At 59.5% G+C, this 68130-nt stretch overlaps 2 protein-coding genes across 7 annotated transcripts; one reads left to right on the forward strand and one right to left on the reverse strand.

Moving 5' to 3' along the window:
* The first annotated feature begins 10271 nt into the window (after nucleotides 1-10271).
* LOC132536389 (nascent polypeptide-associated complex subunit alpha, muscle-specific form-like) lies at nucleotides 10272-42992 on the forward strand. The gene is made up of 10 exons (XM_060184168.1): nucleotides 10272-10328; nucleotides 10739-10794; nucleotides 31928-32305; nucleotides 32548-33684; nucleotides 33772-34185; nucleotides 34227-34710; nucleotides 34931-35293; nucleotides 35512-36390; nucleotides 36702-37436; nucleotides 42984-42992. Exons 1-10 carry the CDS (start codon nucleotides 10272-10274, stop codon nucleotides 42990-42992), a joined length of 4512 nt encoding a protein of 1503 aa, XP_060040151.1.
* A 1654-nt stretch (nucleotides 42993-44646) lies between these two features.
* IRX2 (iroquois homeobox 2) lies at nucleotides 44647-50137 on the reverse strand. Of its 6 annotated transcripts, none has more exons than XR_009547987.1 (5): nucleotides 49487-50133; nucleotides 47622-48018; nucleotides 46256-46933; nucleotides 45708-45804; nucleotides 44647-44997 (listed from the first exon to the last, which is right to left on the reverse strand). XR_009547987.1 is itself a non-coding variant. In XM_007520541.3 (4 exons), exons 1-4 carry the CDS (start codon nucleotides 49721-49723, stop codon nucleotides 45758-45760), a joined length of 1359 nt encoding a protein of 452 aa, XP_007520603.1. In that variant the 5' UTR covers nucleotides 49724-50133; the 3' UTR covers nucleotides 44647-45757. The 6 variants fall into 6 exon arrangements, 4 of the variants coding, with proteins under 4 accessions (XP_007520603.1, XP_060040148.1, XP_060040149.1 ...); XR_009547986.1 differs by having other exon boundaries at nucleotides 44647-45141; XM_007520541.3 differs by having other exon boundaries at nucleotides 44647-45804.
* Nucleotides 50138-68130: the final 17993 nt, after the last annotated feature.

Below are 68130 nucleotides of genomic sequence, written 5' to 3' on the forward strand. Positions count from 1 at the left end.
ATTTGGGCAGGACATGCTTCAGGGGCTCCATGGGGAACACAGGAATCACACACTCGCGAGCCGTGACCCCGGCTGGAGGGACAGGGCCAGTCAGACACGTGGGACCTGAACAGGGTGCGGGGATGCCGGCCGGCTCTGTCCTCTGGCTGTTCACCGCTCCTTGCCTGTGTCCTCAGTCACCGATCCCGGATGGGGGCCTCTGTGGGCCCCCGGCTTTGTCCCCTCATGAAAGATGCATTCAGCGCGGCACCGGCTACAATTTCGATATGTTGATCGTTGATCAATTATTCAGGAGCCTCCCCCGCTGGCCTGGGGCGTAGCAGATGGCGCGGGGCTGATGGGCAGCAAGCGCCTTATCGCACAGAGCAGCCGGCAGGGCGGCGGGCAGCCCAGTCCCTCTCAGGCGGAGCCCACGGGGACTTCACTCCTAAGCCCTCCGTCTCCCCAGAGCACCCACGGTGGCTGCAGACAGGTCGCAGGACAGGACGGGGGAGCCTGATGACACTGTGTCCCTGGGCTGCTCCTCAGGCTTGTCCTGGCCACTCCCTGTGGAGCAACTCGAAACCACCAGCTATTTTAAGGTTCTGCCCTTCCCACCAGAGGCTGAAAGGAGAGCCTCCCAGAGAGAGAGGGAGGGAGAAGAGAGGGGGGAGAGGGGAAGAAGGGAGAGGGGGAAGGGAGAGAGAGAGGGAGAGAGAGAGAGAGGGAGGGAGATGGGGAGGGTAGGGGGAAGAGACACAGAGAGAGGTGGGGAGGGGAAAGAGGAGAAAGGAGAGGGGGAAGAGAGAGGGAGGGAGAGGGGAGAGGAAGAGAGAGGGGAGAGACAGGATAGAATGTGAGAGAGGAGAGGGAGAAAGAGAGCAGAGAGAGAGAGGGAGGGAGAGGGGAGAGGAAGAGAGAGGGGAGAGACAGGATAGAATGTGAGAGAGGAGAGGGAGAAAGAGAGCAGAGAGAGAGAGGGAGGGAGAGGGGAGAGGAAGAGAGAGGGGAGAGACAGGATAGAATGTGAGAGAGGAGAGGGAGAAAGAGAGCAGAGAGAGAGAGGGAGGGAGAGGGGAGAGGAAGAGAGAGGGGAGAGACAGGATAGAATGTGAGAGAGGAGAGGGAGAAAGAGAGCAGAGAGAGAGAGGGAGGGAGAGAGGCAGGGAGAGGAAGGGCAGGGAGGGGTGGGGAAGGGAAGGAGGGCTGGGAGCACAGGGAGGCCCAGCAGGGCCGCCTCCCTTCACCTGAGCTCCCTCAGAAGCACCCAGAACTATGGTGCCGTGAGCCAGAGCCTTGGCCGTCCACAGCGTCCGTGAGGGGCCTGGAGCCGCCCCTGAGGCCCGGCTGGGTGTGGGGCCCAGTGGCCAGTGGACTTGGCCCTGCACAGCCTGAGCGGAAGTGACCTCTGCTTTCTTGGCCCTGGCCCTGTCTGTTGTTAAAGTTCGGGGGCGCCAGTAGGCCGGGCTAGCTTCACAGCGGTAGACAGAGACTCGGGGACTCACGGCTGGGCAGAGAACACAGTTTAATCTTTATTCACGAGTGGGCAAATCACCACACCATGTGCTTCTCCATCTTTCTCCTCCGGCGGCTGCATCAGGAACTCAGGAAGTACGTAGGGTAGGGGGCGGGGAGAAGGGAGTAGTGTGAAAACTAGCAAGGGCTAAACCACAATCTCCCGGCGGGGAGAGTGAGACCAAACTAATGTGAAGCATAGCAACAATTCCCCCTTTTCTTTTTAACTAAATGACCATAATATCAGGAGTGTGGGGTGAACAGAAACCTATATCGTACAGGCATTTTCAAAAAAGAAACTGGCACAAACATGGAGGAACATGTAAGCGAGCAACAAGAACCAGTGTGCTGCCAAGGGAAGGCCTGAGGGGGGCGTTTTTGCCTCTGTGGGCAAAACTTTATCAGCTAAAAAACATTTCCTGCCTCTGGGGGCTTCTTTTGCCTCTGGGGGGCGTTACTTGCCTCGATGGGCATTACCTAGCATGGGGGCGTATGGCCTAGAGTCACAAGGCAGCTGGCTGCAGTCAGTCTTTGAGAAACCCAGCAGCATAAGGGGAAGCTGCTAGTTTTGTGCAAAGTGTCCAAGAGGTGTACCAGTGAGTCCGATAGAAGTGCGAGTCCAAAGCACATGTCCACCGAAGAATTGCCAGGGGGTGAATTGTTGTACGTCTGTCACGATGGGGAATGTCAGCCATCGGAATTCTGCTTTTCTGTAGAGAACTTGACAGCTGCAATTCACTTACTTATGAAACAAAACTTGTAGCAGGTTAGTTTACCACAATTGATAACTCTATTACAATTGGAAATCTTTTTTAGTATGATTTTAAGGTTGTTTAAAGTTTAAACAATAAAATGTGGAAAGGTAAACAGAAAAACCATGGGAAAAAAGCCTCAGGCATGAGAATCAATCATTAGCATAACCATTGTGTAATCTACCATTTCTAATTGAGAAGGTAATCGAGAGTTTTACATATCAACAAGTCTATTTAACCTTTTGTTACACCCATTCAAGATGGAGACACACCCTAGGTGTGCGCAGGTTTTTTTTTTAGACCAACTAAATGTTAAATTATATTGATTCTAAACTAATTTTTACCTCAAACTTTAAATGTAAGTTAATTTTACCTTTATGAGAACTATGTTGAAAACCTTTTTCATTTAACTCTGTCTGGTAAGAATATAGCCTTAAAGTTACATTTTTAACCTTAAAGTTAATGTTTACCAAACTTTAAACACACACATAAACATGGTCTTTAGTACACAAGGAGAGAAACCTTTGTTATGAAGACATGTCATTTTAAATACGAGTTTAGATCTATACTGTCTTAGTCGTTCCGGGAGTGCGTTGTCCAGCGGTGGCTTCTTGCGCAACTTCAGCTCCAGGAATTGTAGGTTGCGATCTCTGGACGAATCTCTGTGTATTCTAGCTTTTCTGACTTCAGAGCCGAGTTGGGGATCTCAGCCAGGGGGCCCAGTTTCGGTAGGAAGCCCGTGGTCTCCAGGTGGTCCAGGGTCTGCCCAGACTTCATAGCAGGAGGGCGGGTGGGCCGGCCATGCAGAAGGCGCGGGCCAAGGTGCCCTGGGGTGGTGGCCAGGATAGGCTACAGCCCTGCCTGCCATGTCTGCTGCCCTGCTCCCAGCGGCCGAGCTGATTCATGTGGGCGGGCAGCAGGCAGAAACCAGAGAGAAATGTCCCAGAAACACAGAAACAGTCTCGTGAATAAAGGGCAGAGGCCTTTGGAAACCTCTTCACAAGCAGAAAAGCAGCCCATAGTAGATAGCCAGATAGTCTTCACTTATTTGAGGGGATGCACAGGTCAGCCCCACGTTTGGCGCCATATGTCGTTAGAGTTCGGGGCTCCAGTAGGCCGGGCTAGCTTCGCGGTGGTAGACAGAGACTCGCGGACACACGGCTGGGCAGAGAAGCTGTATTTCTTTATTCAGGAGCAACCATTCAAAAACTAACCTAAACTAATCACCACACAGATCTGTCCTGCATCTTTCTCCTCCGGCGACAGCGGCGGGAACTCAGGAAGTACGTAGGATAGGGGGCGGGGAGAAGGGAGTAGCGCGAAAACTAGCAAGGGCTAAACCACAATCTCCCAGAGGTGGGGGGATGAGACCAAACCAATGTGAAGCATAGCAACAGTTGGGTGGGTGGGTGGATGGATGGATGGATGGATGGATGGGTGGGTGGATGGATGGATGGATGATTAGATGAATGGGTGGGTGGGTTGGTGGATGGATGTATGGATGGGTGGTTGGATGGATGGATGGGTGAATGAGTGTATGTATGGATGGATGGGTGGATGGTTAGATAGGTGAGCTGGTGGGTGGGTGGCTGCATGCAGGTCAGGACCCAACAGTCAGCAAGTGTCCATACTCCCAGACCCAAAGTGGAAACAGTTGTGTGGTGGCATGCAGAGCTGGGAGTGCTCTCAGAGCTCTGAGGGGCCCAGCTGAAGTCTCTCCTGCCCCCAGGAGCCCTGGCAGGGGCATCGCTGCGGCTCTGGGGTCATAGGTGCGTGTGCTCACCTGGCCATCTGCGCCAGCACCAAGGCTGGAGGGTCACCTGATGGCCGAGGGGCCCTGCCTCTCTCCAGGAGCTGATGCGGCTGCCTGCCGGCCTCTTCGCCCTTCACAGAGCCTCAGCCTCAGCCTCAGCCTCAGGCCACAGCCCCTCTGCTCCTGGCCACCTGTTCTCTGTTCTGGATTCGGGAATCACCTCGCAGTCTCTGCCAGACAGATGGACAGACACAACCCCAGCCCCTCTCCTCCGGGGCTGTTTCCTTTGTCCAGCTCAGGTAACACTCCCAGAGCTGGCGCTCACTCTTGTTGAACCCTTCCCACCCCCTCACGTCCTCCACAATCTCACAGGAGGCAGGAAATCCAGTTTGCTCTCCGCTAGCTGGGAGCGACGCCCAATTACGTGCTTAATAGGGGCCTTTGGATGATAATAACGTCCTGGTGGTGATAATGGCATTCAGATTCCTCCCCAGAGAAGTTTAAATACTTGGAGAACCCTGCTTCCTGCAATCAAATTATGGAATGAAAAATCCGTTTTGCTCTGTCTTTGATGAACTGCAGGTTAGTGGCTTAATGAGGGGGGAATGATGGATGGCGAGCTGAACCAAGCTCGAAATTCTCCTCTGTGTTGCCACTCGGGAGTCTGGGGGTTAATTCTGGTCAGGCCACGTCCACCCCGCTCAGCCTTTGCTGCAAATCTGGAATGAAGCTGTCCATGCTCAAGACAGGATGGAGTGCAAAACGGCAGTGGGTCAGTGGTCAGCTGGCAATTAAAGATAGTTCAACAGTTTGTCCTGCTTTCTGTCTTACTGCCTTTCAGCCTCCAAGTTGCAGATGCTGTCATGACACCACCCTGACCTCCCTGGGCAGAGGGCCTTACCCATATGTCCTGGAGCCTCCCCTCCCCAGAGCCCTGCCCCACTAGGGAAAGACAGACATAGGCAGACAGGTCCCCAAGCCTGGGGACAGGGAAGGTGGGTGTGAGAGACATGCCTGGGGACCCTGGACCTGGAGGTGGCTGGAGCCCTGGGAGCTCACACGGCCCCAGGTTCAAGCCCCTGGCTCCCCACCTGCAGGAAGGAATCTTCACAAGTGGTGAATCAGGTCTGCAGGTGTCTCTTTGTCTCTCTCCCTCTCTGTCTCCCCCTTCCCTTGCAGTTTCTTTCTGTCCTGTTCAGTAAAATGGAAAAAAACGGCTGCCAGGAGCAGTGGATTCATAGTGCTGACACCAAGCCCCAGAGATGACCCTGGAGAAGAGAGAGAGAGAGGGAGAGAGGGAGAGAGAGGTGAGTTCTGCTCAGCTCTGACTCATGGTGGTGCTGAGGATTGAACCTGGGCCTTCAGAGCCTCAGGCTGGAGAGTCTCTTTGCAGAACCATGATGCTGTTTCCCCTGCCCTATTATTATTATTTTCTTAAAAAAAATTTTTTTATAAAATGGAAATATTGACAAGACCATAGGATAAGAGGGGTACAACTCCACACAATTCCCACCACCAGAACTCCGTATCCCATCCCCTCCCCTGATAGCTTTCCTATTCTTTATCCCTCTGGGACTATGGACCCAGGGTCACTATGGGGTGCAGAAGGTGGAAGGTTTGGCTTCTGTCATTGCTTCCCCGCTGAACATGGGCGTTGGCAGGTGGATCCATACTCCCAGCCTGCCTCTCTCTTTCCCACACAGTTCGTAACACAGAGGACCAGGGGAAGCCGGTCCACTCCAAGCCTCGAGGTTTGGGGGTGTTTTGTTTGAGCATATCCTAGCTGGCCCAGGACAGCAGGACCCAACCCCAACTTGCACCTCATTCCTGACACCCTGCCCCCTGTGAACAGGGACAAATGGCAGAGAGGTAGCTGGGGTCACAGCTGGGGGCAGAGGCCCCTGCACATGGAGGTCCAGTGGCTGGAAGAAGGACAGGATGCCGGACCAGCTCAGGAAGGGGACAGTGATGGCTGTCCTCACTCAGTGGACTGAAGCTGTGAGGAAGACCCTGAGAGCCTGGGTCGACGGCACAGGGGTTCTGCAACAGACTCTCCTGTCTGAGGCTCTGGGGTCCCGGGTTCAGTCCCCAGCACCATCATCAGCCAGAGCTGAGCAGGGCCTGCGGAAAAAAGCCCAGCAAAACAGAACAAAACACAACACAACACCGCAAACACCCTGAGGCAGGCATACTGAGAGGCAAACTCCAAGACAAAGTGAAATAGCCATCAGAAACAGGAGTGGCCATCTTTTCCTGGCAGACTAATATTCCACAGACTATGTATGGTTACCTGCTCATCGCACCGGCCTAAGCTGCGTTTCCGTTACATCTGCTGTGGACATAAACGTCGTGTCCTCAGAGTCAGTGTCTCTGTGGCCTCGGGGTACATAGACAACCAGAGCAAACTCACTTGAGAAGCTTCCACCCCTTGTCCTGAATGCCACCATGCCTTTTTAATGGTCTAGTAGTATTCCACTGAGACCCGTCTTTGCCTGTCAGTGGTCGTTCAAGCCGCCTCCATGAACACAGGGCACAGTCTCCCTCCACTCATACGTGGGAGACCCATAAACAAAAGAAATGGGCTTCATAAGAGGTGAAGCAGGCCTGCAGGTGTCTCTCTCCCTCTCTCCCTCTCTGTCTCTCCTCTCCTCTCCCAAATTTATCTCTGTTGGGTTAAGCGCAGGTGGCACGAAGCACAAGGACCAGCGTAAGGATCCCGGTTCGAGCCCCTGGCTCCCCACCTGCAGGGGAGTCGCTTCACAGGCGGTGAAGCAGGTCTGCAGGTGTCTGTCTTTCTCTCCCCGTCTCTGTCTTCCCCTCCTCTCTCCATTTCTCTCTGTCCTATCCAACAACGATGACAACAATAACAACAACAATGACAACAACAACAAGGGCAAAAAAATGGGAAAATGGCCTCCAGGAGCAGTGGATTCATAGTGCAGGCACCAAGGCCCAGCAATAACCCTGGAGGCAAATAATAATAATAATAATAATAATAATTCTTTCTGTTCTATCTAATAAAAAAGAAAGAAAGGAGTGAGGGAGTGAGGGAGGAAGGAAGGAAGGAAGGAAAGCATGCTGTTGGGAGCAGTGGTTTTGCCATTCAGGCACTGAGCCCAGCAACACCCTGGGGGCACTAAAAAGTGAATCAGTAAGTTCTGACAACAGTGACAACCAAAGGGAGTCTGACTCCCTGGAAGCTCGGCTGGGGGTGGAGGGCGTGGGGAGGGACCGTCCCCTGGGCCCCTGGGCCCCTTGATGTGAGGACACGGGCCTGGGGGGTGATGACGGGAGAGGCAGGTGTGATGCTGACACCATACACCACGACGGACCGATTCCCGATCAGTGACTAATGCCATGAAGAAGTGAAGCGTGCGGCATAGGAAGGCAGGTGGGCAGTGTCGGCAGAGACGTGACCAAACGGTGGGTCAGGCCGACAGCTCACCCAGGAGGGCGTCTTCTCTGTCAGGCACGCGGCCCAGGTTCAAACCCCGGGCTCGCTGGACGGACGCTGCCCTGGGGGAAGGGCCGACCGTGTGGGGCCCTCACTCTGTCTTTGTAGCTGGAAACAAACCAGGCTGGAGCCGCGGCGTCCTGCCGACAGAAAGCAAACATAGGGATGGAGGCAACCGCGACATGTCAGGAGAAGGCCTTCCGCGGGCGAGGGGCAGAGGGTACGTGATGGAGGAAGAGTCACCAAGGTCAAGGGGAAAGAGAGACTGGAAGCAGAATGGCAGAGAGACCACACTGAAAACAGAAAGGAGCCGACGTGAAGGGACGCCCGCAGGGGCGTGTGTGTGTGTGTGTGTGTGTGTGTGTGTGTGTGTGTGTGTGTGAGGGGGGGCAGGACTTGTCTGGGCGCGTCCTCTCTCTGCCTGGACGTTGGCAGACAAAGACAGAGAGAAATATCCAAGGGCTGCGGTTCCATCTCCACACGCAGCATCCCTACAGAGGGGCTGTCAGGAAGATAAGGAAGAGGGAGATCAATAAGAGAAATGCTTGAGACTAATGACGACACAGAGAACCTCGGCTTCCCACAGAGACACGGCACGTGGAGTGGGGCTGTGACAGGAGAGCGGCCGCTGTCCTTTGCCTCCTCGTTCAATGCTTTTATCTGTCCGTCGCCACTAACAGCACGGAGATGGTGGGGAAGCAGCTACAGAAGCCAGAACTCCCACCTTCTGCTCCCCAAAGAGAATTTGGGTCCAGGCTCCCAGAGGGGGAGAAATGTCAGGGGAAGATGCCCGGAGGGCTCCGTCAGCACCCAGAGAGCGAAGAGTAAAAAGGAAGGACACTGAAGGAGTGACAGATGTAGGTGTGACTTGGAAAGGAAGAGAAGACAGGACCAGAGAAAAAAGTGCATATATATATATATATATATATATATATATATATATATATATATGTATATATATATACATATATATATATATATATATATATGAATATTGACAGATACAGAAATAACAGCCCATCTCTGTGAGCTTGGGAGAACCACTGCAGTTTCCAGTGGAGGGAGTGGGGACACAGACTCTGGTGGTGGGAACGGGGTGGAGTTGTGCTCCTGTTATCTTGTCATTTTTTTCTTTTTTTTTTTTTAACTCCACAGTTATCACTGGGGCTTGGTGCCAGCATTATGAACCAACTGCTCCTGGTGGCCATTTTTTCCATCTTATTGGACAAAGCAGAGAGAAATGGAGAGAGGAGGGGAGCTAGAGAGGGAGAGAGACAGACAGACACCTGCAGACCTGCTTCACCACTTGTGAAGCTTCCCCCCTGCAGGTGGGGAGCTGGGGCTCAAACCTGGATCCTTGTGAGGGTCCTTGCACTTAGTATTGTGTTTACCTAACTGTCTGTGCCACCGCCCGGGCCCCCATCTGATTTTGTAAGCAAAACCAAGTCACTAATAAAAAAAAGTACGCCCATATTATAATTTAAAATTGAATAAAGTGCTCCCACACAGATAAAGACAGAGTGGGGGTGTCAGCCCAGCCCAGCAGACCTGGGGCACAGAACTCAGGGACCCCCCCCACACCCCTGTCCTGTCCTGGGTCTTTGCTTCAACAGGGCCAAGGTGACCACAGCACCAAGGGCTCCCAGAGGGGCACCACACTGTCCACTGGGCTGCCCTCCCCTGCCCTGCCGCTGCCCTCGGGCAGGAAGTTGCCGGCTGCCCCGAGGTCCTGACCCCTGGTGGGAGACGCACCATCACCCAGAGGTCTGGCCCACGTCCAGTGGGGACTTGCCTTACAGCAGGGTCATGGCCACGGCCCGGGGGCAGGGCGCATCTCACTTACCAGACAAGCTCACGTCAGCCCGAAATCCAACACGTGTGGAACAGCATCTCGGGCGAGGGGGGCTTAGCCCTGCAGAGGGACGGGCCCCGTGGGTCCTCTGTCCACTGGCCTTGCAACGCTGGGCCTGAGCCCACAAGCACCTGTACCCATGCTCCTGTAGGCCTGCTCAACATGCTTTCAAGCCCCGACTCCCAGCCAAGAAGTGTTCAGGGGGACAGGCAGGGATGCACCTGCCCAGCTAACTGTTACTATGCTCAAGGACCCGGGTTTGAACCCCGGTCCCCACCTGTAGGGGAGAAGCTTCATGAGCAGTGAAGCAGGGCTGCAGGTGTCTCTCTCTCTCTCTCCCTCTTTCTCCCCCTCCTCTCTATGTCTCTCTGTTCTGTCGATAAAATGAGGAGGGACAATGGAAAAAATGTCTGCTGGGCATCTGAGGACAGGGGCTCTGGAGTCAGGGGCTCTGGGGCCAGGGGCTCTGGGCACAGGGGCTGAGGGACAGGGGCTCTGGGCACAGGGGCTGAGGGACAGGGGCTCTGGGCACAGGGGCTGAGGGACAGGGGCTCTGGGCACAGGGGCTGAGGGACAGGGGCTGGGGCATGGGGCTCTGGGCACAGGGGCTGAGGGACAGGGGCTGAGGGACAGGGGCTCTGGGCACAGGGGCTGAGGGACAGGGGCTCTGGGCACAGGGGCTGAGGGACAGGGGCTCTGGGCACAGGGGCTGAGGGACAGGGGCTCTGGGCACAGGGCCTGAGGGACAGGGGCTGGGGCATGGGGCTCTGGGCACAGGGGCTGGGGAATGGGGCTCTGGGGACAGGGGCTCTGGGCACAGGGGCTGAGGGACAGGGGCTCTGGGCACAGGGGCTGAGGGACAGGGGCTGGGGCATGGGGCTCTGGGCACAGGGGCTGAGGGACAGGGGCTGAGGGACAGGGGCTCTGGGCACAGGGGCTGGGGGACAGGGAACTCGCAGGACGGTCATGTGTCTGACATCCGGCCTGCAGGGAGAGATGCCCGAGGAGAGTCAGATTCCACGAGTGAGGCCTCATGCCTGCTGACTGCCGCTGGCCTGGGAAGGCTCAGGTCCCGGGTTGCCCTGCCCTCCTCTCCCTCCTCCCCCTCCTCCTCCTCTTCCTTCTCTTCCTGCCCCCCCCTCCTCTTTCTTCTTCTTCTCCTCCTCTGGGAAGCCGAGGACATTCCAGGAAGACGCCCTGGAAACAGGCTCAGGGGTTGAGCCAGAGGACTCAGGGTGCCTGGCCCCCGCACAGCTCCCGGGAAATGCCTGCATGGAAGGCGATGCAGGAGAGGTTGTGCTCCTGGGGCCCAGGACAGTCCAGTCGGGGCCTCTTGTGGGGACCTGCGCCTCCCCAGGCCAGGCCGGCTGCACCCGGCAGGGGTGAGACCTCACTCCTGGCACCTGACTCCCCTCGGGCTTCTCTCCCCGCAGGCCAGACACCAGACGCTAGACGAGAAGCCTCACTTTAAGGAGGTTGGCTCCCTCTGGTCAGTGTCTCAGGACCTGAACTCACAAAGCCTCAGCTCTAAGAAGGGCACGTCTGTCTGCACCCCAATAGAAGGCTGGTCCATCCTCCCAGAGGGGAGAGATGTCAGGGGAAGGTGACCAGAGGGCTCCGAACCCCAACTCCATCAGGACCCGGAGGGAGAAGAGGAAAAAGGAGGGACACCGGGAAGGAGTCACAGGTGTGGGTGTGACTTAGGAAGGAAGAGAAGGCAGGGCCGTAGGGAAAAATGGGCAACATATAGAAATACAGACAGTTACAGAAATAATAGCCAGCCCATATTCGTGACCTTGGGAGAACCACTGCAGTTTCCAGTGGAGGGCATGGGGACACAGAGCTCTGGGGGTGGGAACCGTATGGAATTATACTGTCATATTGTAACTTTGTAAATCACTAATAAGATAAAAAATAAAAAAGGGGGCCAGGTGGTGGCGCACCTGGTTGAGCTCACATGTTGCAGTGCGCAAGGACCCGGGTTCAAGCCCCTGGTCCCCACCTGCAGGGGGAAAGCTTCACAAGTGGTGAAGCAGGGCTGCAGGTGTCTCTCTGTCTCTCTCCTTATCTCCCCTTTCCTCTCTATTTCTGGCTGTCTCTATCCAATAAAATAAAGATAATAAAAACATAAATAAATATAAAGGAAATCATTTTGGTTTATATTCCCTATATTCCCAAAGGGGAGTATTTTTTCCTTCTTTTTTTCTTTCTTTTTTTTTTTTTTTGGTTTTTAACAAACATAAAAATAGTATTTAATATTTCATGCTTACAATAGCTTCCTCCTGCCCTCCCAGAATTACAAAGAGACTTTGCTGTGGTGTGGACTTGATTTCTTTAAAATGCGATTCATTTCTTTTTCTTATTTCTTATTTGTAATTTAAATGTATAATTTTATTTAAAAATTGTTTTGGGGAAATTGATGATTTACTGTAAATACAGTTGTTGGTTCATATGTAAGTTTCTCACTTTTCTGCAAAGCCCTCCCCCCCCCCAGCCCAGGGCCTCCTCCACCATCAGCACCAGGACCTGAGAGTCCCCCACACACAGAGTCCTTGACTTTGGGGCAAGACACCAAACCCATTCCACGTTCTGCTTGGTGTTTCCCCTGCTGTTCTGATGTCTCCACTTCTGTCCCTGAGTGAGACCAGCTCATCTTCATCCTGCTCTTTCTGGCTGATCTCACTTCCCAGGATTCCTTCAGGCTCCATCCAAGAGGAGGGGAAGAAGGTAACGTCATCCTTCTTCACAGCTGAGTAGTATTCCACTGTGTATCTAGACCACAGCTTTCTCAGCCATCACTTGATTGGGACACCTGGGTGGCTTCCCGGCTGTTGCACCTTAAGCAGCTATGAGCACAGGTGCACACGGCAAAGCTCTTCTTAGCCCCTCTGTGTCTCCTGGGAGTTCCCAGAAGTGTGCTGGGGTCTTTTCCAGCCTCTCACAGCACTTGCCTGTGACCTGCTGCCAGCCTGGAGGGAGGGAGGGGCTGTGGTTACGAATCACGTTTCTCTAAGGACCGAAAGGCTGGGGGCAGTTTCTGTTTCCTCAGAAGCCTGTTCTGCAGGGCTGTGTGTCTGGGTCTTGGTCCCTCTCTCCTCCGCACCGTCCCTGTGCGGAGAGCCGGGCACCTGCAGACTCCAGAGACCAAGGAGGGGAGATGGCACTTGACCAGGAGATGGGCCCAGCGTCTGCAATCCGCCCTCCTCTTAGCGAGGAGGGGACATTTATCTCCCAGAAGCTGATATTTGACTTGGCTAATTATCTCTGCCAGCTATTTTTCAATACATACATTTATTTATTTACTTAATTATTTATTTTGTATGGAGACAGAAATAGAGAGAGGAGGGGCGGGTGGTGGCGCACCTGGTCGAGCGCATATGTGACAATGCTCAAGGACCCGGGTTCGAGCCCCTTGTCCCCCCACCTGCAGGGGGAAAGCTTTGCAAGTGGTGAAGCAGAGCTGCAGGGATCACCCTTTTCCCTCTTGATTTCTGTCTGTCTCTATCCAATAAATATATAAAGATAATTTTAAAAGTGTGTTAGAAATAAAAAAGGAAATTAAAAAAAAAGCAATAGAGAGGAGGGGGGTAGAGAGATGCCTGCAGCCCTGCTTCACCACTTCACTCCTGCAGGCAGGGACGGGGCCTCGAACCCGGGTTCTTCTGCATGTCCTTGCACTCAGTGCTATGTGTGCTTAGCCGCTGTGCCACTGCCCAGCCCCCTTGCAGATGTGTCTGTCACTATAATGCAACACTGCGCCTGAACACAGGCCCTGCGCCTGCACCCCGCCCTGAATGTCTGGGCTGGACTGGACTGGGCTTTAATCGCCACTCCTGGGCTGCAGGTGGACGAGGAGAGACCCCACAGCCCTGCTTCTCATCCCGGGGAATGAGAGAGAGAGAGAGAGAGAGAGAGACAGTTGGAGAGGGAGAGAGAGAGAGAGATGGAGAGGGGGAGAGAGAGAGAGAGAGATGGAGAGGGAGAGAGAGGAAGAGAGAGATGGAGAGGGAGAGAGAGGAAGAGAGAGATGGAGAGGGAGAGAGAGGAAGAGAGAGGGAGGGGGAGAAATGGAGGGAGGGAGAGAGAGGGAAGGAGGGAGGGAGGGAGGGAGAGATATGGAGAGGGAGAGAGAGAGATGGAGAGGGAGAGAGAGGAAGAGAGAGGGAGGGGGGAGAGAGGGAGGGAGGGAGAGGGAGGGAGGGAGGGAGAGAGAGAGAGTTCCCCTTGAACCCCGGCCTCCCTGTGCAGGAAGGACGCTACCCACTGGGCTGTCTCCGGCCCTTGTCCCGGACACTCGCACCCTGTTGCCACCCATCCCTTCTCCTTGGCCAGAATTCCTGCCATATTTTATCTTTCTGCTTCTGAAACCGGAAACAGAGAAGAGTAACGGCAGACTCATCTGGTCACTGCTGAGAGAGGAGGAGGAGGAACGTCTCTTGTTACCGACACCAGATGTCCTGGGAGCAGGCGGGGGTGAACCTGGCTGAGCGGACACATCGCCAGGTGCAAGGACCTGGGTTTGAGCCCTTGTCCCCCACCTGTGGGGGAAGCTTCACAAGTGGTGGAGTAGGGCTGCAGGCGTCTCCTCCTTCCTCTCGATTTCTGTCTCTTTCAATAGATAAATAAACAAATAAATAGATAAATAATACTTTTAAAAAGATGTTCAGGATAAAGTGCTAGAGGCCACGCACACATGCACGCACGCACACGCATGAACACAGGCACACGCATGAACACAGGCACACACATGAACACAGGCACACACATGAACACAGGCACACGCATGAACACAGGCACACGCTACGGGCTGCCTACTCCTGGTTGCTGGGCTGTGAGGTTTGCATCAGCTTCAGTCAGGCATTCGAGCTGAGCCCCCTGGGATTCCTGTTTCTCTCCCTCGTTCTCTCTCTCCCTCTCTCTTCCTGTCTGCATGTCCCCCACACCCCTGCCCTTGAATCCTGAGCTTTAGCCCTTCCTCTCTCTCTCCCTCTCCCCCTCTTCCCCCTCTCCCCCTTCTCTCCCTCTCTCCCCCCTGTCTCCCTCCCTCCTTCTCCCTCTTTCTCTCCCTCTCTCTCTCCTTCTCTCTTCCTCTCCTTCCCTCTCCCTCTCCCTCTCTCTCCCTATCTCTCCCTCTCTCTCTCCCTTTCTCTCCCTCTCTCTCTCCTTCTCCCCCTCTTGCCCCTCTCTCCCTCTCTCTCCCTCTCTCTCCCCTCTGCCAATTCACCCACAAGCCAAGAGCTGGAGTCTGGCACAAGTGTGATTTCACTGCTCCAGACACCTTCCAACACTGTTTCATCAGCCATAGAATTCCGGTTTGAAAGCTCAGGGTCTCAAGGTGCAGGTCAGCAGCACACCCGCTACCAAGGACCCACCGCCTTGAACCCAGGGCCTCCGAGTGGGGAGACAGCGGCTTCCCGCGTCAGCCCAGCATCCTGTATGCTCAGAGCTGCGTCAGGGCGCCCAGCCAGGTGGTGACCTGGCTCCCCAGGAAGGCCGGGGCTCCCTCCCTGTCCCCAGACACCCTGGGACCCGCCTGGGGCGCACACCCCCCCACCTGTGGCCGGGCCTCAGCCTCTCTCCCACGGGCCTCTGGGAATGGCTGTGGGCTGGGTGGCTCAGGGCTGTCGGTCTTTGATACCAGCTCTCCCACTGCTCAGAGTGGGTTTCAGGTCTGTATAAGTGATTACACCCTGCGGCCCTAATAACAAGGAAAATGCTGGGCGGGCACGGAGGGCGGACAGAAACTCAGACGCTGCTCTGGTTTTCTGCCAGCCTGGGACCCAGTCTCAGAGGGACCCAGCCTCAGAGGGACCCAGCCTCAGAGGGGACACAGCCTCAGGATGGACCCAACCACAGAGGGGACCCAGCCTCAAAGGAGAACCAGCCTCAGAGGAGACCAACCTCAGAGGGACCCAGCCTCAGAGGGGACTCCAGCCTCAGGGTGGACCCAACCTCAGAGGGGACCCAGCCTCAAAGGGGACCCAGACTCAGAGGGACCAAGCCTCAGAGGGGACCCAACCTCAGAGGGGACCCAGTCTCAGGGTGGACCCAGCCTCAGGGTGGACCCAGCCTCAGAGGGGACCCAGCCTCAGAGGGGACCCAGCCTCAGAGGGGACCCAGCCTCAGAGGGGACCCAGCCTCAGAGGGACCAAGCCTCAGAGGGGACCAAGCCTCAGGGTGGACCCAGCCTCAGAGGGGACCCAGACTCAGAGGGACCCAGCCTCAGAGGGACCCAGCCTCAGAAAGGACCTCAGCCTCAGAGAAGACCCAGCCTCAGAGGGACTCCAGCCTCAGAGGGGACCCAGCCTCAGAGAGGACGCAGCCTCAGAGGGACCCAGCCTCAGAGGGGACCCAGCCTCAGAGGGGACCCAGCCTCAGAGGGGACCCAGCCTCAGAGGGGACCCAGCCTCAGAGGGGACCCCAGCCTCAGAGGGGACCCAGCCTCAGAGGGGACCCAGCCTCAAAGGGGACCCAGCCTCAGAGGGACCCAGCCTCAGAGGGGACCCAGCCTCAGAGGGACCCCAGCCTCAGAGGGACCCAGCCTCAGAGGGGACCCAGCCTCAGAGGGACCCAGCCTCAGAGGGACCCAGCCTCAGAGGGGACCCAGACTCAGAGGGACCCAGCCTCAGAGGGGACCCAGCCTCAGAGGGACCCAGCCTCAGAGGGGACCCAGCCTCAGAGGGACGCAGCCTCAGAGGGGACCCCAGCCTCAGAGGGGACCCAGCCTCAGAGGGGACCCAGCCTCAGAGGGACCCAGCCTCAGAGGGACCCAGCCTCAGAGGGGACCCAGCCTCAGAGGGACTCCAGCCTCAGAGGGACCCAGCCTCAGAGGGGACCCAGCCTCAGAGGGACTCCAGCCTCAGAGGGACCCAGCCTCAGAGGGGACCCAGACTCAGAGGGGACCCAGCCTCAGAGAGACCCAGCCTCAGAGGGGACCCAGCCTCAGAGGGGACCCAGCCTCAGAGGGGACCCAGCCTCAGAGGGACCCAGCCTCAGAGGGACCCAGCCTCAGAGGGACTCCAGCCTCATAGGGACCCCAGCCTCAGAGGGACCCAGCCCTAGAGGGGACCCCGGCCTCAGAGGGGACCACTAGGGGCAGGGCCCCCAGCATCACAGAGCCCATGGCAACTGGGGCCCCCAGCACCAGGCAGCGCCCCTGAGTTTGACGCAATAAACGCAAGGAGGCCAGGTGGTGGCTGCAGCTGGAACCTGGTTCCTGCATGTGTTGAAGAGTCAGCACTGAGTGCAGGTGGCTGGGCTGGGTCGGGGCTCCGTCCACAGGAGGTGGTGGAGAGCACAGTCTGAAGAGCCTGGCGCCTGGGAAACCTGTTTGTGGCTTCGCAGGACTTTTTCAAGGTTTTTATAAACTCGTGCTCGACAGTTATCTGGACTCCCCCTAAGACGTCTCAGAGTCAGATTTTATGACCCTATTTTTCTTTTTTAAACTTAGTTGTATTTGATAGAACAGAGATACATCGAGAGAACAGGAGAGAGAGGGAGAAAGGAACAGAGAGGCGCCTGCAGCCCTGCTTCATCGCTCGTGGTGGGGAGCAGGGGCTCGAACCCGGGTACTTGTACAGGGTGATACATGGTGACACCTGCACTTAACTGGGAGCACCACGCAGCCCCTTCATCTCATCTCTCTGCGTAAGGTGTCGGTGACCCAGTGACTGGAGGGCTCAGATGAGATCTGTGCTCTTCAGCTGGATTTCAAAGTCACATAAACGCAGCTGGTAGTCAGGGAGGTGGCGCAGTGGGTAAAACGTTGGACTCTTCAAGCATGGGATCCTGAGTTCAATCCCCAGCAGCACATGTACCAGAGTGATGTCTGGTTCTTTCTCTCCTCCTATCTCTCATTAATAAATAAATAAAATATTTAAAAAAAAACTACGCAGCTAGAGCGTGAACCTTCTGGAAACTTTGGAGGAGGCCTTGAAGTGGTCAGTTAAGGAAAATGCAGAGGAGCCCAGGATGGACGCCTACGCGACGTTGGGCCAGGGTCTGCATCATCTAGACCAGCACGGCTCTGCCCACGCTGGGAAAACGTGGTCGACATCTTTTCTGTTGATGTGCCGCTTTTGAGCATTCTAGGCCCTCCAGATGCCAGGTGTTCCTTGAACTGAGATGCCGAGTCACTGCTCCCGCAGCCCCGTGAGGCAGGAAGGCTTTTCCCCGTGGGCAGACGGATCAGCGGAGGGTCTCGGGGGCCGCAGGGAAACCGCCCATGACTTTCAGGCTGAGGACCTCAACTCGCCCGTCACAGTCACACCTGAATCTCAACAGACGTGTCAAAGCCAGAAGCGGGGCCAACCCTGGAAGTAGGGGCCAGGCAGAGTCACCATGTGCAAGGACCCGGGTTCAAAGCCCTGGTCCCCACCTACAGGGGGGTCGTTTCACAGGCGGTAAAGCAGGGCTGCAGGTGTCTCTCTGTCTCTCTCCCTCTCTGTCTCCCCTCCTCTCTCCATTTTTCTGTCCTGTCCAATAAAATGGAGAAAAATGGCCGCCAGGAACAGTGGATTCATCGTGCTGGCAGCGAGCCCTGGCGATAACCCTGGAGGCAAATAAATAAATTAATTTGATTAAATTTTAGAAAAAACAACTCTGAAAGCAGTTGTCCAGGACGTGATCGCATGGAAAACGCATTTGAATTACAAGCGTGAAGTCCTGGGCCTGACCCACCTTGCTTCTGCGTACTCTCATAAAGAAATAGACACATCTCTATATTTTCATGATCGGTGAGTATCCGGGTTATGTGAGGAAAAGAACAAAGGTTTCCCATGTGTCCCGGCTTCTGTCCGAGTCTGCACGCAGGACCGTGGTCTCAGAGGGCTGTTCCGGGGCTGTTTCTCCCAGACATGTCGGCCCAGGGTTCTGAGGTACTGGGTCCCCCTGAGCTGGACAAGCAGCCCGAGACCTGGGGGTTCCGTCTTCTCCTCTCACACCCCTGCTCTCTGGCTAACACCATCAACAGGGACTTTATTATTATTTCATTATTTGTTTTTCGTCCAGGGTTATCTCTGGGGCTTGGCGCTGGCACTATGAATCCACTGCTCCTGGAGGCCATTTTCCCCATTTTTTTGGACAGGACAGAGAGATTGAGAGAGGAGGGGGAGAGAGAGAGGGAAGGAGAGAAACCAGCAGACTTGCTTCACCACTTGTGAGGCGTCCTCCCTACAGGTGGGGAGCTGGGGGCTTGAACTCAGGCTCTTGTGCAGGACCTTGCACTTCACGCTCTGTGCACGTAACCGGGCGCAGCCCCTCCCTCCCCTCATTTAGGTTACCACCAGGATTATTGCGGGCTCGGTGCCAGCACTAGGAAGCCACCATTTCCGGCTGCCATGTTTTCGTGTTGTCCCTTTCTTCCTTCTTTCTGTTTTGTTTGTTTTGGTTAGGGATAGGACGGAGACATTGACGGGAGGGGAGATAGAGAGCAAGAGACACCGGCAGCCTTGTTCCACTACTGGTGAAGCTTTTCCCCTGCAGGTGGGGATCCGGGGGCTCGAACCCTGAACCTTGCTCATGGTACTTTGTGGACTTAACCGCGTGCACCCCCTCCCGGCCCCCTTCAGACAGAGCTGCGCACAGCCTTCTCCACCAAGACGCACAGACCCATGGGCCTCGTGCCTGCCCCAGAACGTGTCTCTCCTGCAGGGCTCTGCGCCTCCCCTCGGGACTCAGGCAGAGAGTCTGGGGCCATCTTGAGTCTCTCACTCCGGGATCCCAGGAGCGTGGGAAACCTGTTGTCCCCCCCCAACACCCGCTCCTGGTGCTGCCTCTGCAGAGAGACTCCCCCCCCCCCCGCCCTGCCAGGCCACCCGCCCGCCTCACACCAGGGCTCCCATAAACCAACCGTCTGTGCCGCTGCTTCCCTCTGCAGACAAAGTGCCTGGCGTTGCATAATCGGGTAATCACTGTCTCTGCCCTCCCACGTCAACTGCTTGTAAGGAGCCGTGTCCCCCTGCCCTGGGGGGTGTGGGACCACCCACTGTCCACGCGGACTCACCTGAGCCGCTGTCTGGCCCACTGTTACACCAAACGAGATGGGTGAAGGGGGCCCAGGGGCCCAGCTGGCACGAGAGAGTGGCCCCGTGCCAGGGTGCTGAGCACCCGGTTATATGAGGTTGCAGGGCAACGGCTGGGTGTGAGGTCCGGGCTTGCAGGGCCGGGGGCGGCGGGCTGACAAAGAGCAGCTCTGTTCCCGCTGAGGAGCCGCCGGCCACCTGCGTGGGGCTCTCGCAGGTGGAGCCTGGGGTCTCTGCCCGCCCCAGAGACTGACTCACCCACCGCGTGGTGCACGGTCCTCTCCCTAGACGACGTCACCCGCTTAGAGCCCTGTCCCCAGATTCCCCAGGGTGTCTTCCCCCAGGACCCCCACCCAGAGGGTGTGTTTTGTCAGGGCCCCCCAGCCGAGCAGAACCTTCCAGAAGGCACCAACTTTGCCAGCAAACCGCCCCTGCCTGCCCGCCTTCCAGACTCCCCAGATTCCTAATCGCCAAGACATGTCATAGGGTCTTTCTGCTCTCCTGGGGGGGCTCTCACTGAGGAGGGTGGGGGGTCTGAGCCGCCGCCCACCCCCGAGGGGCACCCAGCCTCTGGGTTCACCGGGGCCCCGGGGCTCTGAGACTCGATGCCCCACCACCCCTGGAGGCCCCTCAGGGTGGCGTGGTGAGGGAAGGGGGAGAGGCTGGCTTCTCAGACGCAGGGGAGAGGGGAGGGGTTCCTCCAGATCACTCCCACCTGCAGCTGCCTGACCCCTGCAGAAGGTGGCGGTGGGCTGAGCTCCCCTGGGGCAGGCGGCTGGAACCTCTGCTCAGCCCATGGACTCTGCCTTCAGCACCGTGGAGGCTGCCAGTGGCTCTGTCAGAATCAGAGTTGCTGCTTCCTGTCCCCGGTGGCTGGGCGGGCGGGGGGCGCAGGGACAGAAGTGCTTCATGGGTTGTCACGACCCAGAATCCACCGCTCCCGACAGACATCCCTCCTTTTTATTTTATTCTTCTTAAATTTCAAATTATTTTTATTTATTTATTGATAGAGACAGCTACAAATTGAGAGGGAAGTGGGAGACAGAGAGAGACAGAGAGAAAGAGAGAGACCTGCAGCCCTGTGTGACCACTTGTGAAGCTTTCCCCCTGCAGGTGGGGACTGGGGGCTCGAACCTGGGTCCTTGCACATGTTCTTGTGCTTAGTACTCTGTGTGTTTAAGTGGGTGCCACTGCCTGACCCACTTGACTATTCTTCATATAGATTGTACCCATTTTTACATCTATGTATCTGCCCATCTTCCTATGGTCCTGCCTTCTCTTCCTTTCTAGTTCACGCCCATACCTGCCACTACTTCCACTTGTCCTCCCTCTCCCCTCTTCTTTCCGGGTCCTGGTGGAGTTGGGGTTCAAGCCCCCGGTCCCCACCTGCAGGGAGCAGCTTAGGAGCAGGTCAGCAGGACTGCAGGTGTCTGTGTCTCTCTCTCTGCCTCCCTCTCTCCTTCTCTGTCTCCCCTTCCCTCGCAATCTCTCCCCATCTGTACCCAGAATCAGTAAGTTCTAGTCTCCCTACATCCCAGGGCAGGGGGAGGGGAAGGGGCCAGACAGGACAGGGCTGGGAGAGCAGCCCGGGGATCCAGACCACTGGGGCTCAGAGGCCAAGCACTACAGTGCACAAGGACCCGGGTTCAAGCCCCTGCTGCCCACCTGCATGAGGGACATTTCATGAGAGGTGGGGCAGGGCTGCAGGTGTCTCTCTATCTCCCCTTCCCTCTCAATTTCTCCCTGTTTCTGTACAATAATAAAAATAGTAAAAGGAAGAGACAGAGAGGCAGAGAGGGGCTGAAGGGGACACAGCTCCAAAGCTCCCTTTATGTATCAGGTCCAGGCTTGAAACTGTGCCCACATCTAGGAACATGGCTCACTGCCCAGCTCTGCCTTTCCACTAGCCTGGTGTCTGTGACCTCCTGCAGCCGGAGACCTGGGCCCTCCGACCCTGTGTGCTTCTCTGTGAGGACGTGTGCGCATGCAGGTGTCTCTGTGTCTTTGCACGTGTCTGTGTGTCTGTGCAGGTGTCTGTGTGTCTGTGCAGGTGTCTGTGTGTCCGTGCAGGTGTCTGTGTGTCAGTGCTGGTGTCTGTGTGTCCGTGCAGGTGTCTGTGTGTCCGTGCAGGTGTCTGTGTGTCCGTGCAGGTGTCTCTGTGTCTGTGCAGGTATCTCTGTGTGCATGTGTGTGTTTCTGCACACATGCACTCCTGGCTTCTTCATCACCCTGTGTGGGGGTGGACAGTCCCAGCACCCCACAGAGGACCTCACCAGCCCAGTGCCCTCATGGCCCTTCTCTGCTCCCCACACCCACCGGTGTCGCTGTGGCAGTGGCCTGGATGGGCCTGGGGACAGGCTCGGGGGTGGGGTCCCTGAGATCCTGGCTGGGTGGGCAGCTCTGGCCTGGCAGGACCCCCCTCCACCCGGGAGAGCAGCTCCGCTGGTAATTAGCGGCTTGTAAACTGTCACGCACTTGAAGCTTGCCCAGGCCGCTGAACGCAGGGAAGCAGATTCACGGATGGAAGGGGGCACGCGCTCTTGGCCCCTCCTGCCCCTGCGGGCTCGGCAATGTGTCAGAGATTAACTTTCCCATGTCCTTAAGTCCAACGTGGCGAGTGGATCTCACGTTCTTTAGAAAGCTCTCATGAAAGTCACTCACATGTGAATAGTTGAAACATTTTAAATGCTGGTCCCATCAGGGACGGCCCTTACGCACATGTCAGCCTGACCTAGTTTTTCTCTCTCCTCCTTTCCTCCCTCTCCCTCTCTCCTGCGCGTCTGCCCAGACTCCTCTCTAATTAAGAGGGTGCTCCGCGGATGATGGGAAGAGGCACCTTTAGCATCTGCCCCGCCTGTCACCGCGTCTGCCGTGTGCGGAGTCCCCACAAAACCTGTCAGCTACGCCCCTGCCAGAAGCCTGACGTCTCTGACCTTTACCCGAGAGGGACGTGCGGCTAATTACCCGGATGGGGCTGTGATGTCATAGGTCAGGCTTCGCCCCTGCCTCAGAGGTGCTGGGGGTGGTGTTACACCTGAGGGCTAGGGGCCAGCCCCCTCCCTGCCCCCAGCAGAGTGCACACGTCACTCTGAGCAAGGACCTGGGTTTGAGCCTCCTGTCCACACCTGCAAAGGGGGAAGCTTCATGAGTGGTAGAGCAGGTCTGCAGGTGTCTCTCTGTCTCTCTCCCTCTCTGTCTCCCTCTTCAATGTCTCTCTGTCTTGTCCATTAAAGGGAAACAGGGTCAACTTAAGCTGGGCTGGAGCAGTTGTGAGGAGACACCCACCTGGCTGCGCTGGGCCTGGGGCTTCTCTCTGCCACTCTTGTCCCCAGAGGCTCAGCGTCCTAAGGGCCTCACCCCTTGGGGGCCCTCCTCAGGCCTCACCTTCCCTTCCTGTCTGGCCCCCTCCCCCTCCCCCTGCCCTGGGATGTAGGGAGACTAGAACTTACTGATTCTGGGTACAGATGGGGAGAGATTGCGAAGGAAGGGGAGACAGAGAAGGAGAGAGGGAGGCAGAGGGAGAGACACAGACACCTGCAGCCCTTCTCCTAAGCTGCCCCCTGCAGGTGGGGACCGGGGGCTTGAACCCGGGTCCTCGCTCATTGTAATGTGAGCACTCACCCAGGTGCGGCCCTACCTGGGTCCCAGCAGGTTCATTTTGCCTCTCACACGCCACTTTTCTCTCTTCATGAGACAGGCAGACAGACAGACAGGCAGGCAGACAGGCAAAGCGACAGAGGGAGACAGAGGTCGCGGCAGGTCTATCTCCATACAAAGCCAGGTATAGGGCCAGGTGGTGGTGCACCTGGTTAAGCGCACATAGTTTGAGGTGTGAGGGCCTGTGCCAGGAACCGGGTTCGAGCCCCCAGCCCACCACCTGCAGGGGGGAAGCTTCAGAAGCAGTGAAGCAGGGCTGCAGGAGTCTCTCTGTCTTTCTGTCTCTCTCCCTCCCGTCTCCCCCTCCTCTGTCCATTTCTCTCTGTCCTGTCCAATAAAATGGAAAAGGTGGCCACAGGAGCAGTGGCTTCATGCTGTTAGCACCGAACCCCAGAGACAGCCCTGGAGGAAAAAGACAAAAGAAAAGACAAATGTTCCTGCAGATATGGGCACAGAGGTTCCGGCATAGAGACAGAGAGATGAACAGAGATGATGGGTGCAGAGAGACCTGCAGCCCTGCTCCACCGCGCACACAGCTTCCCCATGCGAGTAGGGAGTGGGGCTCGAACCCAGGCCCTGGCATATGGTAACAGGTGAGATCTACTGGCCCCTTCTTGATTCTTTTATTTGGGGACCTGAAGGCTCCAGGCACTAGGGGCCCCTGCAGCTGCCACCCTCCCCCCGTCCCAGGAGCAGAGATCTCTGCGTGGGGCTGGCCAGGGCAGGGGTTCTGCTCAGGAGTCCACTCCCCGCTGCTCTCAGGGCATCTGACAGGATGCGGGTCCGACCTCAGGGGGGCCTGGCTGCTCTGGCCCAGACCTACAAGGCCAGTGCCCTCACTCTGCTCAGCCTTGTGTGTTCTCCGCCCTGTGAGGCTGGGTTCTGGGCAACACGGGTGTCTGGCAGGGCAGGGAGCAGAGGGCCGCTGGACGGGGTGAAGCGGGCTGAGAGCCGGCTCTGCTTTTCCGGTTTCTGTGAATGTGGCCTGGTGGGTGCATGACTCCACCGTTCCTTCCATTAACACAGAGACCAGGCCGCGGGAGACAGCACCAGAGCTTCCTCTGTGGCCATGGCGCCTCCCAATGGATGCCTGGGCTCTGCCCTGGGCTGCCCATGCCTGGCACATGCCCCACCTCATGTGCTCTCCCCGTGGCCCCTCCACACCCACAGGTGTGAAGACCAACTTCTTCACGGAGCCGGCGGGGTGCACGTGGCTGAGCACGTGGCAACGGGCAAAGGGACCCGGGTTTGAGCCCCCGGGCCCCACCTACAGGGGGCAGCTTCCTGGGCTGTGGAGCAGGGCTGCAGGTGTCTCTGGGTCTCTCTCCCCCTCCACTTCTCCGTCTCTGTCCAATACACAGAGACACTGATTGCCACAGCAAGACGCACGTCCCGTGAGCGAGCCCAACCCAGCCCTGAACCTGGGCCCCGGTCTGCAAGACCTGTGCTCCCCCGCTGAGCCCCGCGGCTGCTGGCTGAGTGTTGGGGGCACATGGGGGGAGCTCAGCAGCCTCCTGGGATGACGTGCAGCTCATGGGCCCAGATGGCTCAGTGGGTGGAGCACAGGCCTTGCAGGCAGGAGGCCCTGGGTCTGAGCCCCCATCTCTCTCTGTCTCTGTCTCTCTGTGTCTTCTCACTGTCTTCTCTCAGTTTCTTTCTGTCCCCTGTCTCTCTGTCTCTGTCTCTCTGCTCTCTCTCTTCCTCTGTCTCTTTCTGCCCTCTCTCTCTCTGTCTCTCTCTCTGCCCTTTCTCTGTCCTCTCTGGCTTTTCTCTCTGTCTCTGTTTCTCTGGCCTCTGTCTCTATGTCCATCTCTTTTTGCACTCTCTCTATCTCTGTCTCTCTGTCTCCCTCTGTCCTGTCTCTCCTCTTTCTGTCTCTGTCTTCTCTCCCTTTCTCTTGCTCTCTCTATCTCTTCTCTCTCCCTCTGTCTCACCCTCTGCCTCTCCCTCTCTCTGTCTCTCCTTCTCTCTGCCTCTCCCCCTCTCTCTTCTCTCTCTCCGTCTATCTCTCGCTCTCTCCTTGTCTTTCCAGTTATGGGCTGTCAGCCCCTTTCTGAGCCCATCCCTCTGTGATCCCACTTCCTGGGCCAAGAGCGAAGCCAGGCTCCTGGCCAGTCCTGTCACCCCAGAGCGGCCCGGCTTCTGGAAGCTTCAGGCATGTGTGGAGCTCAGGGGTGGAGTGAGTGAGATTGGGGGGCAGGGAGCTGCTCTCCTGGGGGTTTCCAGGCTGGGGGTCAGCTCTGTGCCCATCTTTGGTGCCTCTCTCCCCCGAAGCTGTCTGTCCATCTGGCCCTGTCCCTCTGTGGCTCCCAGGGGCAGGAGAGGAAATAGTGTGGGGGGAGTCTTGGGGTCTGGGGGTCCCGGCTCAGCCTCAAGGGTGGGTGGGGGTCTCACTGGAGGCAGTGCTGGATGTGCTGGGCTCTGGGACCCTGGCCACAGCTGCCAGCCGTCACTCACGCAGGAGGAGATGGGGCAGAGTGATGGGCTGTCAGGTGCCCGGTTTGTGGGGACCTCCCCCAAGCACAACTGCCTCCTTGGCCAAGGCCAGGCCTGCGGGAGCCCCAAGCTCGGTGAGTCAGAAGACGATTCATCACCATGCAAGACAGTCCTCATGCTCAGACTGGTGGCTCCACTCAGGCCCAGATGGACGGACAGATGGGGGGGCATAGGGGAGACAAGGAGGTGGGAGACAGGGAACTAGGGGTGGGAGAATGGTGGACAGGGACGGGGGACGGGAGATGGGAAATGTGGCAATGTGGGGACAGGGGACAGGGGGCTGGGGGGACGGGGACAGGGAGACAGAGGTCCCTGCTGTGTCCTCAAGTGAGGTCAGCCCAGTGGGGGCTGAGACTGTGGTCCTCTCTGGCCCTGCCCCACATCACCGTCCCTGAGGGCTGGGGCTGCCCACGCTGTCCTTGGGGACGCAGGTCACAGAGTTGGGGTGGTCTCGGCATTCTAGGACTCAGTCTCACATGCTCTAGACTTGAAGTAGCAGGGAGACCGGGCGTGCTCGCCCCACAGCTGTGACTGCAGCAGAGGGAGAGGGAGGAGGGAGCAGCCCACACTCAGGTGCCCGTGGATGGCTGATGTCTCGTCTGTCCATTTAACGAGAGAGGCAGAGACACAGAGACCAAGAGCAGAGGAGCCCTGCTGAGCTCTGGCTGCTGGTGGTGCTGGGGATGAGTCTGTTGCAGAACCATCATATTATCATTACTGTTATTGTTATTATTATTATTAGCCCCAGAACCCTGGTTCTGTGAGGGCCCTGGGTGCCTCCGGGCTCAGTTCCAAGGGCCCAGAGGTGGGTGACAGACCAGGGGCTGACAGACCAGGGGTACCATGGACTGAGCGTCCACCCTGAGGCTAATGGGCAGCTGGGGGCCAGTGTGTCTGGGATGCTGGGGGCTGGGGCTCCCCTCTCCCCATTCCTCCACCACGGCCCCGGGGATGGGCTTGGGGCCTGCTGCCCACCTGCCACCCAGGGCAGCCGAGAACATTAATCAGAGTGAACCCTGCCCGGCTACCAAGGCGAGCCTGGGGGTGGCGTCCTGGGCCACGGGGGGGGGGGGTGGGCTGGTGGGGGCTGCCGGGCCCCAGGTCCTGAGCCAAGGGGGGCTTCTCTGCTAAAACACACTTGAACATACATGAACACACATGTGCATACGTATACACATGCTCGCCCCCCCCCCCCCGCTGTCAGCCCCCACCCCACAGGTGCAAGGCCCATGGTAAGACGTCACCCAGGTAAGTGTCCTGACAGCTTTTCACAGAGGCTCCCCACACCTGAGGGGGTGTCTCCTGTTGGGAGATGAGAGGCAAGATGGGAGAGGAGAGAGGTGAGAGGTGAGAGGTGAGAGGTGAGAGGGAGAGGTGAGAGGGAGAGGTGAGAGGGAGAGGTGAGAGGTGAGAGGGAGAGGTGAGAGGTGAGAGGTGAGAGGGAGAGGTGAGAGGGAGAGGTGAGAGGTGAGAGGGAGAGGTGAGAGGGAGAGGTGAGAGGTGAGAGGTGAGAGGGCCTGTGCTGTGCAGACTATTTACACCCTTGTGTCTCTGTCTCTTTTATTTCTTCTCTCTCCTCTCCCTCTTTGTCTCTCTCTCTCCTCTCTCCCCTCTCCCTCCCCTCTCTCCCTGTCTCCCCCTCTGTCTCCCCCTCTGTCTCCCCCTCTGTCTCCCTCTCTGTCACCTCCTCTGTCTCCCCCTCTGTCTCCCCCTCTGTCTCCCCCTCTGTCTCCCCCTCTGTCTCCCCCTCTGTCTCCCCCTCTGTCTCCCCCTCTGTCTCCCCCTCTGTCACCTCCTCTGTCTCCCCCTCTGTCTCCCCCTCTGTCTCCCCCTCTGTCACCTCCTCTGTCTCCCCCTCTGTCTCCCCCTCTGTCTCCCCCTCTGTCTCCCCCTCTGTCTCCCCCTCTGTCACCTCCTCTGTCTCCTCCTCTGTCTCCCCCTCTGTCACCTCCTCTGTCTCCCCCTCTGTCTCCCCCTCTGTCTCCCCCTCTGTCACCTCCTCTGTCTCCCCCTCTGTCTCCCCCTCTGTCTCCCCCTCTGTCTCCCCCTCTGTCTCCCCCTCTGTCACCTCCTCTGTCTCCCCCTCTGTCTCCCCCTCTGTCACCTCCTCTGTCTCCCCGTCTGTCTCCCCCTCTGTCTCCCCCTCTGTCTCCCCCTCTGTCTCCCCCTCTGTCTCCTCCTCTGTCTCCCCCTCTGTCACCTCCTCTGTCTCCCCCTCTGTCTCCCCCTCTGTCTCCCCCTCTGTCTCCCCCTCTGTCACCTCCTCTGTCTCCCCCTGTCTCCCCCTCTGTCTCCCCCTCTGTCTCCCCCTCTGTCTCCCCCTCTGTCACCTCCTCTGTCTCCCCCTCTGTCTCCCCCTCTGTCTCCCCCTCTGTCACCTCCTCTGTCTCCTCCTCTGTCCCCCCCTCTGTCTCCCCTTCTCTCTCCCCCATCTCTCCCTCTCTCCTTGTCCGAAACATCAGCTCAGGGTGATGAAAACCCAGACACACACCTTGTAAAATGGACCCTACTGGCCTGTTTGCTTATTTATGCCGACTGTGGGGTCCTCACCTGGGCTCCATGTCAGCCTGCCCAGCTCTCCAGGTTGGCCTGGGCCCCTCAGACCCTCAGCCTGGGCCCTGGCTCCCAGCCCCCAGACCCCAGTCTCTCAGCCCCAAAGCCCCCAGCCCCCAGTCCCAACCCCCAACCCCCAGCTCTCCAGCCCCAAAGCCCATAGCCCCCAGGCCCTCAGGCCCCAGTACCCATCCCCCATCCCCCAGCCCCCCAGCCTCCAGTCCCTGCTTCTCTCACTGTCTTATTCCAGGAGAAGCCATCCTTACACCTAACTTCACAGAACTCCTGAGTCAGACCCTCTGGCATCTTCCTCTGACATCCCCCCGGGGAGCAGGGACCCAAATTCTCTATGGGGAGCAGAAGGTGGGAGTTCTGGCTTCTGTCATTGCTTCTCTGCTGGACATGGGTGTTGGCAGGTGGATCCACACCCCCAGCCTGTTTCTGTCTGTCCCTAGCGGGGCAGGGCTCTGGGAGGCTCCAGGACACATGGTCTCACCAGTCCTCTCTCTGTGCTTAAAGATCTTTTTTTTTTTTTTTTTGCCCCAGGGTCTCGCTGGTGAGCTTCAACAGGGCCCTTGGCTCTGGAAGTTCTCTGAGTCCACAGGTGGTCTGCGGGTCTATGGGGTCCTGGCTCTTGGCGGCCTTGGTGCTTTACCACGTGCGCCACCACCTGGCCCTTCACTGAACGCTGCTCTGAGGTGTTATCAGATCTGCCTGCGGTGGGCTCTTCTCCAGACTCTCCCTGTCTCTGGCTCCATCTCTCTATGTGTATCTTCCTCTCTCTCTGCTGGAATGGGAGCCTTCAGCACAGCGGCTTCTCCTCTTCAGAGCACTTGTAATTCACGGAGAGGGCCCATGGGAGCCCTGCTACCCCAGCACCCAGGTGGTGACAAGGCAGCCCCCCCCCCCCCCACAGCTCACTCTCTGGCCTGGACACCATCTTCTCTTTCTTTCTTTTCTTTCCTCTTGAGGTTCATCACCTGGGCTTTGCTGCCCTGGGCTGATATTCTCAGGTAGGGACAGAGAGACAGAGAGACAGAGACAGAGACAGCACAGCCCCTCGAGTGCAGTGAGGGTCACTGAAACCCAGGCCGTGCACATGGAGAGAGTGCTGGACAGGCATTTATTTTTAATAGTTTATGTTATTGATTTAGGGCATATACTGAGAGGAAGGAGGAGGAGAGGGAGAGAGAAACACCGCAGCCCTGCTTCACTCCTCCTGAAGCTTCCTCCCTGTAGGTGGGGACGCGGACTCGAACCCGGATCACGTGTGGTGACGTGCTCTGTCAGGTGTGCCGCCTGGCCCCAGACCTTTATCTTCTGAGGAAAGCACCCGGCCCGGCTCTGCGGTGGCACCCCCCGATTCTCAGGAAGGCTGTCGGGTGAAAACACTGTGCCCTCCAGAAAATGACTCAGTGACTGGCGGTGAGCCTGGGCCACCAAGGACATGCCCGAGGGAGGACAGTAAGGTCACACAGTGGCAGGGGCCTATGGACAGGACACTGTCCCCGTGAGAGGCCTGCTCGGGGGCTGAGTGTGTGTGTGTGTGTGTGTGAGCAGTCCACAGAGAGGACATCTCGGCCCTGGGCGGCTCACTGGGCAGGGCTCCTGCCTCCCTCGCTCGTGGCCCAGGCTGGAGCCCTGACACCACCAGGAGGCACCATGGTGCCAGGGGAAGCTCTTGTGCCGTGCTGTCTCTCCCTTTCTCTTCTCCTTCTGTCTGTCTCGCTCTGAATGAGAAAGCGGGCAGGAGTATTGGAGTCATGAGTGTACAAAACCCTGTTCTGCAAAGAAATACAAAAATAATAAAATTATTTGGCACACCTGGCTGAGCACTCACATTACAGTGTGCAAGGACTTGGGTTCGAATCCCTGGTGCCCACCTGCAGGGGGGAAGCTTCACGAGTGGTGAAGCAGGGCTGTAGGTGTTTCTCTGTCTCTCTTCCTCTCTACCTCTCCTCCCCTCTCAATTTCTGGCTGTCTCTCTCCAATAAATAAATATAATTAAAATAATAATAATAATAATAATAATAATAATAAAATTAAACTAGTAAGACCTCAGCTGAGCCACCTGCTGGCACTGCCGTGAGACCCTTCCCAGCACAGCCGATGGGGGGAGGGACCCTGTTTCCCTCCCCAGACGCTGAGCTGCAGACAGACCGGAGGTGCTGACCTAGTTGAGTGGGTGTCTTTTGGGGTCAGCACCCAGGGTGGGGGGTGCTGTGCTGGAGGGTTCGTGGTCCTTGGCTGCTACCCCAGGGCCTGCTCCCCCCCACACACACACAGATGCAGGTGCCAGGCTGCTGGGTGTCATGGGTGGGACTCTGTGCCCTGCTCCCCAGATCCCTGCAAAACTATGCCGTCCCCCCAAACACGGCTCCCCAGGAAGCCACGGAGTCCAAGACACCATGACCCCCCACATACACAGACAGATATACACATAGACACACACACACACACAGACACACACAAACACAGACAGATACACACAGAGATAGACACACACAGATACACACACACACACAGATACACACACACAGAGACACACACATACACAGACACACACATACACATACACAGATACACACACACACACACACACACTGGGAGTCTGGCTGAGTCACCCCCATCCCCTGGAGGGCAGCCGCTTCTAATTAAGCAAATCAAATATTCAGCTGGGAGACTTTCAAGTGCGTTTACCTCCTTAGCTTCTCTTTCAAGGCCACTTGTTAAAATTAATGGCCTGGCTGCTGACGTGGGGTTTCGGGTGTCAGGGGCTGGTTTCTTCATCCCGGACTCCTGCCCTGCCAGAGAGCTCCAGGCTCCGTGTCCAGAGAGGGCCGAGCTCCGTGTCCAGAGAGGGCCAGGCTCCGTGTCCAGGGAGGGCCAGGCTCCGTGTCCAGAGAGGACCAGGCTCCGTGTCCAGGGAGGGCCGGGCTACGACAGCCCTCCAGGGGACACTACCAGAGTTCTGTGAAGGCTTGGCTATGCCCCCCTGACACACGTGTGCATGTATGTGCACACACAATGCTCCTCAAGACAGACACGCACACCAGCACGCGTGTGTATATGTGTGTATGCAGTGCTCAGAGGCAGACATTAATGTGTCATACAGAGCACACACATGCAGGCACACACCGCTCACAGCACACACAGTGAACATGGCATGCACCACTACACACAAAGGGCACATGTGTAGACACATGTTTGGACACAGTGCACCCATGTGTGGCCTCTCCTTTTGTCTCCAGAAGCCGACCCACAGGCCCACTGAGGTCAGGTTGCTTTGAGAGCTGTGAGCGCCTGGCTCTGTGGACATGGCCAGAGTCCTGCCCTGCAGAGGGTGGATCTCTGGGGACCCTGCAGAGGGTGGATCCCCAGCCTGGATGCCTGTGGCCCTCAGCACCGAGGCAGGGTGGTTGGTGGGCACTCAGGAGAAGAAAGCGTCCTAGGTCCCGGAGAGTCAGTGGTGTCTACACTGGCTCCATTCCCAAGTGTCTGCCGAGTCCCTGTGGTTCATGTGTACAGGGCCAGCACCATGCTCAGCCCCGTGGTCAGCCCTGTGGTCAGCCCTGTGGTCTGCCCTGTGCTCAGCCCTTTGGTCAGCCCTGTACTCAGCCCTGTGGTCAGCCCTGTGGTCAGTCCCGTGGTCAGCCCTGTTCTCAGCCCTGTGCTCAGCCCTGTTCTCAGCCCTGTGCTCAGCCCTGTTCTCAGCCCTGTGCTCAGCCCCATGGTCAGCCCTGTGCTCAGCCCCGTGCTCAGCCCCGTGCTCAGCCCTGTGCTCAGCCCCATGGTCAGCCCTGTTCTCAGCCCTGTGGTCAACCCCGTGGTCAGCCCTGTGGTCTGCCCCATGATCAGCCCTGTGCTCAGCCCTGTGCTCAACCCCGTGCTCAGCCCTGTGCTCAGCCCCGTGCTCAGCCCTGTGGTCAGCCCCGTGGTCAGCCCAGTGCTCAGCCCAGTGCTCAGCCCTGTGCTCAGCCCTGTGCTCAGCTCTGTGCTCAGCCCTGTGGTCAGCTCTGTGGTCAGCCCTGTGCTCAGGCCTGTGCTCAGCCCCGTGGTCAGCCCCATGGTCAACCCTGTGCTCAGCCCTGTGGTCAGCCCTATGGTCAGCTCTGTGGTCAGCCCTGTGCTCAGCCTTGTGGTCAGCCCTGTGCTCAACCCCATGCTCAGCCCGGTGCTCAGCCCTGTTCTCAGCCCCGTGGTCAGCCATGTGGTCAACCCTGTGGTCATCCCTGTGGTCAGCACAGTGCTCAGCCTGTGGTCAGCCCTATGGTCAGCCCTGTGCTCAGCCTTGTGGTCAGCCCAGTGCTCAGCCCTGTGCTCAGCCTATGGTCAGCCCTGTGCTCAGCCTATGGTCAGCCCTGTGCTCAGCTCTGTGGTCAGCCCTGTGGTCAGCCCTGTGCTCAGCCCCAAGGTCAGCCCCGTGGTCAGCTCTGTGCTCAGCCCTGTGCTCAGCCCCGTGATCAGCCCTGTGCTCAGCCCTGTGCTCAGCCTATGGTCAGCCCTGTGCTCAGCCCAGTGCTCAGCCGTGTGCTCAGCCCTTTGGTCAGCCCCGTGATCAGCCCTGTGCTCAGCCCAGTACTCAGCCCTGTGCTCAGCCCTGTGGTCGGCCCCGTGGTCAGCCCCGTGGTCAGCCCTGTGCTCAGCTCTGTGGTCATCCCTGTAGTCAGCCCTGTGCTCAGCCCGGTAGTCAGCCCTGTGGTCAGCCACGTGCTCAGCCCTATGGTCAGCCCTGTGGTCATCCCCGTGGTCAGCCCAGTGCTCAGCCCTGTGCTCAGCTCTGTGGTCAGCCCTGTGCTCAGCCCAGTGCTCAGCCCCGTGCTCAGCCCCGTGGTCAGCCCTGTCGTCAGCCCTATGGTCAGCCCTGTGGTCAGCCTTATGGTCAGCCCTGTGCTCAGCCCCATAATCAGCCCCGTGGTCAGCCCTGTGCTCAGCCCTGTGCTCAGCCCCGTGGTCAGCCCTGTGGGCCCCGTGCTCATCCTCGTGCTCAGCCCCCTGCTCAGCCCCGTGGTAAGCCCCATGGTCAACACTGTGCTCAGCCCTGTGGTCAGCCGTGTGGTCAGCTCTGTGGTCAGCCTTGTGCTCAGCCCTGTGCTCAGCCTTGTAGTCAGCCCTGTGCACAGCCCCATGCTCAGCCCGGTGTTCAGCCCTGTTCTCAGCCCCGTGGTCAGCCATGTGGTCAGCCCTGTGGTCAGCCCTGTGGTCAGCCTAGTACTCAGCCTGTGGTCAGCCCTGTGCTCAGCCCTGTGCTCAGCCTTGTGGTCAGCCTATGGTCAGCCCTGTGCTCAGCCTATGGTCAGCCCTGTGGTCAGCCCCGTGATCAGCCCTGTGCTCAGCCCCGTGCTCAGCCCTGTGCTCAGCCTATGGTCAGCTCTGTGCTCAGCCCCGTGCTCAGCCCTGTGCTCAGCCTATGGTCAGCCCTGTGTTCAGCCCAGTGCTCAGCCCTGTGCTCAGCCTATGGTCAGCCCTGTGGTCATCCCCGTGGTCAGCCCAGTGCTCAGCCCTGTGCTCAGCTCTGTGGTCAGCCCTGTGGTCAGACCTGTGATCAGCCCCGTGGTCAGCTCCGTGGTCAGCCCCATGGTCAGCCCTATGGTCAGCCCTGTGGTCAGCCCTATGCTCAGCCCAGTGCTCAGCCCTGTGCTCAGCATATGGTCAGCCCTGTGCTCAGCCTATGGTCAGCCCTGTGCTCAGCCTATGGTCAGCCCTGTGCTCAGCCCAGTGCTCAGCCCTGTGCTCAGCCCCGTGGTCAGCCCCGTGATCAGCCCTGTGCTCAGCTCTGTGGTCAGCCCTGTGCTCAGCCCCAAGGTCAGCCCCTTGGTCAGCTCTGTGCTCAGCCCTGTGGTCAGCCCCGTGGTCAGCCCCATGGTCAGCCATATAGTCAGCCCTGTGGTCAGCCCTATGCTCAGCCCAGTGCTCAGACCTGTGTTCAGCCCTTTGGTCAGCCCCGTGATCAGCCCTGTGCTCAGCCCAGTGCTCAGCCCTGTGCTCATCCCTGTGATCGGCCCCGTGGTCAGCCCTGTGCTCAGCTCTGTGGTCAGCCCTGTGCTCAGCCCCGTGGTCAGCCCCATGGTCAGCCCTGTGCTCAGCCCTGTGGTCAGCCCTGTGCTCAGCCCCGTGGTCAGCCCTGTGGTCAGCCCCGTGGTCAGCCCATGGTCAGCCCCGTGGTCAGCCCCATGGTCAGCCCTGTGCTCAGCCCCGTGCTCAGCCCCATGGTTAGCCCTGAGCTCAGCCCTGTGCTCAGCCCTGTGCTCAGCCCCGTGCTCAGCCCCGTGCTCAGCCCTGTGGTCAGCCCCGTGGTCAGCCCCGTGGTCAGCCCTGTGCTCAGCCCAGTGCTCAGCCCTGTGCTCAGCTCTGTGCTCAGCCCTGTGCTAGGCCCCGTGGTCATCCCCGTGGTCAGCCCTGTGCTCAGCCCTGTGGTCAGCCGTGTGGTCAGCTCTGTGGTCAGCCTTGTGCTCAGCCCTGTGCTCAGCCCCGTGGTCAGCCCCATGGTCAACACTGTGCTCAGCCCTGTGGTCAGCCGTGTGGTCAGCTCTGTGGTCAGCCTTGTGCTCAGCCCTGTGCTCAGCCTTGTGGTCAGCCCTGTGCTCAGCCCCATGCTCAGCCCGGTGTTCAGCCCTGTTCTCAGCCCCGTGGTCAGCCATGTGGTCAGCCCTGTGGTCAGCCCTGTGGTCAGCCCAGTACTCAGCCTGTGGTCAGTTCTGTGCTCAGCCCTGTGCTCAGCCTTGTGGTCAGCCTATGGTCAGCCCTGTGCTCAGCCTATGGTCAGCCCTGTGCTCAGCCCAGTGCTCAGCTCTGTGGTCAGCTCTGTGCTCAGCCCTGTGCTCAGCCCCGTGCTCAGCCCTGTGCTCAGCCTATGGTCAGCCCTGTGCTCAGCCCTGTGCTCAGCCCTGTGCTCAGCCTATGGTCAGCCCTGTGGTCAGCCCCGTGGTCAGCCCAGTGCACAGCCCTGTGCTCAGCTCTGTGGTCAGCCCTGTGGTCAGACCTGTGCTCAGCCCCGTGGTCAGCCCCATGGTCAGCCCTGTGGTCAGCCCTATGGTCAGCCCTGTGCACAGCCCCATGGTCAGCCCTGTGGTCAGCCCTGTGGTCAGCCCTGTGCTCAGCCCCGTGGTCAGCCCTGTGGGCCCCGTGCTCAGCCCCGTGGTCAGCCCCGTGCTCAGCCCCGTGCTCAGCCCTGTGCTCAGCCCTGTAGTCAGCCTTGTGCTCAGCCCTGTGCTCAGCCCTGTGGTCAGCCCCGTGATCAGCCCTGTGCTCAGCCTTGTGGTCAGCCTATGGTCTGCCCCGTGGTCAGCCCCATGGTCAGCCCTGTGCTCAGCCCTGTAGTCAGCCTTGTGCTCAGCCCTGTGCTCAGCCCTGTGGTCAGCCCCGTGATCAGCCCTGTGCTCAGCCCTGTGCTCAGCTCTGTGGTCAGCTCTGTGCTCAGCCCTGTGCTCAGCCCCGTGCTCAGCCCTGTGCTCAGCCTATGTCTGCCCTGTGCTCAGCCCAGTGCTCAGCCTATGGTCAGCCCTGTGGTCAGCCCCGTGGTCAGCCCAGTGCTCAGCTCTGTGGTCAGCCCTGTGGTCCGACCTGTGCTCAGCCCCGTGGTCAGCCCCATGGTCAGTCTTATGGTCAGCCCTGTGATCAGCCCTATGGTCAGCCCTGTGCTCAGCCCCATGGTCAGTCCCGTGGTCAGCCCTGTGCTCAGCCCTGTGGTCAGCCCTGTGCTCAGCCCTGTGGTTAGCCCTGTGCTCAGCCCCATGGTCAGCCCTGTGGGCCCCGTGCTCAGCCTCGTGCTCAGCCTCGTGCTCAGCTCCGTGCTCAGCCCTGTGCTCGGCCCCGTGGTCAGCCCTGTGCTCGGCCCCGTGGTCAGCCCCGTGCTCAGCCCTGTGCTCAGCCCTGTGCTCAGCCCCGTGGTCAGCCCCATGGTCAGCCCCATGCTCAGCCCTGTGCTCAGCCCCGTGGTCAGCCCTGTGGTCAGCCCTGTGGTCAGCCCCGTGGTCAGCCCCATGGTCAGCCTTGTGGTCAGCCCCATGGTCAGTCCTGTGCTCAGCCCTGTGGTCAGCCCCGTGGTCAGCCCCATGGTCAGCCCTGTGCTCATCCTTGTGGTCAGCCCTGTGGTCAGCCCCGTGGTCAGCCCCGTGGTCAGCCCCATGGTCAGCCTTGTGGTCAGCCCCATGGTCAGTCCTGTGCTCAGCCCTGTGGTCCGCCCCGTGGTCAGCCCCATGGTCAGTCCTGTGCTCAGCCCTGTGGTCAGCCTTGTGCTCAGCCCTGTGCTCAGCCTTGTGGTCAGCCCTGTGCTCAGCCCCATGCTCAGCCCGGTGTTCAGCCCTGTTCTCAGCCCTGTGGTCAGCCCTGTGGTCCGCCCTGTGGTCAGCCCTGTGGTCAGCCTAGTACTCAGCCTGTGGTCAGCCCTGTGCTCAGCCCTGTGCTCAGCCCTGTGCTCAGCCTTGTGGTCAGCCTATGGTCAGCCCTGTGCTCAGCCTATGGTCAGACCTGTGCTCAGCCTATGGTCAGCCCTGTGCTCAGCCTATGGTCAGCCCTGTGGTCAGCCCAGTGCTCAGCCCTGTGCTCAGCCCTGTGGTCAGCCCCGTGATCAGCCCTGTGCTCAGCCCTGTGCTCAGCTCTGTGGTCAGCTCTGTGCTCAGCCCTGTGCTCAGCCCTGTGCTCAGCCTATGGTCAGCCCTGTGCTCAGCCCAGTGCTCAGCCTATGGTCAGCCCTGTGGTCAGCCCCGTGGTCAGCCCAGTGCTCAGCCCTGTGCTCAGCTCTGTGGTCAGCCCTGTGGTAAGACCTGTGCTCAGCCCCGTGGTCAGCCCCGTGGTCATCCCAGTGCTCAGCCCTGTGCTCAGCTCTGTGGTCAGCCCCATGGTCAGACCTGTGCTCAGCCCCGTGGTCAGCCCCGTGGTCAGCCCCATGGTAAGCCCTATGGTCAGCCCTGTGGTCAGCCCTATGGTCAGCCCTGTGCTCAGCCCCATGGTCATCCCCATGGTCAGCCCTGTGCTCAGCCCTGTGCTCAGCCCCATGGTCAGCCCTGTGGGACCCGTGCTCAGCCTTGTGCTCAGCCCCGTGCTCAGCCCTGTGCTCAGTCCTGTGCTCGGCCCCGTGGTCAGCCCTGTGCTCAGCCCTGTGCTCGGCCCCGTGCTCAGCCCCGTAGTCAGCCCCGTGGTCAGCCCCATGGTCAGCCCCATGCTCAGCCCTGTGCTCAGCCCTGTGCTCAGCCCTGTGCTCAGCTCTGTGCTCAGCCCTGTGGTCAGCCCTGTGGTCAGCCCCGTGGTCAGCCCCGTGGTCAGCCCCGTGGTCAGCCCCATGTTCAGCCCTGTGGTCAGCCCCATGGTCAGCCCCATGGTCTGTCCCGTGGTCAGCCCAGTGCTCAGCCCTGTGGTCAGCCCTGTGCTCAGCCCTGTGCTCAGCTCTGTGCTCAGCCCCGTGGTCAGCCCTGCAGGGGAGAAGCTTCACGAGTGGTGGAGCAGGGCCGCAGGGGTCTCTCATCTCATCTCATCTCATCTCATCTCATCTCATCTCATCTCATCTCATCTCATCTCATCTCATCATCTCATCTCTTCTCTGCTTTTCTCTGTTTCTAACAAAAAACTGGGAGCAGCAGAGCTCTCTCTGGCTTCCCCTCCCCCCTCTCTTTGTCTCTCCCTCTCTCCCTCTCCTCTCTCTGCCCCTCTCTCTCCTCTCCCTCTCTCCTTCTCCTTCTCCTTCTCTCTCCCCCTCCCTCTCTCTCCCTCCCTCTCTCCCCCTCTCTCTCCCTCCCTCTCTCCCCTCTCCTTCTCTCTCTCCCCATTTTTCCCTGTCTCTCTCTACCTCCTTCTCTCTCCCTCTCCCCCTCCCCCTCCCCCTCTTCCCCTCCCCCTCTCCCTCCCTCCCTCTCTCTCCTTCTCTTTCTCCCCCTCTCCCCCTTTCCCTGTCTCTCTCCCTCTCTCTCCCTCCTTCTCTCTCTCCCACTGCCTCCTTCTCCCTTTCTCTCTCCCCCCTCTCTCCCCTTCTCCCTCTTTCCCCATCCCTCTCCCTCTCTCTCTCCCTCTCTCTCTCCCCTTCTCTCTCCCCCCTCTCTCCCCTTCTCCCTCTTTCCCCATCCCTCTCCCTCTCTCTCTCCCTCTCTCTCTCCCCTTCTCTCTCCCCCCTCTCTCCCCTTCTCCCTCTTTCCCCATCCCTCTCCCTCTCTCTCTCCCCTTCTCTCTCCCCCCTCCTCCTCTTTCCCTGTCTCTCTCCCTCCTTCTCCCTTTCTCTCTCCCCCCTTCCTCTGCCTCTCTCTCCCCCTCTCCCTCTCCTTCCCCCTCCCTCTGCCTCTGTCTCTCCTCTTCTCTTCCTCTCTCTCTGCTCTCTCTATCTCCTTTATGTCTCTCATTCTTTACCTAAAGAGAAAACAAATCAGTGACAGCCCTGGTAGAAAAAAAGAGAAAAAGGCATCAGCATGTGTGAAGTCCTGGCTCTGCACATGGATGGAGGATGGAGGATGGATGGATGGAGGATGGATGGAGGATGGATGGATGGAGGATGGATGGATGGAGGATGGATGGAGGATGGATGGAGGATAGATGGATGGAGGATGGATGGATGGAGGATGGATGGAGGATGGATGGATGGAGGATGGATGGATGGAGGATGGATGGAGGATGGATGGATGGAGGATGGATGGAGGATGGATGGAGGATGGATGGATGGAGGATGGATGGAGGATGGATGGATGGAGGATGGATGGATGGAGGATGGATGGAGGATGGATGGAGGATGGATGGAGGATGGATGGAGGATGGATGGAGGATGGAGGATGGATAGATGGATGGATGGATGGAGGATGGAGGATGGATGGAGGATGGATGGATGGATGGAGGATGGATGGATGGAGGATGGAAGATGGATGGATGGAGGATGGATGGAGGATGGATGGATGGATGGAGGATGGATGGATGGATGGATGGAGGATGGAGGATGGATGGAGGATGGAGGATGGATGGATGGAGGATGGATGGAGGATGGATGGATGGATGGATGGATGATGGATGGAGGATGGATGGATGGATGGAGGATGGATGGAGGATGGATGGATGGATGGATGGAGGATGGATGGATGGAGGATGGATGGAGGATGGATGGATGGATGGAGGATGGAGGATGGATGGATGGAGGATGGATGGATGGATGGAGGATGGAGGATGGAAGATGGATGGATGGATGGATGGAGGATGGATGGATGGATGGAAGATGGATGGATGGATGGAGGGTGGATGGAGGATGGAGGATGGATGGATGGATGGAGGATGGAGGATGGATGGATGGATGATGGATGGATGGAGGATGGAGGATGGATGGATGGAGGATGGATGGAGGATGGATGGATGGATGGAGGATGGATGGATGGGTGGAGGATGGATGGATGGAGGATGGAGGATGGATGGATGGAGGATGGAGGATGGATAGATGGATGGATGGATGGAGGATGGATGGATGGAGGATGGATGGATGGATGGAGGATGGAGGATGGAGGATGGATGGAGGATGGAGGATGGAGGATGGATGGATGGAGGATGGATGGATGCATGGATGGATGTAAGATGGATGGATGGAGGATGGAGGATGGATGGAGGATGGAGGATGGATGGATGGATGGAGGATGGAGGATGGATGGAGGATGGAGGTTGGATGGATGGATGGATGGATGGAGGATGGATGGATGGATGGAGGATGGATGGATGGATGGAGGATGGATGGATGGAGGATGGATGGATGGAGGATGGATGGAGGATGGATGGATGGAGGATGGATGGATGGAGGATGGATGGAGGATGGATGGATGGATGGAGGATGGAGGATGGATGGATGGATGGAGGATGGATGGATGGATGGATGGAGGATGGAGGATGGAAGATGGATGGATGGAGGATGGATGGAGGATGGAAGATGGATGGATGGATGGAGGATGGATGGATGGATGGAGGATGGATGGATGGATGGAGGATGGAGGATGGATGGATGGATGGAGGATGGAGGATGGAGGATGGATGGATGGATGATGGATGGATGGAGGATGGAGGATGAATGGATGGATGGAGGATGGATGGATGGATGGATGGAGGATGGATGGATGGAGGATGGATGGAGGATGGATGGATGGATGGAGGATGGATGGATGGGTGGAGGATGGATGGATGGATGGAGGATGGAGGATGGATGGATGGAGGATGGAGGATGGATGGATGGATGGAGGATGGATGGATGGATGGATGGAGGATGGAGGATGGATGGATGGATGATGGAGGATGGAGGATAGATGGATGGAGGATGGAAGATGGATAAATGGAGGATGGATGGAGGATGGAAGATGGATGGATGGATGGAGGATGGATGGATGGATGGATGGATGGAAGATGGATGGATGGAGGATGAAGGATGGATGGAGGATGGAGGATGGATGGATGGATGGAGGATGGAGGATGGATGGAGGATGGAGGATGGATGGATGGATGGATGATGGATGGATGGAGGATGGATGGAGGATGGATGGAATTTGGATGAATGGATGGAGGATGGATGGATGGATGGAGGATGGAGGATGGAGGATGGATGGATGGAGGATGGAGGATGGATGGATGGATGGATGGAGGATGAATGGATGGAGGATGGAGGATGGATGGATGGATGGAGGATGGAGGATGGAGGATGGAGGATGGATGGATGGATGGATGGAGGATGGAGGATGGAGGATGGATGGATGTAGGATAGCTAGGTGGATGGGTGATGGGGGTGCTTCTCTAAAATCGTGTGCACAGAGAGGAGGGAAGGGCCTTCCATGGGGGCTGAGGGTCACCCCTTCTTGTTGGGGGTGGGGTGAGGCCGGGAGGGGTTTGGCCTTGGGATCTCTGCCTGTGAGCCCAGGGAGGGTCCTCAGTGACCCCTGGTGCCCCTCCCCAGTCCTAAGCTGCATGTGGGGTGTGACAGGAGGGGATTCCGAGACCTTCCCACCTCCTCCCTGCCTGCTACAGACTCCACATCCCCAGGGTTGGACACTGCCTCTGGGCAGCCATCCATCCTGGACACTTAAACCATCTCCTCTTCTGGAAAGTTCTCTGAGGAGAGAAGAGACTTCACAGGTGCTGCCCTAAAGGTGTGTGCAGAGGCTGGGGGGCTGCTGGGGGCTCCCATCTTGTCCGGGCTCTGGCCAATGGCTGGAACCTTGGACCATGTGGGCCTGAGCCCAGCTCCCAGGCTCCCAAGATGGAGCTGAGAAGAGGGGCTGCCTGTGGGGGGCTGGGGGTGCAGAACCGGAGTAAGGGGATGAAGGTCTGGGGTGTCCTGACTGCAGCTCAGATCACAGAGTGAGTTCTCTCCACCCGCCTCCTGCTGCACCAGGGCTCAGGGCTCCAGGGAGGGGACAGATGGACAGGGGTCAGGCCGAGCCCCCAGTGCACAGGCCGCAGTGAGGTGAGAGCATAAGGCCCCAGCTCAGCAGGCAAGTTCCAGCCCCTCCCGCCTGCCCCTTCTCCTGCTGGGAGTAAAGTGCCCCCTTTGTGATCCTGGGGCAGGGGGCTCCCACTCCTTTGGGCTCAGCCACTTGGGGGCAGCTCCAATCCCCCACCGGGGGCCTTGTGCATCCACCGAGTTCAGTGCCTTATCTTCCAGCTTCCTCTGGGGTCTTTATTTGTTGTGGGAGGGGGGTCCTGAGAAGGACAGGGAGGGTGAGTGGCTCCCTTCAAAGGTCACCGGTGGGGGGCACAGAGGCATGAGACCCCTTACAACGACCAGAGGTGGCTGTGACCCTGTGTCGACCCTGTGGGGAACAATGGGTCAGGGCCACGCACAGGAGAGGGCCCATGGATCAAAAACACGCCAGGACTTGCGTCCGTCTGAGGGTGTCAGGTGCCCTGTGGGCGTGTTCTGCTTGCCCAGAAGAGAAGCTGGTCCTCTGGGCCCGGCTTCCACCAGAGGCCTGGGTGGGTGTCTGTGCAGAGCGGGACGCAGGGCATGTCTCCCCCAAACGGGCTTCTCACTGCTGCTGCTGCTGCTGACATTCTTCTGAGATTCAGACAAGCCCAGGAGGAGGAGGGAGTGCAGTGCAGAGGAGGGAGGAGGAAGGAGAAGAGAGATGGAAGGAGGCTCCTTCCTGGTCAGCAGGGTGGTGGCTGACAGGGTTCTCAGCTCACCTTCTCTCTCAGCTCAGCACTTCCACAGCTCTCTGGAGCCTCCATTTCTCTCTGCAAGCAAAACGCCTTGCCCTGCCCTCCCCACAGAGTCTGTCAGGGTTGGGAGGGTGGGGTGCACCCCAGGGCTGGGCGAGGCCTGTCCCTGCTTCTGGCTGGGGGAGGGGGGGCAGGGCCACATGTCCAGTGTCCAGCGGAGGGCAGGATGGCCAGCCTGTGACCCCCGGCATGGGATTTGGGGACCCACTGAAGGGACGTTCCCGGGATCTGCACAGTCAGTTACGCACACGCAGGCCCTGATTTGGGGGTGGCTTGGGGTTTGGGGCCTGGGTCCAAGGAGAGAGAAGGCTGGCGGCCTGTTGGGGTTGTCGTCTGGACAGTCTGGGTGGGGGCACGTGTCTCCCTGCTGTAACCAGCGGGGTGGGGGCTCAACTTCTCTTTTAATCCTTTTGATGGAGATTTCACCATTTCACTGTGATCCTGACCGCCTGGGGGAGGGACACGGAGCCCCAGGGTGCTGGGGAACCCTGGGTAGGGTGGCCAGGAAGTGAGGAGCCCCAGGTGCAGGCATGCAGGGGTGAACCCAGGGGTGCAGCAGGAAGCAGGTTGCTGGCAGAGGAGGATGGGGTGTCCTTGTCTAGGTAGTGCCTGGCACTGGGCAGAAGCACCTGCTCTGAGGGGCTGAGAGCTGGGGAGCTGGGCAGCCGGGAAGCCCCTCACAGACTCCGCAGGCCAGCTCCAGTGACCAGCTCCGGGCTCAGGGATGGTGGCCTGGGGGGGCACTGGCCCAGGGACCCTGCCCACCTGCCACGCCGTCCCCCTCCACCCCCAGGAGAGCTAGCAGGGGCCTTGGTGACATCAGTGACCTGAGTCTTAGAGGCAGGTGGATCCCCCTCGTGCTCACAGACCCGGGAAGCCCCCCCACCCCCCGCAAATGGGTGCCCGAGGTCCTGTGGGGACGGTGTGAGGAATGGGGTCCCTGTTTCTGCCAGTCCTCAGGGCCCCGTGTGCTTCCAGCTATTGCAGGATGAGGGTGGCTGGAGGAGCCTGGGGAGCCAGGCTGTGTGCTGGGCAGGATGGAGCCCAGGGGAGAGCCAGGCCGAAGTGTCACAGCGGAGGGTGGGCACCGCCTGTGACCTTTGGCGTCAGGCTTCTGTCCCCCACCCGTCCCTGAGGGGGACGCTGGCCACACCTGGGGTTACACCCCTCTCCCAAAACCTCCGGGGTGGACCAGAGCCCGCAGCGGGGCACAGGGGTGGAGGGGGACAGACTGCCTGGGAGGGGACAGCGCAGATGTCACAACCTCTGAAACCAAGTGAAGGCCCCAGACAGCGTGGACACTCCCCTTGGCCCAGCCCGCGGTGGGGAGCAGAATGCCTCAGTCGGTCCCTCCGCGGCTTTCAAAGCGTCCCTGATAAGGCCCTGCAGGAGGCCCTGGTTCCGCTGACACAGAAGCCGCTGTGGAGGGCTGGATGGCACCCTCTGCACGCCGGGCCTCTGGGCCTCCGGAGCTTCTTGATCTGGGCCAGAGAGGTGCCTGCCGACAGGTCCGGCCGCTGGGAGCCTCCCCCGCTTCCCCACCCCCAGGAGCCCCTGGCCGCTGCGCCTGCCGCGGCCTTATTAATCACAGGGTGAAATGGATGCCTCTTGAAAAATCAGTATGTGATTGATTAAAGGACCGTCTGTGAAGCTATTATTCTTGTTTTATAACCGTGAGTTATATCCACTCGATTTATCTTCGTGGAGGAAAGCCAGTGCGGGCCGGCCGCTCCTCTGGAATTCTCCGATAGGGACAGACCCCGGGGACGGCCCGTCGGAGCACAGGGCAGCATCTCTGGGCAACACCTCTAGACATGGCCTAAATTAGCCCTCAGGTGGGCGACAGGGTCAACGCGGTTTAACCCCCTGCCTACCCAGCCCCTCAGCCGCAAGGCTCTGGAAAGAAATTCCATCCCCTCTCACTTTATGCCTGCAGTCTCCAACTCAGAGTCCAGAAGTCGCCTGGGAAATGGGATAAGCAACTCGCATTTGGATATTTGCATTAGAGCAAACAGTTCTGCCCAGCAGGGATGTATGGGGGGGGGGGATCACCCACCATGTGCTCGGGGCGGCTCCTCAGCTTCCCTGACCCAGGCGGCTTCCGGGGCCACAGCCCCATCACGACGGGGTGGGTGCCGGGCCTGGGGGAGCAGGTGGTCTTGTTCTGTGCCGCCCAATGACTGCTCACTCAAGGCACACGGCCTCCACGTTCCTAAGATGCCCGGGTAGAAACTGTCACACAGCAGGGCACCTCCCTTAGGCCGGCGTCTCTCCCTCTGCCTTTTCTCTTCTCTTTTCGTCTCATCTTTTCTTTTCCTTTTCTCTCTTTTTCCCTGGAGCAGTTGAAGGATTACTTTACGAACCTTCATTTGAAAGCTTGAGGTCAGATCACCTGAGGCAAGGGTTCCCTCTGCCCAAACCCTCTTCCAGGAAAAATGACCTGGAACGCCACGTACTGGAGACCAATCTGTCTTTATTTACACTTGAGGATATAAATCAGTGAAGAATTCTCATGAAAACAACCAACAAAAGATCATAGTAACCAGCGACATTCAAATAAAAACCAGGCAGGATTTATTCACAAAACAGTCTAGGTTCCTTGCAATACAACTTGCAGGGATCACCAGAGGCTTCAGAGCCTTACAAAAATAAATAGCAGACGCGTCCCCTCTGAAGGATCTGTGTCCTCTATTCACGTTCCGTCTCTACCGAGGACACACACCTTTTCACCTTTACAAAGACGTCCGTATAGTCCTATCACAGCTAAGAGGGCATGTACATCGTGGCCATGGAGTGGTCAAGAGATCCTGAGAGAAGAGATTGTTTTTCAAAAGTCACACGTACAAGGGAAGACTGGGTGGGGGCTGCGGGGGTCTACTATGTCCACAAATTCACGGATGTCCACCGAGTCTGTTCCGTTAAGAGTCTGGAGTTCACGGGGCTGCTTCTCTCTGGGGGTGGGGACACAGGAAGTCACCCCAACTTATGGGACTGTTTTTTAAATATATATTTATATATAGGTATCGCTGTATAGGCGGGACTGGGGAGAGAGAAGAGCCTGACTTTTCTTTTTTTTTCCAAAGCAATTCTGACACCTGCCTGTGGAGCCAGGGAACCGCGGCCTCCCCATGGCCTCCCCTGCTTCCCAGAAGGACTTACACATGGTGGGGGTCTGCCTGCACCCTCACAGCCCCCTGCCCTGGGGGTCCCCTCGTCCAGCTGCAGAGGGGCATCTCTGAGACTCTGCGGGTGGGGCAGTGGGGACATTTCCAAGACAGGGTGGGGCCAGCTCTGCAGACCTGACCCTCCTCATGTTGGGGATTCCATCCAGGGAGCCCCCCCTCATCCTAAGGGTCCCCACTGTGTTCCAGCACCCGGAGAAACCCAGGGGAAGGCAGAGGCTGGGAGCTGGAACACTGGGTTTCAGCAGGGATGACCCTCTCCTGGGCTGTTTTTCTTTTGGAAGGGTCCTTAGACCCCAGGCGGGGTGTGTGTGTGTGTGTGTGTGGGGAGTTACCGGCTGGCTGGGGGGGGGGACTGGTGTCCACTGGGCTCCACAGGCAGCTGCTACAGGTAGGGCTGGATGCCCCCGGCGACTGTGCCCTCGCTGGAATCTGGGGAAGGGCCTGTCGGTCAGGCTGGGGCCACTGTCACCCCACTGCTCACTGCCCTGACCGCCGGGTGCCTCCTCCCCACTAGGCGACTGGGTGGACTGCAGCCCCCAAGGGCGAACCAGTGCTCCGGGTGGCCCCGCCCTTGAGAGCTCTGCCTACTGGATGGGAGACTTGGAGGGTTGGAGACTCAGAAGGACTGGAGCTGGGGAGACTGGGGGGGCTGCAGATGGGGGGGCTGGAGATGGGGGGACTGGTCTCCAGGGGCTGAGAGACTCGGGGTCTGGGTGTGGGGGGCTGGGGGCTGGAGGACTGGGGGTGGGTCTGGGGGAGACTGGGGACTGCGAGGGGACCCGGGGTCGGGGGACTCAGCACTCAGGGCGCTGGTTCTGTCCGGAGGGATCCTGTCTCCGGCCCAGCGCGCACCCCGGGGACCCCTCGGCCAGGCACCCACCTTTCCTGGGCTCGTAGGCGGCGGCCGGGGCGCGGTAGTGGGGCTCGGGCGGGTGCGCTCCCACCTTCCCTGCGTCGCTCGCGGCGGCCTTGGGCGCAGCGTGCAGAGCCTCCCCCGGCGCTGCGGGGCTGTAGCGCAGGAGCCCGGGTCCCTGCAGCGCGGCGTTGAGGTTCCCGTAGCCCGAGTAGTTGCCGTAGAAGGGGGCGGTGTAGTAGAGCGGGCGGCCGAGCAGGGGCGCCGCGCCGGGGTAGGGCGAGGCCCCGGGGGCGGTGGGGGGCGCGGGGGGCGCGGGGCCCGGGCCGCGCTGCAGCTTGAGGTCCGAGGTGGCGATCTCCGCCAGTGACCAGAGCTTGGGTTTCCCGGCGGGGGCGGCCACCGGCGATGTCCGCGTGTCCGGGGGCGTCTCGCAGGCGCGGGGCACGGGCTCGGGCGGGGCGCTCAGCCGCGGGGCCTCCACGCCGGTCAGCGGCGACGCGGACACGGCCTTGGGCGCCAGCTGGTCTTCCCCGTCGCCCTCGCCTTCGCCGTCGTCCTCGTCCTCGTCCTCGTCCAGCGCCCCGAACTTGTCCCGGCAGCTGGCCCCCGCCCCGCACATCCCGGGCCCAGCGCCGCAGGGCAGCTTCTCGGCGTCCGAGTCGGCCGAGTGGTCAGTGAGCGAGTCCACGTGCAGGCTGATCCCTGCGGGAGGGCGGGGGCGGGCGGGTGGCGGCCTGAGACCCGGGTGGCCACTAGCGCCCCCATCCCTGCACGACGCAAGTGACCCGGGGGCCGCCCCTGCCTGCGAGAAGGTCCCGCGCCCCGCTCTGCGCCCTGCCTGGGGACCTGGCCCGGCGCCCCCGACCCCTGGCTCTGCATCCCCAGCCCTGCACCCCGCCTGAGGAGAAGGCCCGGAACCAAGCCCCTGGCCCTGCGTCCCCGCCCCATGCTCCCAACCCTGGCCCCAAGCCCCGCGCCCCCCGCCCCGCGCGCCTCGTACCCCGCACCCCGCTCTCCCAGCCGGAAGCCCTGGCGCTGCACCCCCAGCCCTGGGCCCGGCCTGGAGAGAAGGCCCCGCCACTCCGACTCCCGGCCCCAGGGGGTCCCTTCGTCCCAGCCCGGCCACTCGCGCCCCGTCTGTGGAGGAGGCCCTGCGCCTGGCGCCCCAGCCCCGCGCCCCTAAAGCCTGACCCCGCACCACCAGCCCCACGCCCCGCCTGGGGAGAAAGCCCCATGCCCTGCGCCCCCGCTTCCGGAGAAGGCCCCACGCCGGGCGCCCGCGGCCCCAAGCCCTGTCCCCCCAACTCCGGGCCGGGCCGCGGCTCCCGCACCGCCTGGCAGAGAGCCCGCCCCACCCCCACCCCTGGCTCCAGGCCCGGCGCCCGCTCACCCTCGTCCTCCGCAGACGTCTCGGCGCCCTCCTGCGCCCGCCCCGGGCTGCCCTTGCCGCGGGCCGCGTCGTCCTCGTCCTCGTCCTCGCTCTTGCTGCGCGGGGCCCAGGTCACCTTGTTCTCCTTCTTGAGGCGCCGGCGCGCGTTGGCGAACCAGGTGGACACCTGCGTGAGGGTCATCTTGGTGATGATGGCCAGCATGATCTTCTCGCCCTTGGTGGGGTAGGGGTTCTTGCGGTGCTCGTTGAGCCAGGCCTTGAGCGTGGCCGTGGCGTCGCGGGTGGCGTTCTTGCGGTACGCGGGGTCGTTGAGCTGGTAGGGGTAGGCCGCGCCGCCGTATGGGTGGTAGCCGAGCGCGCCGGGCATGCCCGGGCCGTGCGCCTCGTAGGGCGCGCCCTGCAACCGCACAGGAGGCTGAGCGCCAGGAGCCCTGCGTCCTCCAGCTCCACGGCCCCCACTTCCCGGCACCGGGGGCTGCCTGTCCCCGCGCCCGAGCGTCCCGGCACAGCCCCCTCGCTTCCCTGCCACTTGGCAGAGACCTCTGGTCCCTGCGGCCTGGCGCCCGGAGCCGCCCCCACCTCCACCCCCCCCCCCCGCCCTTATTTGGTTAAAAGAAAAAGAAGAAGGAAAAAAAAAAAAAAGCCACGGGAACCCCGCGCCGCTATTCACCGCTGCAAAGCTCCGCAAATCCAATTTGCAACTCTGAAGCCAGGCACCGTTTCGAATTCTTCAAATGCGCCGTAATTAGCATTTTAATTCAGCCTTTAAGGTTTAAATTCGCTGCGCGGGCAGCCTCCGCCCGGGCTGCTCCGCTCCCCCGCCGGACTCTGGGATCCCACCCCTGGCGCCCCGCTCGCCCGAACCCGAGTCTCCGCCCGGCCCGCCAGACCCGTCACAGGGCCGCCTGAGTCCCGGGCCCAGCAGGGAGGACAGGGTGCGCTCCACGCCACCCCGCGCTCTGACCCGCGCCGGCCGCGGGGAGCAGCTGCCCGGCCCGCCGCCTGCCCCGGGTGAGCCCGGCCGCCGCCACAGGCCCAAGCTCCGCTGCTGTACATCCCGGCTCCCGAGCTGCCGCCGCCCCTAGCTGCCCGCCCGGCCTTCCCGCTGCCCGCAACGAGTGGCCATCGGCGCCCTGGTTCGCCCAGCTCCGGCCCCAGGCGCCCTGGGGGGACCCCGCGCCCCCCCCCGCCCGCTGCGGTGCCCCCCCCCCCCGCGCTCCACACCAGTGATCCCGGGTCCTGCGCTCTCTCCCAGGGGCTTCCCAGCTCCGCCGCCTGGGCTCTGCGCCCCCCGCGCTCCCAGCCACAATCTGGGGTGCCCTCTGCCGCCCAGGTTCTGAGCCCAGGGCCGCGGTGGGGAGTCCCGCGCCCCCCCACCCCAATATCCAGGTAGACCCCCGCGCTCCACTCCAGCGATCCCGGCTCCCGCGCTCCGGCGAGGTCCGCAGCTCAGCCCCGGCCCTGCACCCGAGCTCCCTCCCTGAGACCCCCAGCCACGACTGGGGCCCCTTCCCGTGCCGCCCGGCCAGCACTGCCTCCCCCCTCACTCCAACGGTCCCGGTGCCCAGGTCCTCTGCTCCGGCGGAGCCCCTCCCGGGAGGGGGCTGCACCCCTGGCCACGATCGGCTCTCCAGCCCCTGCACCCCAACGACCCCTTGCTCCGGTGGGGGTTCCGCGCCCTGGGGCAGCCCGGCGCCCCCTGCCACGATCCCCTCCGCCCCACGGATCCCGGGTCCTGCGCTCCGGCGGGGTCCCCACCTCGGCCGCCTCGGCCCCGCGCCCCGGGGAAACCCCGTGCTCCCCAGCGGCGCCCCTGGCCCCTCCGCGCCCCAGGCCCCCGGCCGCCCCCGGCCCGCGCCCCTCACCATGTAGGACGGGAAGCCGGCGGCCGCGTCCGGGTAGTGCAACGGGCTGCCGAAGCCGGGCGCAGCCTGCGCCGTGAAGGCCGCCGAGCCGGGGTAGGGGCTGAAGGCCGAGCCCGCCGCCGAGCGCGTCAGCTCCTCGCTGCGCGGGGCCGCCAGGGCCGGGGCGCCGTAGGCCGGGCAGGAGTACAGGGCCAGCGAGCCGGGCGCCTGGTACAGGTAGCCCTGCGGGTAGGACATGGCGCCAGCCCGTCACGCCGAGACCCCCATCCAGCCCTGCAGGGGCGCGGGGCGAGGGCAGGGGTCCGGGGTCCGAGGGCGCAGGCCGGGGGGCTGGGGCTTGGGGGACGCGGGGCCAGGACTCGGGGCTGGAGCCGGGCGGCTGGGGCTTGGCGGCGGGGCTGGGGCTCGTGGGTCCGGGGCTCGGGTGTCGGGGGCCCGGGCCGGGGGCGCAGGCTGGGGGCTGGGCCGGGGGCCGGGGGGCCGGGGGCGCAGCCGCGCGCCGGGCCGGCGGTCGGGCAGTGGGGGAGCCGCGGCCGGAGTTGGGGAAGGCGCGCGGAGTTTGCGGGACATTGGCACCCGCCGCTGTCCGTCACGCGCTCATCTGCATGCTCGGGGACCCGCCCCGCCGCCAGGGAGGAGGAGGAGGGAGCAGGGAGCAGGGAGGAGGCGGGAGGAGGAGCAGGAGGAGGAGGAGAGGAGCGCCGGGCTTTTGTGGCTCAAACGCCGGGCTCGCCGCCCCGCTGACAGGCTGGCGGGGCTACCCCCTGGCTACCGGCACCCCAGGCCCGTGCCCTGCCCCCCACCCCGGGCGCCCCGTCTGCCTGTGACCATTTGGGGACTCCAGGGCCGCCCCCACTCGTGGCTGGTCCGGTGATGCCCCCCAGGCCGGTGGCCACCGCCTAGCGACTGTCCTGGGCTGGCAGGCTCCGGCCTCTCCTGCCGGCGAGTGTCCCCGATCATCAGTCTTGGCCAGGCGGGTCTCCCCGGCTGCCCCCACCCTGGCTGCTCAGTCCCGCTCCCGGGCGGACAGTTTCGTTTTCTTTCTGTAAGTTGCTGCGTCCCTGGATTCCAGTCGGAGCCAGGAGACTCGCCTGCCGGCCACGGATCCTACAGGAGCCTCAGGGACACACGGGAGGGTGACAGCTCAGCAGGCTGGTGGCCGGCAGGTAACTCGGGGTGCCGGAAAGAAGTCCTGGGCACCCTGGCTCCCCAGCCCCTATCCCCATGGCATCCCTGCTCAAGGAGGCCAGGCTGTGACACCCGCCGCCATTGGAGGGCGCCCAAGGACTCTAGGCGGAGCTGGGAGAGGCAGGTCCACTCGCCTCGGTCAACAGGTACCTGGAGGGGGCTGACCTGTAGGGGAACTTGGGGGAGGGTCCAGCCTGCTCTCTCCCGGCCAGCCCCGGTGTCCTCCACAGCTGGCCCAGAGTCTGTTGCCGCTTTGCGAAGAATTGGGGAGCTGGAGCTCTGAGGACTCCAGGCCTGAGGGGCTCCCCAGCACCCCAACCAGCTGGTGGTCTGGGCCTGCACAGCTCAGTCCCCCGAAACCTCAGCCCTCCCCCACTCCACACACCCACCTCGGAACCCCCAGACCCATCCCAGACACACCTGTGCTCCCCAGCTCCTGGGGCCCCTCACTCACTTCTGGGGGGTCCCTTCTATCAATTAGAGCTCGTGGGGGGCCCGGGGGAGTTAAGGGGGGTATGGTCTCTGGGGCTAGGCCTGGCTGAAGGGAGGACCCTGATGGAGCCAGGGCTGTGGGTGACACAGGGTAGTCACACCACTTGGACAGTCCTCAGACCACAGTGCTGGGTCCTGTTTTTCTTCTTGGGAGGGGCAAGGGCTCAAATTTATTTTTTAATCCATGGTGAGGGTCCTGCCATTGTCCCACTGCCCAAGTCCTGATCCTGAGGCTCCTTCCCCTCTGCATCGGGTCTGACCTCCCCTCCCGGGGGCTAGGAGCCCACCCTTCAGCTTTGGTCTTGATGGGGCCACAGAGGGAGACTGTGATATTGCTTTTGGGAAAGTCGATCTGGGGTGGGGGGGCTTCATCTGGGACCTGGGGCTGGATTCCAGGACCTGCTGGGGAGGCTCTGGGAGGTGGGGGGGGGTCCTGGGGTGTGCCTGGGCACCCAGCTTGGTGCTGGGGGCCGCGCAGGGGCTGGGGCTCAAAGGGCCTGGAGGTTGAGGGGCATGGTGCAGGGGTGGGGTCTTCAGGGGCAGAGTCTCAGAGGCTGGGGGGACTAGGGGGCTGGGGACTGAGGGGCATGGCGCAGGGGTAGGGTCTTCAGGGGCAGAGTCTCAGGAGCTGGGGGGACTAGGGGGCTGGGGGCTGAGGGGCATGGCGCAGGGGTGGGGTCTTCAGGGGCAGTCTCAGGGGCTGGGGTACTAGGGGGCTGGGGGCTGAGGGGCATGGCTCAGGGTGGGGTCTTCAGGGGCAGAGTTTCAGGGGCTGAAGTTCAGGAGGCCCAGTGGCACAGGGGCTGGGGAGGAGTGCTGGACAGGCCTCTGTAAAGTGGGGTCACCTGTTAGGGCCTGTGAGGACTGAGGTCCTCTCTCCTCAGGTACCTCCGTCTTCTGTTCCCCATCTTGTCCACCATCCCTGTGTCCCTCATGCCTCATCCCCCTGTCCCCCGTCTGTCTCCCTGCCCTCCCAGAACCACTAGGGGCTAAAGGGCTGGATGGCTCAGTGGGTGAACAGAACAGGGTGGCTACAGCCCTGTTTGCCTGAGCAGTACCAGCCGAGGCTGCAGCGGGTGTGGGCGGTGGGGGGCGCTGTGGGCGCGCTGGTCAGCCACGTCCCCTGCCTCAACCCTGCTGTCCCTGTGGTGCTGGGCCCTGGCGCCTCCTTCCCGGCTGGGTATCTGAGTCCAGACGCCGCCCCCCACGGGCCCCCTGGACCCCCAAAGCCCCAAAGCCGGGGCGCGGACTGGGCGCCGCCCCCTCCTGGAGGCTCGGGCTGTCTGGTGGTGCGTGTCCCCCAAAGGCGAAGGGGGCATCCGGGTTCCCGTGTCCCAAACCCCCCACCCAGGGAAATTTTTTTGCGATTACTATTATTAGTATTGTCATCATCATTTTCTGATGGAAATCCCTCCTGATAGCTACACCGAGCTGGAGCTGAAGTGGGTCCCGAGGCTGGAAAGACTCAAGGCCACAGTGCTGGTCGCATGGGACACCGGACAAGGCGGGTCCTGGCGCCCCTGTGCCCCTGATCCTCAAGCCTTGCGCCCCAGCCCCGGGGCCCCTATCCCCGCATCTGGCCCAGCTGGGCAGGGACCCTCGGGCGGGACACACGAATCCAGCTTGCGGTGCGTTTTCCCCGCCACAGAGGGGCTCCCCGACTGGCCCCTGCCTGCCGCGCTCCACACCTCCGGACCGCCCGGCCCCTCACCCACCCCACCGCCCGGCTTCCAGGGGGTGTCTTCCTGCACTGCAGAGGCCGCTGCTGTGGGCTTCTGGCTCCCACCCCGTCCTGCCCCGAAAGGACTCTGACCCGGGGCCCCTCCCCACTGGGGCCCTCAGACCTTGAGCCCTGCCCTCTGCCTTGGCGCCCCGCTATGCTCTGGAGACTAGGACCCGGTGTCCTGGCCTCTCCCTTTGCTTCTCTCCACCACAGGCCCTGTCCTCCCCCAAGCTCCCCAGGGGCCCGGGGCGCTGGGGAGAGGAGGTGGGGGGAGCCTGGACGTCCCTGGGCAGCAGGGAGACCCCCCACTCCAGGGCACGGGCTGAGCTCCGGGGAGGATGGAGCCGGTGGAGGACATTCGCTTCTGGCGCAACGGAGACCTGAGAGCCCGAGATCATTGTGAGGGCCCTTGGCCTCAGCCCGGTGCCCCGTGGGCAGACAGACACCCCTGTGAGGACAGACAGACACCCTCCCCTAAAAGGACTCCCGGAGCCCCTCCCCTGTGTATGCACCCCCAAACGTGTGGGACAGCCCTCACCTGCCTGTCTCCCCATCCTTCAGCCACAAGGTGGAGGACGTACACCTGTGGGTGGGTGCTGCAGGCTGCAGGGAGATGGGGTGGGTGTGTCCTTCATCCCCAGGGATGGAGCTGGACAGATGTCCACCTGCAGCAACACTCTGAGGCTCGGAAAGGGGCAGTGCCTGGAGAGGGGGTTCCGTGTGGACAGAGCCCCCACATACCCTGAGAGGGACAGCGGACCCCAGACAGCTTGGGAGATTTGAGGCCCCCAGGCCACCAGGAGACTGGACTCTGAAGAGACCACTGGGCTGCCCATGTGGAGACATGGCCAGCAGATCCCCACTGTCCCCAGGGCTGGAGCTGAGCATTGGGGGGAAGGTTCTGGGTGGTTTCATGGGTATAGAGTGACCCCAAGGTTGGAAAGGGGTGCAGCTGTCCTTGGGCCTCGGGATACAAGATGTGAGGGAGTGTGGGGGACAGGAATTGTGCAGAGGATTCAGATGGGGGTCATTGGGACTGGCCCTAACAACACCCTGGGCTGTTCCCTGCCTTGAGCTGGCCTGTCCCCTGCCTTGGGCGTGGAAGGCACTTGAACCCGGGTCCTTGAGCTCTGCAATGAGTGGCGGAGCTTTGCGAGTGGTGGAGCAGGGCTGCAGGGGTCTCTGTCTCTCCCTCTGTCTCCTCCTCTCTTGATTTCTGGCTGTCTCTACCCAGTAAATAGAGATGAGGGAGGTGGGGAGAGAGAGGGAGAGGGCAACTTTTTCTAGAACGCATGCCTTGGGGCCAGCAGCAGCATGGCCGCTAGAGTGTGCATGTCACTGTGTGGCAGGGCCTGTGTTCAAATCCCTGGGCCCCACCTGCAGGGGAAGCTTCACGAGTGGTGGAGCAGGGCTGCAGGGGTCACCCCTTCTCACTCTGTCTCTTCCCTCTAATTCTGTCTCAGAATTAGAAAAACAGAAAAAGAAAACAGAAAAAGAGAGAAAAAAAGAGACGGTCTCCAGGAGCAGTGGGGTCTTTGTGCCGGCTCCAGGTCTCCATCAGCTCCGGTGGAAGACCTGAAAACATCTTTTTCTCTCTGCTTTCTCTCTCAGCCTTCTGAAAGGAGATTGACAGGCCAGCTCCACAGGGACCCTGGGCCAGGCCAGCTCAGAGCCCTCTTGGTTCCCAGCCGGGGGCCAGCGGGGTGGGGGCCACTTGCCGCAGGAGGGGGGAGCTCTGGGGGAGGAAGGTTGGGGGGGAGCTGGGGTGGGGGTCACCCAGAGACCTGGCCGGACCCAGACCTGGCGTGGGGCCTGACCTGCCCCCTGCCCAGTGAGCAAGGCCTGGAGAGGAGACCCTGGGGACGCTGACTGGCCCGGGGCCATGCTGAGAGACGGAGACGGAGGGAGACCGCTCTGTGGAGCTCAGGGGACCACAGGCCTCCTCTGTCCACCATGACCCCCAGGCCCTGCTCTCCCGGCCCTGAGCGCCTGCCAGAAGGGCCCCTCTGTGGTTTGTGCTCTGGGTGGGGGTGGGGAGGCTGGGGGCAGTCAGCTCCAAGGAGGCCTGCTTGGGGGAAGGGGCTGCTGGCCTTCCTGGGGTTCCTCCCTCTCCCCCTCTTGGAAGTTCAGGTCCCCAAGGGTGGGGGTGGGAGTCACCAATGTCCTGATGTGAGCAGCCTGGAGCCTGCAGGTCTCCCAGACTGCAAACCCACAAGGAGGCCTGGGCTGACTAGAGGAATGAGTGAGTGAGTGAGTGAATGAGTGCATGAGTGAGTGCATGAGTGAGTGAGTGGGTGAATGAGTGAGTGAGTGCATGAGTGAGTGAGTGCATGAGTGAGTGAGTGGGTGAATGAGTGAGTGGGTGAATGAGTGAGTGGGTGAATGAGTGAGTGAGTGGGTGAATGAGTGAGTGAGTGCATGAGTGAGTGGGTGAATGAGTGAGTGGGTGAATGAGTGAGTGGGTGAATGAGTGAGTGAGTGCATGAGTGAGTGAGTGCATGAGTGAGTGAGTGCATGAGTGAGTGAGTGGGTGAATGAGTGAGTGGGTGAATGAGTGAGTGGGTGAATGAGTGAGTGAGTGCATGAGTGAGTGAGTGGGTGAATGAGTGAGTGGGTGAATGAGTGAGTGAGTGCATGAGTGAGTGAGTGGGTGAATGAGTGAGTGGGTGAATGAGTGAGTGAGTGCATGAGTGAGTGAGTGGGTGAATGAGTGAGTGAGTGGGTGAATGAGTGAGTGGGTGAATGAATGAGTGAGTGGGTGAATGAGTGAGTGAATGAGTGAGTGGGTGAATGAGGGAGTGAGTGGGTGAATGAGAGAGTGAGTGGGTGAATGAGTGAGTGAATGAGTGGGTGGGTGAATGAGTGAGTGAGTGGGTGAATGAGTGAGTGAGTAGGTGAATGAGTGAGTGAGTAGGTGAATGAATGAGTGAATGAGTGACTGGCTCCCAGAAGCCTTTGCTTCCACAGAGCCTGGCTGGCTGTGCAGGCTGAGCATAAGGAGGGTGCTCCTCCCACTGCACCCTCACTTCCAGGGAGACCCCCCTCTGCAGGTGGACCCCACCCCCATCCCTGTTCCTGGCAGTGGCCTCAGGGACCTGCACGGAGCCTCCGGAAAAAACCGCTCATTTCTAATCAGCCCCGGTTTCCCCAAACAGGCTGTGGCATAAGCCAGCAGCCCAGTCTTGCATTCCTGGAGAAATTCCTGGAGGAGGGGGCAGGCAGGGCCCCCACCCCTCCCCCAAGGGTTGGCTGCAGAGTGAAGGCCCCTGACATTTGGGGAAAGGTGACAGAAAAGCCAACTCCACTGTGGCGATACGTTTCAGTCAGAACATCAGAGAGGGAGACAGTCACTGTATTTTTCAAAGATGATTTGATCCTAACGAGTTTTTGCAAACATCGGCAGGCTGGCTTGTAAAAAAAAAGAATTTTTTTCAAACAGCAGGCCTTGGAGAAGCTTAGATCACTTTTACAAAGAATGAAGGAGGGAGAGGAGAAGGGAAGGAAAGAAAAGACCACCCCTGGCGCTGGGACACTGGCAGGGGGGCAGCAGGACAGGGGCCCAGAAACCCCGAGCAGGGAGGGGGCTGCCTCAGCTGGGGTCAGCAGGCCCAGGTTCTCTGACCTGTGCTGGAGGTGCTCTAGACTGACTCTCTCTGTCTCTCTGACTCTCTTTCTGTCTCTCTGACTCTCTCTCTCTGACTCTCTCTCCTCTCTCTCTCTGACTCTCTCTCTGTGCCTCTCTGACTCTCTGTCTCTCTGACTCTCCTCTCTCTCTGTGTCTCTCTGATTCTCTGTCTCTCTGACTCTCTCTCTGTGCCTCTCTGACTCTCTGTCTCTCTCTGTCTCTCTGACTCTCTCTCTGTCTCTCTGACTCCCTCTCTCTCATGCAACTCTATCTCATGAACAAGAATGGGTTTAAAATGCAGAGAGTGGGTTGGGAGACAGCACAGGGGTGTGTTCTGCACCCAGATTCTCCTGCCTAGGCTCTGAGGCCCCAGGTTCAGTCCCCAGCACCACCACCAGCCGGAGCTCAGCAGGACTCTGGGAACAGCATAATGCTAAAGACTCTCCTGCTTGAGGCTCTGAGGCTGCAGGTTCAATCCCCAGCACCACCATCAGCCAGAACTGAGCAGGGCTCTGGGGAAAATAATAATAATAATAATAATAATAATAATAACAATGATAGTAATAATACTTGGCAGACAGCATAATGATTCTGCAAAAGACTTCCCTGCCCGAGGCTCTGAGGTTCCAGGTTCAATCCCCAGCACCACCATCAGCCAGAGATCTGAGTAAAATAATAATAATAATAATGATAATAATCATCATCATAATAGTAATCATAATGGTTCTGCAAAAAGACTCCCCTGCCTGAGGCTCTGAGGCCCCCAGGTTCAATTCCCATCACCACCATAAGCCAGAGCTCAGTAGGGCTCTAGTCTTTCTGTGTGTGTGTCTCTCTCTCATTAAAATAAAATAAACAGAAATATTCAGGGGCCAGGCAGTGGCGCCCCTGGTAGAGTGTGTACAATCCCATGTGCAAAGAACCAAGTCCAGGCCCTCAGCCTCCACCTGCAGCATCTCTGCATCTCTGTCTCTGTCTCCTTCCTTCTCAACTTTTCCGTCTCTATCCAAAGTAAACAAATATTTAGAAGATGCAGAGCACGTGTTCTGTGAAGCGGCCAGTTTACTTGCTCAAGTTGTGGGGCAGCTCGCCTCGCTGGAGAGGAGCTAGTCCAGCACTGAGACTGATAAACAGACACCCACAGGCAGACAACCAAAACCAAGCTACCCCGACCCAGGCCTCAGACAGGAATTGAATCCTCCTCGTGGAGACTTGGGGGGAGGCCAGGAAGCTCTCGGGAGTGGAGGAGAAAGACAGGGCACACGTTACAGTGCTCCAGGATGCGGGTTTGAGCCCCTGGCCCCCACCTGCGGGGGCAAAGCTTCGCAAGTGGTGAAGCAGGGCTGCCGGTGTTTGTCGTTCGTTCCCCTGAGATTTCTGGCTGTCTCTATCTAACCAATCAGTGTTAAGCGCATTGGGGAAGGGGCGCTGGGTGACCAGGGCTCTGGAAGTCTACTGAGGGCAGAAGAAACGGTGGCAGGTGGAGGGAGATGCCCCTGGGCTGGGCGGGGCCCCCAAGCACAGGCATTTAGAATGTACCCAGACCTCTGCAGAGGACCAAACGCCCAGCAGTCCTGCAGAGCCTGGGGTGCACAAGACATGGTGCCAGGAGCCGGAGCCTCTGCAAAGCTGCCAAGGAAAATCAGGCCTCAAGAAGACCAACAACTCTGCACCACTGATGCGGGGCTGGGGCTGGGCTGGGGCTGGGCTAGGCTGGGGCTGAGCTGGTGCTGGGCTGGTGCTGGTGCTGGGGTGGGGCTGGGGCTGGGGCTGGGCTGGTGCTGGGGCTGGGATGGGGCTGGGATGGGATGGTGCTGGGGCTGGGCTGGGGCTGGGGCTGGGCTGGGCTGGGCTGGTGCTGGGATGGTGCTGGGGCTGGGGCTGGGCTGGGGCTGGGCTGGGGCTGGGCTAGGCTGGGGCTGGGCTGGTGCTGGTGCTGGTGCTGGGCTGGGGTGGGGCTGGGGCTGGGGTTGGGCTGGTGCTGGGGCTGGGATGGGGCTGGGCTGGGATGGGGCTGGGGCTGGGCTGGAGCTGGGGCTGGGCTGTGCTGGGATGGTGCTGGCATGGGGCTGGGGCTGGGGCTGGGCTGGGGCTGGGGCTGGGGCTGGGGCTGGGGCTGGGGCTGGGGCTGGGGCTGGGGCTGGGGCTGGGGCTGGGGCTGCGCTGGGCTGGGATGGTGCTGGGATGGTGCTGGGGCTGGGATGGTGCTGGGGCTGGGATGGTGCTGGGGCTGGGCTGTGGCTTGGGCTGGAGCTGTAGCTGGGATGGTTCTGGGCTGTGATGGTGCTGGGCCTGGGATGGGGCTGGGATGGGCTGGTGCTGGGGCTGGGCTGGCACTGGGGTCTTGGTCTGTGCAGGCCCTGGAGGGAGCTGGGAAGCCTTGGAAACCGGGTCCTTCCTGCCTCCCTGGTTTCAGGACCAGAGGCTGCCTCCACTTGGAAGCCAGTTGGGTCCAAGTCAGTTCATCCATGGAGGGCACAGGACTTGCCAGCGATGGTGGCTGACTGCCCTTCTGAGGCCACCCACACACCTGCCACTTTCTCCCTCTCTTCGTCTCTCTCTCTCTCTGTCTCTCTCTCCCTCCCTCTCTCCCTTTCTCCCTCTCTTTCTCCCTCCCTCTTTCTCTCCCCCTCTCTCTCCCTTTCCCTCTCTCTCTCCCCCTCCTTCCCTTTCTCTCCCTCCCTCTCTTCCTCTTTCTCCCTCTCTCTCTCTTTCCCTCCTTCCACTTCTCTTTCTCCCTCACTATTTCCCTCGCCCTCTCAATTTCTCTCTGTCCTGTCTAATGAAAATAAAGTAGAAAGAAAAAAATAATAAAGTAGAAAGAAAAAAAAATCCACTGGAAACACTGGATTTATAATACAGGCACCAAGTGGATGCTGGAGCCCGGTCCTAGACTTGATAATATGTGTGCTTACCCAGGGTAGCACTGCTCTCCCCAGCTGACTTTAGACAGCCAGAGGGAGACAGGGAACAGCCACACTTTCCTCCGGGGCTGCAGGGGCTGCACTGGGCCCTGGGTCGCATGCGGGCGAGCCATCCTGCCCGTCCTGAATGTCTGTATTTCTGTTCTTACTCACTGGCCACCAAGGTCCTTGCTAGGGCCCTGTGCCCGTACACGGAGCCCACTGCTCCTGGCAGCCACTATTCTCGTCTTTCCCTTTTTCTTTCTAGAGAAAGACAGAAAGAAATTAAGAGGAGAGAGAGGGGCGACAGAGAAGGGGAGAGACAGACAGACACCTGCAACCCTGCTTCACTGCTGGTGAAGCTTCTTCCCCCTGCAGGTGATGGGGGTCGGGGCTTGAACCCGGGTCCTTGTACAGCGTAAGCCACCACCTGCCTCCACCCTGAGCTTTATTATTATTATTATTTTAATTGGGTAGCCAGTGGCTTTAGAGGACTAAATTAGGGACAATTTCTCATCTCACCCCACCCCTATCCTCTTTCTCCCAAGTCCTAAGCTTTGGCGCAACCCATCTGATTTTAACAAAGAAAAGCTCAGTGTTTACAAAGTCCATACAAATTCCAACAAGACACATGTCATATGTGGCAAAACCATTTTCCAGTCCCCCAAATCAAAAGTCCCAGCCCAGGAGATCACAGGTTAACGGTGAAGTGCTCCAGGACACCTGACTAGCAAGGCAGACTCCGAGAGGCTGAACACACCACGGTGCACCAGGACCTGGGTTCAAGCCCCTGGTCCCCACCTGCAGGGGGAAAGCTTCACAAGCAGTGAGGCAGGGCTGGCGGTGTCTCTCTGTCTCTCTCTCTGTCTCCCCCTCCGTCTCAATTTCTCTCTGTCCTGTCAACAAAAATAAAGCCTCTGGGAGCAGTGGCCTCATGTGCATGTGCCGAGTCCCAGCGATAGCCCTGGGGTGACCCAGACAAACGCAAACCAGCAGAATGGGTCCAGTGTGGAGGAACACGCCTCACCATGAGTAGTGTCCTTTGGCACTGGCATAAATTGCTTGAGGAGTCAGCTTTTACATCTGGATCAAAATGAAAGTTTTCCTAACATCTGATATAAGACTTGTGTTTCTAGAAATCTAAAGTAGGTACGTGCCCCAGTGTCGGGGGTCCAGACAGCTGACAGCGCAGCTTGTGCCAGGCTGTAGTCAGGAGTCTGGGAAGTCAAGGGGGTGGACGGACAGAATGACGAGATTCAACACTCCTGAAGCTGGCTGTCTATACCAAAAGGCTTGTTTAGACCTACCCTCTGCCGTCAAACATCTGTAATGTTTCGTTCATGTTTTAACATAGAATGTACTATGTACCATTGTTAATTTAATAATAATTTTAAAAAGGCGGGAAACAGGCCCTCTGTGACTGTGTTACCAAGATGTAAGATTAAATAGACACTGAAAAGAAATAAGGCAGAGATACAGGAGGTAAGGAGAAGAGAGACATTGTAATAGAATTTTAAAAAATGGTTCTCTTCTCCGGGAGAGACCAGAGCACTGCTCAGCTGTGGTACGAGCTGGAGCCGGGGCCTGAACCTGTGGTGTCCTGTGACAGCCGGGGCTGCTGTGAGACAGTGACTTATGGTCCAAGGGCTTCAGTGATGGGTAGCTTTTAAGATTTTTACAAAATATTATTTATTGATTATTGGATAGAGACACAGAAAATGGAGAGGGGGCAGAGATAGAGAGGGACAGGGCCCTGTGTCACCACTCCTCAAATTTTTCCCCTGCAGGTGGGGGCAGGGGCCTTGAACCCTGTCCTTGTGCACTTAACCATGTGTGCACCGCCAGCCCCCCCTTTTAATTTAAATTATATTTTAATTTATTTATTGGAAAGAGACAGAGAGACATTGAGAGAGGAGGAGGAGAGAGGGAGAGAGACAGATAGACACCTGCAGCCTTGTGTCACCACCCTTGAAGCTTTCCCCCGTAGGTGGGGACCGGGGGCTTGAACCCGGGTCCTTGTGCACTGTAACGTGTGCGCTCAGCCAGGGGCGCCACCACCTGGCCCTATGGACAGCTTTTAATGGCCAGAAGTTCCCACTTGTTTCTCACCAGCGAGTCCCAGCCTGCTAGAGGCAGAGGCGTCACGGCGGCCGGGAGACTCGGTCCCTCGGTCCCTCGGTCACCCCGCACCCCAGCCAGGTGCAGCGTTCATAGCAGTCCTGGTTCTGGCTGAAAACATGGCACCGAGTGAAGACCACATTTCCCAGGAGGGCCGGCGCCCAGGGACGCTCTGGTGGCCGCGCGCTGGCCAGTAGCTTGTCAGCAGCCTGGAGCCCAGACTCAGTTCCTGGGGAGCCGCATGTCCCCTCTCCGTGTCCCAGGCTCCTGGTCACCACCTCAGCATCTGTCCTGTGGCCTTCAGTCCTCACGGGTGGCTGCCAGGCAGCTCTCTCCCTTCCTCCTTCTCTCCCTCTCGCTCTCCCTCTCTCTCTCCCTCCCTCTCTCACCTGTCCGTCTCTGTTTCTGTCTCTGCCTCTGTCTGTCTCTCTGCCCAGGGAGTCCTGCCTGCCCAGTGTCTGTGGGCTTTGTCCCAGACCAGCCCCCAGCTCACGTGCTCAGAGAGGGGCAGGGAGGGACACCAGGGCGCAGGAGCCCCAGGCCAGGCAGCAAGCAAGGCCTGCACCCTGCCGTCAGGCTCTTGAAACCTTGCCAGGCCAGAGCTGAGGTGCCTGGGGTGCTTGTGCAGGGCTCCCAGCAGCCAGGGCCTCTCTCTCCTCCCTCCCTCCCTCCCTCCCTCCCTCCCTCCCTCCCTCCCTTCCTCTCCCTCCTTCCTCTCCCTCCCTCCCTCCCTCCCTCCCTCCCTCCCTTCCTCTCCCTCCTTCCTCTCCCTCCCTCCCTTCCTCTCCCTCCTTCCTCTTCCTCTTCCTCCCTCCCTTCTTCTCCTTCCCTCCCTCCCCAGTTAACTTAAGAGGATGAGCTGGCCGGGCAGTGCTGCTCCTGGTGAAGTGCACATAGTACTAAGCACAAGGACCAGCACAAGCACCCGGGTTCGAGCCCCCAGTCCCCACCTGCAGGGGAAGTGTCATGAGTGATGACACAGGGCTGCAGGTGTCTTTGTCTTCCCTCTTCTCTCAGTTTCTCTCTGTCCTCGCCAATAAAAGGGAAGAATGGCCTCCACTCCAGGAGCAGCGGATCCACAGTGTCTGCCGGCACTGAACCCCAGAGACTTGGTGAGAGCCTGAGGGTGCTTCTTCCCGGGCAGGTGCCCTCTGGGTTGGAGAGAACTCGACGGGGCCACCTGGGCTGCTGTGTGGGAGAGGGATCAGGAGCTCGAGCCGGGCTGGCATCACAGGAGAGACTCTGGCAACTCCATGTGTCTTCAATCAGAAGAGCAGCTGTATTTATACTCGCCAAGCAGGGCGGAGATGGGGTGTGAGGTAGAGAGGGTGGAGCAAAAAGAGAGTGTGTACAGGCGAGATTAAACCAGTGCCCTGCAGGCGGGGCGGGTCTCAGGTAGGGTGGTCATGTAAATAGACCCAGTGTTAAGCAGGAGAGCTGGCGTGCTGCTCAACAGGAGACAACCCTGGAAAGGAAGGGAGAGAGCTGGGCACTGTGCGTTCTCCGTGCGGGTGGTGCGGCTGATCTGCGGGGCTCCCGTGGCCTGAGGGGCTGATCCGCGGGGCTCCCGTGGCCTGAGGGGCTGAGCAGCAGCCTGTGGCCCTGGTTCCGCCGAGCAGCCTTGCTCCTGGCCGCTTGTTGACCCTCTTCCCGCTCCTGTGCTTCTGCAGCATCTGAGAACTGTGCCGCCCGGGCCACCAAGACCTTGATACTCTCTGAGGAGTTTTATTTCATCTTATTTTACTAGAGCACTGATCAGCTCTGGGTTACGGTGGTGCAGGGGAGTGAACCTGGGAGCCCCGGGCATGACGGTCTGTCTGCATGGCCATCGTGCTATCTACCCTGCCCCATGAGCGGTTTTGATATTTAACCCTCTGGCTTATTTCAAGTGGATTTTTGTGGCCGGTGTGCATGTGTTTGGCCTGATAGGCCATTTATTAAGATGCTTCCTCGCCCATTAAGCTCCTTCCGTCTGCGCAGAAAATCAATCGGCCACTTAGGTGAGTGTCCACTTCTCAGGCCGGCGCTTCTGGCCCATTGATCTGCAGTCGGCGGTGCTGATGGAGGGGCTTATCTCTGCCCGGGCCCGGGCCAGGAGCCCCCACTCTGCTCACAGGTGGCCAGCTTGCTCCAATCCTGGGAGCACTGGTGAGCATTTTAGAATGAGCCTGCTCCTCTTATTTCTTAAACCCTTTCACTTTACTTTTATTTTATTATTGGTTAGAGACAGAGAGAAGTTGAGAGGGATGGGGAGATAGAGAGGGAGAGAGACAGAGACACCTGCAGCCCTGCTTCATCACTCGTGAAGCTTCCTCCCTGCAGGTGGGGACCGGGGGCTTGAACCCTGGTCCCCGCACACTGTAATGTGTTCGCTCAACCAGGCGTGCCACAGCCTGGCCCCTAAGAATTCCTTTAAATTTTTTTAAAAAAATTTATTTTCCTTGGAGTTTCTGAAGCTTCTTGATCATGAAAAAGGTGTGGGATGGGCCGGGGTGTGGTGCACCGGGCTGAGCGCACAGGTTACAGTGCAAGGACTCGGGGTCGAGCCTGCTGCAGGGGGAGACTCTGCGTGGGGTGAAGCAGGGCTGCGGCATCTCTCTGTCTCTCTCCCTCTCTGTCCCCTTTCTGTCTTGATTCCTGGCTGCCTATATCTAGTAAATAAAGATAAATTTAAAACAATCTAAAGGATATATTCTTTTATTAAAAAGGTGTGGGGTGTACCCAGGCGGCTTCTGTCATCACTGAGCAGAGCACCCAGTTTCCTTGGTCAGTAGGTGTGCTGAGTGATGGGGGGGGGGGGGCTCCCACAGTGACCCAGAGCTGAGGTTTTAAGGTGAGCTCTGAGTGCTCCTGGAATATTCGCTTGAGATTGATGGATTGCTTTTTGTAAAAGACTTTGTTCTGGTCACCGACAGGTTCCGGCCACGTTTCTCTTGCTACTTCTACTTGGCCTCACGGCACTGAAGTAGTTCTGACCTCACGCCGTGAGCTGAGTAGCAGTTTCTGGAGGGGTCCACGTGGTGCTGTCCTTGCTCTGTGTTTGTGGGCGGTCAGCCCCAAGTCACGTGGTTCTGGGATGTCTTTGCAGGAGGTTTTTTTTTTTTTTGAAAAGCGTTTCCCTGGACGCAGCCTTGTGGGCCGAGTCCTCTGTTCTTCAGCACTTTATGGATTTTCTCCCAAGAGCTCTATGGTCCTTGCTCCTGCCTCCTGTTCCTGCCCCATCCCTCTGTTTACCTGGAAGTGTTGCTGGTTTGGAAATACATTGGCCAGGGTTTATGGGGACCCATTTCTTTCCTTTCTTTCCTTCTTCCTTCCTTCCTTCCTTTCCCCCCCAAAAAATTTCTATTCTTCACATAATTTTTCAAAGCAAACAATTCTATGTTGACAGCTATTATTTTTGTTCAACACTTTGAGAACTGCTTCCCTCTGTCTTCTGGTTTCCATTATTGCAGGAGACCCATTTCTTTCCCTCTCTGGGGAAGTCTAAGTGTGCCATCTCTGCATCTCTGGTCTCTCTTTCCTTTTTTTCCTTCCTCCCTTCTTTCTTTTCCGTCTTATTTGAAAAGTTAGAGAGAAATTGAGAGTGGAGAGGGAGACAGGGAGAGAGATGGAGAGACACCTGCAGCCCTGCCTCACCACTGGTGAAGCTTCCCCCTGCAGGCGGGGACAGGGGCTTGAACCTGGGTCCCTGTGCCCTGTGACATGAGCACTCAGCCAGGTGTGCCCAGCCCGGCCCTTTCAGAGTTGCTTGTCTGCAGCTGGGGGCTGTGTGGGGGCCTTGCCCCCTACTCCAGGCCTCGGTGTCTGCCCAGGTGTGATGACGCACGGGGCACAAGTGTCTCAGCCTGGCTCTTCTTCACCTGCTCTGGGCTCTGCCCCCCTTCTCTGTGCCCCCGGAGGAGGGGCGGGGCAGGGTGGGCACCAGCCCTGGATGGACACTGACCCCTGGACCCTTCACTTTGAGGAGCAGGAACTCTGCACATGTGAGACAGAGAAGGGCAGGGAGGGAGGGCTCATCCCGGGCTCGCAAGCAGGCCAGTTGTGTGGGGGAGTTGCCTTTCCAGGCCACGGAACTAGCGGTTGTTGTCCTGACTTTCCAGTGGTGTTACCACCACCACTGCTGCCTCCCAGAGCCTGCTGAGCCCTTGCTGGCAGGGGTGCTGGGGTGGGGCCTGGGGCCTCGGAGCCTCAGGCAGAAGTCTGTTTGAAGAACCATTATGCTGTCTCCCCAGCCCCTTGCAGGTCTCTCTCTCTAAATAATAACGATAATAATAATCATAATACCACCACCACCAGAAGTAGCGTGGCCATAGTCAGGCACAAGCCCCACCCAGCCATAACCCTCTGGCCCACTGCCACTGTGACGGGTCTTGAAGGCCCTCACAGCCCAGCCCAGCCCTCCCGGGGGTCTGCATCCCCTCCCCGAGGGGACTGACCCCTGGACCTGCTTTGTTTCCCGCAGTGAACCTTCCCTCTCCTGGGCCCCCTTCCTTTCTGGGGCGCTGGATGGGGCGTGCGGGTGAGAGCACGAGTCAGTCTTGCTGCTGGTCTGCCGTTCGCTCAGGGTGAGGCCTGGGCAGCGAGAGGCCTGCCCAGTGGAGACAGTGGACACACGCGGGCACACGACTTCTGTCAAGTCTCCCCTCTTCTTTGAGTTGCTGGCCACCCTGTGTCTCCACCGCTCTTGAGCTGAGATGTCTCTGTGACGTCCCCATCCCACCCCTGTCCCCATGCCCTGGCTGCGACCCCTTCCGGCCGTGTTCCCCTCTCCCGTCCCCTGGCTATGACCCCTCCTGGTCTTGTCCCCATGTCCCTGGTCCCTGGCTGAGTGAGTCCCCTCCTGGCCATGTCCCCCTCTCCTGGCCCCTGGCTGACTGAGTCCCCTCCAGGCCATGTCCCCCTCTCCTGGCCCCTGACTGAGTCCCCTCCTGGCCATGTCCCCCTCTCCTGGCCCCTGGCTGACTGAGTCCCCTCCAGGCCATGTCCCCCTCTCCTGGCCCCTGGCTGAGTCCCCTCCCAGCCATGTCCCCTCTCCTGGCCCCTGGCTGACTGAGTCCCCTCCAGGCCATGTCCCCCTCTCCTAGCCCCTGACTGAGTCCCCTCCAGGCCATGTCCCCCTCTCCTAGCCCCTGACTGAGTCCCCACCCGGCCATGTCCCCCTCTCCTGGCCCCTGGCTGACTGAGTCCCCTCCTTTCCATGTCCCCCTCTCCTAGCCCCTGACTGAGTCCCCTCCAGGCCATGTCCCCCTCTCCTAGCCCCTGACTGAGTCCCCACCCGCCATGTCCCCCTCTCCTGGCCCCTGGCTGAGTCCCCTCCCAGCCATGTCCCCCTCTCCTGGTCCCTGGCCCCTGCCCACTGGTGTCCCCACACCCCGCTGTGACCCCTTCACCTGAGCAGGACGCCCTGTCCCTGGAGGTAGCCTTACAAGGAGGAGTCTGCCGGGTCTGGGGACTGGAAGGTTCCATCTTTTTTTTTTTTTTTTTAATTTCTTCATTGGGGGAATGAATGTTTTGCATTCAATAGTAAATACAATGGTTTGTACATGCAGGACATTTGCCAGTTCTCCACATACCAATTCGACTCCACTAGGCCCTCTGTCACCCTTCTTAGGCTCCGTCTCTTCTAAGAGAGGACGGTGCTGGCCTTCCATTCAGGATCTGCTTGTTCTTTTTATTTTTTATAATTAATTTTTTTCTTTTTCTTTGTTATCAGGGTTCCTGCGGGGACTCATGATGAATCCACCATGACCAGCAGTCTTTCTCTCTTCCTTTCCCCTTCCCTATCTCTCTCTTTTTCCTTCCTTTCTTTCATCCACAGGACAGAGAGAAATTGAGAGGGAGAGAGACAGAGAGACACCTGCTGCCCTGCTCCACCGCTCGTGAAGCTTCTCCCCACCCCTGCAGTTGGCGACCAGGGGCTTGAACTCAGGTCCTTGTGTCTGGGAACAGGTGTGCTCAGCCAGGTGACCCCCCACAATCCTGCTGTTTCTATTCTGTCCTCTCTGCCTTCTCGGCTCCTCAGCTCCTCAGGGGTCACTGCCACGTGAAGTGACACTTTGCCAACCCTTTGAACCATGATTCCACTTCATCTGAGCTGGTTGTAAACCACTTGCAAAGTGATGGAGGAATAAGAAATGCTCCCCCTCCCTCTTTCTCTCACTGGGCTTCAATGCTTTGGACCTGTCTTTGCAGATAGACAGACACCCTCACCCATGTGTCCTGGAGCCTCCCCTCCCCAGAGTCCTGCCCCACTAGGGACAGACAGACACAGGCTGGGGGTGTGGATCCCCACCTGCCAACACCCATGTCCAGCGGAGAAGCAATGACAGAAGCCAGAACTCCCACCTTCTGCTCCCCGTGAAGAATTTGGGTCCAGACTCCCAGAGGGGAACAATGTCAGGGGAGACGCCCACCCCTGCTGCCCTGCACACGGCCTCTGGGTCCTGAGGTGGCCGGGCCCTCCCTGCCTCTGTCCACTTTGCCCCTAGGGAGGGACAGCTGTATGCACGCTCCTCTGGGACTGGGGAGGTGACTTCCATGGTGGGCACTGACACAGCCTAGGTTCGAGTCCTGCCTTCCCTGTCCTGGCCGCCCA

Source organism: Erinaceus europaeus, unplaced genomic scaffold (genome assembly GCF_950295315.1).
Source record: "Erinaceus europaeus unplaced genomic scaffold, mEriEur2.1 scaffold_370, whole genome shotgun sequence".
Classification (NCBI taxonomy): domain Eukaryota; kingdom Metazoa; phylum Chordata; class Mammalia; order Eulipotyphla; family Erinaceidae; genus Erinaceus; species Erinaceus europaeus.

Coding starts and splice junctions, on each gene's coding strand:
- LOC132536389 (XM_060184168.1), top strand. CDS start 10,272: ATGTGTCTGACATCCGGCCTGCAGGGAGAGATGCCCGAGGAGAGTCAG. Junction 10,795..31,927: donor AAGGAGGTTGGCTCCCTCTG/GTCAGTGTCTCA, acceptor CCCCGTGCTCAG/CCCTGTGCTCAGCCCCGTGC. Junction 35,294..35,511: donor GCCCTGTGCTCAGCCTTGTG/GTCAGCCTATGG, acceptor CCCTGTGCTCAG/CCCAGTGCTCAGCCTATGGT.
- IRX2 (XM_060184165.1), bottom strand. CDS start 49,723: ATGTCCTACCCGCAGGGCTACCTGTACCAGGCGCCCGGCTCGCTGGCC. Junction 48,019..49,486: donor CCGGCTTCCCGTCCTACATG/GTGAGGGGCGCG, acceptor GTGCGGTTGCAG/GGCGCGCCCTACGAGGCGCA. Junction 46,934..47,621: donor GACGTCTGCGGAGGACGAGG/GTGAGCGGGCGC, acceptor GCCCTCCCGCAG/GGATCAGCCTGCACGTGGAC.